Below are 66,886 nucleotides of genomic sequence, written 5' to 3' on the forward strand. Positions count from 1 at the left end.
GTACATGATTTAAACTTGGTTTCCAACCTTTCTATAATTCAAAAGGAGTTTTTGAGATTGCCTTTGTTGGAACTCTGTTTAATATGTACACGAATGTCTTTAAAGCTTCAGTCCACAAGGATTTATAGGAAGGTTAGAGTTGCTACTAAGCATACTCCGCACCATGTCCATTAATGTTCAGTTTCTTCTTTCTGCAACACCATTTTGCTCGGGTGTACCGGGCAACGTGTAATGGGCAATAATCCCATTTTCTTCAAGAAACTTCGCAAATGGACCAAGTGCTTGTCCATCTTCTGTGTATCTACCATAATACTCACCTCCTCTATCTGATCTCACTATCTTAATTTGCTTGTTGCATTGTTTCTCTACTTTAGCTTTAAATATCTTAAAGACATCTAATGCTTCACTTTTATTATGAAGTAAGTAGATATACATGTAGCGTGAGTAATCATCTATGAATGAGATGAAATATTTCTGACCATGTGAGTCCATGTCTGGACTACATATATTAGTATGTATGATTTCTAATATTTCAGAACTCCTATGGACACCAGTTTTGACAGACTTGGAGGTTTGCTTTCCCTTAATGCAATCCACACAAGTATCAAAGTCAGTAAAATCTAAGGTATTGAGTACTCCATCTTTTACCAACCTTTTAATTCTATCAATGGAGATATGTCCCAATCTCCGGTGCCACAATGTACAGGAATCCTCTTTCATAACACATCTTTTAGTGCCAGCGTGAACATGCATAACATTATTAGTGGTATTATTTTGTAAATTAAGGCAATAAAGACCATCAGACAAAATACCATTTCCAACACATTCAGATTTATTATATAAATTGAAATATTTGTCTGAAAATGTAAAGGAAAAATCAAAGGGTATAAGTCTTGAAACTGAAATCAAGTTTCTAGAGAAACTTGGTACATAAAAAGTCTTTTCAAACTTTAAAATAAAACCACTGCTTCAAACTAAATTGCACGTTCCTATGACTTCCACTTGTGAGCCCATCTTGTTTCCAGATAAGATTCTTTGCTCACTTGCCACTGGCTTCCTTAGATTTTGAATAACTTGCAAGGAATTTGTTATGTGAATTGTTGAACCGGAATCAATCCACCATGTGTTAAGATTAACATTAGCCATATTAGATTCATAACATACTAAGGAAATTAGATTACCTTTGTCATCCATTCATTTCTTGAACTAGCTGCACTCCTTTTTCGCATGTCCCTTTTGTTTACAAAAGAAACATTTGATGGAATATTTCTTTATGGCAGCCTTGGGAGCCATGGGCTTTTTCCCTTTGTTCTTCTTGAATGGTTTGCGTTTCTTAGGTTGAGTGGTCAGGTGAATACTTTCTCCTTGCTTCTGTAGGAGCCTGGCTTCCTCTTGAGCACACATGGTCATCAATTCATTGATGCTCCATTTTTCCTTATGTGTGTTGTAGGAAATTTTGAAAGGCCCATACTGTGGAGGAAGATTGTGAAGAATGTAATGAACCAGGAAGGTATCAGGAATGATAATGTCGAGTTTCTTCAAATGAGCAGTGATGTCCCTCATTTTAGAAATATGTTCTCGAACTCCTTTAACACCGGTGAGTTTAGTGGACGAGAAATCTTGGACGAGGTTGATGAACAAAGATTTATCTGAAGTGTCAAACTGCTCATCCATAACTTTGATAAAATCTTTAACCTTCTAAGGTGGCTCCACCGATCCACACATTCCCAAAGGAATTCTGGACATAATGAACATGATGCAAAGACGATTGGATTGCTCCCACTTTTCACGCAGTGCAATCTCAGCAGCAGTGCTAGTATCAGTGATAGCAGCTGGTTCGTCTTTCCTTATTGCATAGTCCATGTCAATGCAAGCTAGGTGGAGAAGAACTCGTTCCTTCCAGATTTTGAAGTTGTCACTCCTAAGCTCATGGATTTCACTAGTGATTTCAGCGTATTTAGAGGTGGATGAAATAGCTGCAAGAATAGGATTACAAATTTAGATGTTAAAAGAAATTGAGGCTTTAATGAATTCATGTTTTACTAATGTAGAAACATGATGAAGATGAACATTTTATCAAATCTAAAATTGCCTGTGGGCTAAATTTTAAATCTAATAAAATTATATGAACTTTATGATAGATTTAATAAAATATTTAAATTTTGGAAAATGGAGGAATAAAATTTATCTTAATTAAAATTTGTGATAACACTATTAAATCAAATCCTCATAACTCCCTGTGGGATAAATTAAGAGCATTTAACTTAATATATTATCCTAATTAATTATAAAAATATAATAAAATCCATGTGGGGTAAAATTATTATATCTAAATAATTAATTACAAGTTTTGTCCATTAAGGTGAATTTCAATTAATGTATAATATTATATAATTAAAGATGCTACGACTACTTTCTAATTATTTAAAATTATATTTTCACTTAGACATTAGGTATTGGGCTCCCTAAAAGTAATTTCGTTATTAACATAAGAGACAATCACTGAGATCAGTGATCCTAGTGTGGTTGTCCGAAGATCTTTAAAAATCGTTCTAGATATGAGCATTTGTCCCAGGTTCATATTTTCTTATGTCAAACTACAAAATTACTTACGTTTTATTCATATTTTATTCATTTTATAAAGTTTTATTAATATTTTATGAATAATTTTATGAAGTTTTTATGAAACTTAATGTGCTAAATACCTATCTTAATGTTTGAATATTTCTAAATATATCTAACACTATAAAAGGAATTTATGTATAGCATTTAAATCATACAAATCTAAATTAATTGCATTAAACACAAATTTGTCAAATAAATACAAATTAATGTATGATAATTAATTAAATGCAAATTCCTTAATATGTAATTAATGTCAGATTTTTCAAAATTAATTTAGACAATAAATTGCATAAATTTGGTAATATATAATTAAATGCACAATTATTACATGCCTAAATAAATCATGTAATAAATTATCAAATTAAACAAATTTTCACTTTCAATTTATACTAAATATATGTATTAAACAAAAATAGAAAATTAACTAAATACAATTTATTAATTAAATTAACATAAAATAGGAAAACAATTAATATTCCAAATAAATAAAAATTTATAAATAAATTCGAAATTTTTTTCCTTTTTTTTTTTGAAAAATTACATTTCCTAAACGACATGTCGTTTTTGCAAAAAGTAAAACGACACGTCATTTTTTCCAAACTAAAAGGCTGATCACAAGATGGAAACACAGGGGAAAAACGACATATCGTTTGAGAAAATGACAGTAGCCACAAAGTCATGAAAAACGACAGCAGCTAAAAAACTTAAAAAACTACATGTCGTTTGTGGAAAACGACACGTCATTTGGGTCGTCTTCTTCAGCCAACCCGAGTCGATTTTTACCCGTTTTTCTACACACGGGTCCGACGGACCCGACCCAAACCCGATCAGAAAACACAATTTCGACCACCAAAAAGGCCCAAATTAATTCTAAATGATTCTAAATGCAAAAATTAAGACATTCATATAGATTTCATGCATCGAAAACATGTAAAACAAAGACTTTAAAATCAACAAAATTTTTCGGGTCTGAAAATATTTTCCAGAAAATTTTGAGATTTCTTTGTTTTTCAAAATGAATTTTCATGCTTAGAATAATCTATATTAATATATGAATGTATTGATACATAATGTATAAACATATATACATATGTATATACCGAAAGAAAAATATTGTACCGTATGTATATATATAAACATGAAATATATATATGTATATTTGTATATAGCATTTATATATAAACAAATATGATATGCTGAATATATGAATATATATATATACATGTAATGAAATAGAAAATATATATATATATAAATATAAAATATATATAGAACCAAATATGAATATATATATATATATGAACGAAACTTAAAAACAATCAAGGCAGAGATAAAATCGCTCTGATACCAACTGTTAGACTATAATATAGTGTATGTAATACAACATATATTTACGATATAAAATGCGAAAAATAAACTGTAACCATATCGATAATATATGCAATGAAAGATCAATATACCTCCAGCCATTGATCTTTGAGCTTCAATCCCTACGATAGCTTCGGTATTGGAGTTCGGGCTTCCTCGTTCTCTCAACTCTCTTTATATGGAATTTGCTGAATAATCAGAATGAGTGAGGAGCTCGGGAACCGAAACCTATATTTATAGGTGATATAGCCACATTAATTGTCAGAATATTTTGACAATTAATTCAGAAAATTAAATCGGGTAATGAATATAGAAATCTGACCATATATAGAATATTACATAATTGATTTTGTCTAGATTCAATTTATTTCCTTAATAGAAAATCATTTCCTTAAATAGAAAATTCATTTCCTTAAATAAAATATTCTTATATAATATACATATATTATAATTTATGTATAAATATTATTAATAATTACAGAAAATTGGTAAAATAATGATTTTTTTTGTATAATTATTAAAATAACATAATTATTTATAATACATAGTTTAATAATATAATTATTTATAAAATATATAATATAAAAATATTGTATTTTATAATTTTTTTTGAGTAGTTCACGTGCGGAACTTTTATTATGTCACTAGTATATTTTATATAAAATGTGGTTATATAACAGAATTCTTGGTTTATAAGAAATTATTTGGTAATTTTTGTTTTTTAAATTAAAAAAATAACAAATTATTAGATGTTGTCACGTAAAGGGTCAACATCCATACATTTAGTTACATCTAAATATAATTAATCTACTTAAAGTGTTGCAATTAATAATAAATTTGTTCATATTGTTTATTTTTTTTAGTAAAAATTATTTTCAAATTTTGATATTTAGAATTAGTTAAATTTTAAATATTATTTTAAATGTTTTGATAGTTTAACCAGATGAGTATTTTCATTCATTGCGAAGAGAAATTTAAGACTAATAATAATTTATTATACTTTCAAATTTCAATGATTATCACCACATTGAATATTATTAATTTTAAAATTATGATATTAAAAAATTAAAAACTAAAATAAAATTAACATACGTGAGTTGACACGTAACATCTATCTAATATATTATAGGTACAGCTTAATATGTTCAAAGTAGCATAAAAATAGGACAATTTGGTAACTAATTTGTAACACTTTATTACAATTTTATGTGGATAATTAAGTGAGATATTACAAATATGGAAATCAAAATTATCATTATATAGCTGGGGATTAGGATTGCTACACTTATTTGAGTTATAAAATGAATAGAAAAACGTTGAGAATTAATTAGGGTGGAAGAGGAGTTAGAAAAATTTAAAATTGTGTATGCTAAAAAAGTATCGGGCGACATATGTGTTGACAACTACTTGGGGTTAGCTCAAGTGGCCATAGGTAGGTGTGTGAGTGTTGGAGGTCCTGGGTTCGAGTCCCAGATAAAACATGATGTAATATATAAACGCTTAAATGAAAAAAAAAAAAAGACATATGTGTTGACTGTATTTTTCAGACTTAATGGGTTTTAATTCCAACTTTTCCACCAATATTTGTAACATCTAAAACACTCCTATGTAATTGTGTAAGCGATAGGGACGAGTCACTAGGTGCCAAGATATGTCTATGTTTTTCAATGTTGACTAATGAGTATTTATTAGTGAAAAATTTATGCTTAATTAATGTTCTCCACCTATTAGGTAATTTTACTAAAAATAAACTTTATTGTTTTACCACTTCTTAATATTAATGCACAAAAGACTAATATCTGGTTTATATAGAATGTTTTATGCTCATTAATTAATTAATCACTATATATGTATACGTTATTCTAGTGTTCTTTAAAACTAAAATGACTTAATTAAATTATAAATGAAAAACTTCATTTCAACTTACTTCTACCCTAAGTTTCTTTATTCAAATAACCCTATATAATTCTTACAAATAAGTCTAACATCTCTTTTTTTTTTTCATAAATACACGTCTACAACAAAGAGCCCAATGGTTGGTGGCTAATAACAACAAGCGCGTGTAATATTTCTTTAATTTAATATATCTATTTTATATAAAGTATGTCTATATAACAGAATTCTTGATTTATATCTATTCTATATAAAACTTTTGTTTCAATATCTTACTATTACTATTATATAATTTTTCTTATCAAGAAAGATAATTTCTATTAATCAAACCGAGTCAATTACATTCACAAGAGGATTCCCATTCAAAATAAAAACTTACAACTACTCTTTTATATTTTTAAGAATATTTTTGTATGAACGTATTTTTGATATAGTGTAAATAGAAATATTTTTGATTTTTTTTTAATTAATTAAGTAGTTAAATTAAGTATAGAAATTTAAATTTATAATTTCATTATTGGTTATTAGATCAAAATTCGATGATTTGATATTTTTAAAATTAATATTTATAATTAAATAGTTAAATTTACTTAATAAACATTTATAGATAATATCCGTTAAATATTACTTTGAATAAGACAACGCAGATGTTTAAAAAGTATACAAAGTGACTGTAATGTACTTAGAGATAGGTTTATATTAATTTTAAATTATTAATTTATTATTTAATTATTGGAGAAAAGAAATAGCAATAATTAATCAATTTAAATGAGAAACATTTGAAATATTAATGTTTAAAAAAATATACAGTGATTTAAATATACTTAGAGAGAGGTTTGTATTAGTTTAAATTATTAATTTATTATTTTCTATTAGAGAGAGAAAATAGCAATAATTAATTAGAGAGAGAATTGATCAAAGTGAGGTTAACTTCAACAGTCATTAATTAAATATAGTAAAATAGAGAGAAAATAGCCACCAATCTGCATGTATGATCTATTTCTTGTTTTATTAGACGCGTCGTTGCGTTTTGGCTAAACATTCTCTGGCAACATGCGATTTCAACTTTTGACTCTTTGGGTCGTTAACTGCTTTCAATTCGTATCAAGCTCGTTCGATAATGATTTGTTATCATTACAAAAGAAATAATAATAATAATAATAATGGTTTCATTTGATATTGTTTAACACGTTATCATTATTATTATATATTATTATATATGGAGAAACAAAGATTTATCCTTTCTCTCTCCCTCCGTCTCGTATCTATTTATGACAAAAGTCAAGATTTCAAACATATGTATGTATCATATGTGGTTTAGAATGGAAATTGCGATGAATCTATTTTGTTTAATGTGAAATTTATGATTTATCATTGGTGGAAAATTGGGAAAAAAGTCGTTACCCTATATCTATTAAAAATTCTGAAATTCATGGGTAACTTTTTATTTATATTTAATAAAATAATAAAATATTATTTATATATAATAAAATAATAAAATAAAAATAAAACAAGTTTCATTAATATTTGAACTGATATTTGAATAAATTATCATTTAGTGCGGCCTATCTAACAAAGATTCTCTCATAACAAAAAATAAGTAGTGCACCATATTAAATTATCAATTCTACATGAATTACTGCAAACGTCTCTATAAAATCAAGAGAACAAATAGTATAATAATTCAATTTAATACTTCAAAAGAGAATTCAACTTATGAAATTTTTGTCAACTTTCATAAAACAAAATTTGAGCATAACAAATTAATAATAAAGATTAACATAACAAAGAGTAATACTGATTCTAAAATTAAAATTTAATATTTAGATATTAATGATTAATAATCACACTCAGTAAAAGATTATTTAATTTTAATCACAACAAAAAAAATTAACATGCAACTAAAAATAAGCCATCACTAATATAATTTTAATCACAACCTATGATCATATAAAAAGCTAAAATTTATGATGACTAAATTGATAAAATACATGTAGTCACTAAAAAATTGTGATTTTTGTTTTCTTAAATGTAATACATATTGCCAATCAACTCAATTTATATATAAATGACCGAGAGATAGATAAGAGATAATAAAGAATAATTATTTTAAATTTTTTTTTTCATATAGTTAAAAAATTAAGTGAGATATTTTATGATATTTATAACTAATCAGATTAGATGACGATTAAGAATACAATCGGTATATAACTCATATTAATTTGTTTTATACCAACTAAGAATTCGATTTAGCTAAGTAGGTAAAAATTAATCCCACTCATAATTCTTCTATTTTTTCTCATTATCTATGTTATTGGTTTTATTAATTTATTGAATTTTCTTTCATCTGTTATTGTAGGATTGGTTTCACTTCTTTTGTTAATTAATTACACTTGTTGGAATCGTTGCTACAATTAATTTGTCACCTCGTATTTTATTTGCTTCAAAGTTTCTATCATCTAAGGTAAGTGTTTTTTTTATTATTCATGTTTGGTTAATTCGTTCGTTGTAGAAAGATTAGAAAAGCATATGTCTATTCTATATAAAGTGTGTCTATATAATTGAAATTCTTGCTTTATGAGAAATTTATGGGTGACTTTTTATTTTTATTTAATAAAATAATAAAATATTATTTATATATAATAAAATAATAATAAAACAAATCTCATTAATATTTGAATTGATATTTGAACTAATATTCTAGAATCACAACCCATTTAAAAAGAAAACAACCGGAGATTTGATACGAAGAGGAAATTTGAGCAAACAATCTTGTGCATGCTCATGGCGTTGGCAGTGTACTCAAGTTAATAATATGCTATTTTGTCAAAATAGTCGAAGGAGTCGAAGGGGTCTATCGAGGAGCAACAAATTGAGCTTTTTCTTAAATCCACAAGACCCCACTGATTAATGCTCATAATTCTATGATTTATCAACTTTATTTATATATATATCAACTTCACATTATGTTTTTTTTCCTTTCACTTTACAAGTTCCTATCACTCGTTAGTAATGATAATAATAAATAAACATACAATAAATATCGTCATAATATCAACATTTGTTGTATTTCGTACAACTCATCAACGTTTAAACCTTGTATCTAGAGTGAAAACTTATCATATTATGTTAATAATTAATATAATCCACGACATTATTATAATATTTTTCTGATATAATAATAATAATTCTATTTATTAAAACATCATGATTTTAAGTTTATTCACCATAATATTAAGGGTAAATATCATTTTAAATCTTGTGTTTTGCAAAAAGTACCGATTTGACCATTTGTTTTGTTAAATGACAAAATGGACCCTGTATTTTTCATAATGGTAAGAATATGATTCTGAGCTAAATTTTCGATAACTTTTTTTTAGTGTAACCAACTTCAAGACAATTCCTAACACGAACATATACAAAAAATGTAAATAGTTTTGTCATAACACTTTAGATCGGATTATTATTAAATTTTATTTTGACAAAAAAATCAGTTCATAGTCATATTTGTACTATTTTAGAAAATACAGGGTCTATTTTGTCATTTAATAAAATAGAGGGTCTAAAATGGTATTTACCCTAATATTAATTATTATTATTATTAAAAGGATTAAAAAATTTCATTATTTATTTATTAATAAGTTAATATTTATAAGATTAAAGTATATGAAATTTTAAATAGCTCTATTAAAAAATTATGAATATAAAAATAAATAAGTAGGTGACATAGAAAAAAATTAGAGTGTTATTAATATTATTATTATTTAAGTAAACACTTTTTCTTTCATAATGCATTATATTTACATCTTGACCATTCAAAGTCATTGTTACTATTGTTTCTTACCTATTGTAATTATTGTATATTGAGAATCATGGTGTTCTATCTCAAAGTCACATATTTGATTAAGCCATTGTTGAGATATTTTTTCTTCAAAATTTTTATGGGTTTTGCTTAGAACTATAAATATATATGCTATTTTGTATTTTATTTTGATAAATAGACTAAAAAATTTTACAGTCCGGCGTTCCTATTCTGCTATTTCCTCTTTCACCTCGTTTGCTTGTATGCTCTCGTTGCCCCTTACAAATCATAATGGTACATGTTATTTTTATGTTTTAATCTCATCTTAGGGATAGAAAATGAATTCCATGATTTTATTTATCTATTTTTTTATTTACTTTTTTTTTTCTACCGAACACTTGTGCGTTTTAGGTTTTTGGCTTTTTCTAATTGATTTTGTGGCCGTTTCAGAGTTTTTAGTGTAAGTTTTCTTTTGTTTCATTTATCCTCTCTGAAATAAGTTTAAAAAGAATTGTAGTAGTATATATGTGTGTATGCTATTTGATGAAGTCACTATGTGATTATATTTGATAATAACTGTACGTTTATTTCTTTTCACGATGAATACCAAACGTCTAATTTCTTGCTTAGGGTTTGGTTAGCGGATCATTTTATTCTACGATAGAAAATTTGATATCGGTTGGGTTGTTTCTCGAGTTTGATTTTGTCAAATTGAATTGAATTCCTTTTTCTGATCGTTTGGGATGTATTGATAACTTAATTTATCTATCGTTTATTACAAATTACCCTGTTTTGAGAAGTTTTGAACCAAGACAATACTTTTATGTTTTCTTCTCCTACAGGTACTATGGGTAAGAGAAGTTTGGAAGAGGGAGAAGAACAACAACAACAAAAAAAACCCTCTAATATGCTTGTCAGTTTCTCTAAGAGACAAGATGGGCTTTTCAAGAAGGTGAGTGAGTTGTGCGTCAAGTGCGGCGCTCAAATCGCCGTTGTCATCTTATCACCAGCGGGAATTCCTCATGCTTTCGAGCACACTTCAGTGGATGAAGTTCTCCAACACTATCTTTAATAATAATGTTGATCATCAATTAATATCTAAGATCAATAATTCAATTTTAAATCATTAATGACTAAATATCTAGAAAAATACATAGAGAATATATAAAGAATCACATAAAGAACCATCAATTAAAATATAATGAAAGGGAAGTGAGAAGTAGATCTGGCTTAATTTTATTGGGCTAGAAGGGTAATTAAGGCTAAAGTTTCACATTAATAAAAGAAACAGAAATTATAGAGATACATAAAAAAAATGATTAACAATTAATTAATTATAAAACAAAATATGTAGTGAATCAATAAATGTGAACTCAGACTAAATAATAATAAAAAAAGTCTAACCTGATTATAGAGTTCACATTTATTTAGTCTAATGAAATATACTACAGATGTGTAGTTTTTAAAAAATTAAATAGTTTTACATGCCTTTCATAAGTTGATTTTTAAATTAAATAAATTATGCACACCATGTCTAATCATCTTACATGAAAATACATCACTGTTTGCAGGAACACCGCCGCTTTGTCGACACTACCATATTCAATTTATCAAAGAAAAAATAGATAATCTAGATATATGCGGACCCGGCTAGAATGAAAAGTGCAAAATACAAAAATTACACTATTGTCTCTATCAAAGAAAATGAAGATTGTAATCCACCAATGACTATCATTAGTTTTCTTATCTACAATTTTTAGACTAATGCTATCTTCAATTATCAACAATTTAGAGATTGATTTTTAATTTTCTTTTTATCTTACCCTCATTTAAGTAATGTTTCTTTAAGTATTGGAACATCAATTTTTAGTTTATTTTTGGATTAACTTAAGAACATATTTAAATCATTAAGCTTTCTTAAACACTAATCGGACCCCATCGGACCCCATGGTCCGACCATCGGACATGGGGTGTGGGATGCCGAGATAGAGAGAGAAAGAGAGATGTTGTGAGAGTTTGAGGGGTATTTTTGGGGTTTTGAGAGAAGTGTCATATTTTTGTTAGTTTAAAATGTATTGGTTTAAGAATAAAATATTTTAGTTTTTTAAGTATAGAAAATCAAATTTCCCAAATAAATTAAAAATTGATGTTCCAATACTTAAAGAAGCATTACTTAAATGGGTGTAAGATAAAAAGAAAATTAAAAATCAATCTCTAAATTGTTGATAATTGAAGATAACATTTGTCTAAAAATTGTAGATAAGAAAACTAATGATATTCATTGGTGGATTTCAATCTTCATTTACTTCGATAGAGACAATAGTGTAATTTTTGTATTTTGCACTTTTCATTCTAGCCGAGTCCGCATATATGTGGATTGTCTATTTTTTCGTTGATAAATTGAATATGGTAGTGTCGACAAAAAGTGAAAACCATATTTAACAAAAAGTGATAGTATTCTATAACAAAATACTATTAAATTATTTGAATTTAAATTATTTTAAAATACTATATTTTATTAAAATAAAACTCTATACGATTAAAATTTTATTAAAAAAAAGAAAAAAAAAATGAAAAGTTTCTATTATTATCTCTACTGTCTTTCTAGATGTGAATAATGGTCTCTTCTTTCTTCCATATTCTTCTTTATTTTTTGTATATTGTGTTTGCAGCTTATATACATGTAAATTATTACGTAACTTTAAAAAATTTTGCTCCTGGAAACTAATGCATATGCTGAGCACTTAGAATCATTTGTAACCCCCTAGCACACGTTTCAGGGGGCACATCCCTTAGCTGTAAACTTTGTTGGGTTTTTTTTGCCATTGATGCTTGGTTTTGTGAACTTTGATAAAAGTCACACTTCTTTTTTTTATTATTATTGTTTATATATTTTTTTATTAAGTTGTGAAGAAGAAAAAAGAAAAGTGCGGATTGGAATATTATGTGTGATCCCATGGGAATGTCCAAATTGTAATAGAAAAAGGAATACAATAAATAATTAAAGAAAACTCAATCGCAGCAAAAACCCAATTATATTTTTTTTGGATTTAATAGGATTTATTTTATTATATATAAATAAAAAGTAACTCATGAATTTCTCATAAACTATTTTATTTTTAATATAAATAAAAAATAGTCGATAAATTTCTCATAAACCAAAAATTCTGTTATATACACACACTTTATATAGAATACATGGATGAGTTATTTCATTAAGAGCACAATGGTTGGTGGCTCTAGTCAAATCCATATTTATATATTTATAAAGGGAAATTTGATAATTTATGCTAAAAAATTAGATAGGGTGTTTAATTATACCCAATTATTACACATAAAAAAACTATACCTATCTTTTAATTATCTTCCAAAAATACCCCTGTCTTTTCAAACTTCTCACATTCCCTCTAACTCTATTCTCTCTCTTCTTCCTTCTCTCTCTTCATTCCCTCTCCCCACCGACGCTGCAAACAACAACCACACCAGACGTAGTCGACCACCAAACAACCAAAATCGCAGTCGACCACCAAACAACCACCAGACGACCAGGAACCCACAAACCCACAAACCCACGAACCCACGACGACGACGACGAACCCACGGGCACGAACCGAACCCTTGAACCCAGACGAACCCTCGAACCCACTCCAATCGACCCCATCGACTGACGCCTGAGCGAACAAGGAGACCCAGTCGAATCCCACGAACATAGCAATCCAGGTTAGTTTTCGTGGAATTTTTCTTTGAATTTTCTTCTTTAAAATGCATACATTTGTGGTTGAATCTGGTATTGAATTGAAAGTTGTTATTTTGTATGTTTTTTGGGGATAATTTGTGCAATAAAACTGTGGGATGAATGTGGGTTTCGAACAATAGATTTTTCTGGGTTTTTAGGTTATTGTGCGATTTTATGCGATTCTATGTGCGCTTTTGTGCGACGTGTCTGGAGTCTGTACATGTGTTTTTGTGTTTTTGCGACTTTTGTGCGATTTATGTGCGATCTTGTGCGATTAAGTTGTAGACTCTCTGTGTTGGGTATGTTAAGCAATATTATGCGATGTTGTGCGATTTTGAGCGATTTATAGAATGTGGTCAACGTCTTGAATTTTGGCGACATTATGCGATTTATTTGCGACTTATTGTGCGATTTTACTGACATCAGAAATTTCCAAGTGTTACCCACACGACCCACACGAGACCCACTCCAAGCACAATCCACGAACCAGGTATGGGCTAAACTTAACTTTTTTTTTGCAATTTATCATATACATTGTGCATCTGTGATATAACTGAAATGTATTTGTTTAAATTTATCAATTTTAGAGTTTGGGGAAGAAACTGAGTTTAGGAGATTAATTTTGGGGTTTTTTTTATGTTGTGCGATTTTTGTGCGATTATGTGCGATTTCAAAGCGACATGTAGGAAGAACTTTTATCAATTCTGGAAAAAATTGAAAAATAGCGACGTTGTAATATCCAGTTTAAAATAGTATTTAATTTTTCGTTTGGATATTTATTGTGCGAGGATAATTAATTCATTTATTTGTGTTGTTAGTGAGTTGATATTATTGCTTAGAGTAGTTGTACCATTTTTTTAAAGAAAGTTAAAGTTGTATTAACTACGAAAGTAAAATATTATGATATTTTCATAAGTAGGTAATCGTTTAATTAAAGCCCGATATGAAAGTCCATTAGGTTTTTATAATATATTTATTAGATTTAATTAATTGTATAAGTGGTATTAAATAATATATTATTTGATTAATGTTAGAAAAATCGTAAGTTTAGAGAAATTCGCAGGTTTAGAAACTGTTTTACAAAAATGACCATATCTGGAGTTTTATAACTCCGATTGAGGTGATTCCAGTGGCGTTGGAAAGATAATTCAAAGATCTATAAATTTTGTAGAAATAACCATATCATAATTCGTAATTTTTTTAGGTAAAAACTAAGCCTTAAAGTTACGAGATTTAGAGGTTACAATTTAAACTTAAAAGTAAGATATTTGTTTATTTAATAATTTATTATATTGTTATTGCTATTATGTTAATATTATTATTATTCATAAAACTAAACCTAATAAGAGTCAAAATAGTATAGGTTTCATTAATCCTAAAATTATATCGTTCTATTCTTCCCACCTATCTGAGCAAGACTAACCCTAAAATTTTCAAATCATCTTTCCATTACATCCTTAACCAAATCTATACCACTCTTCACTCTCATCTTTGATCACCATCATCTTATGTCTATCGATCCAAGCAGCTCGATGTATTTGAGGTAAGAAACTCTACATTTACTTATTTATTGATCACAATAGGAGAATATTCGTAGGTCTCCTTTTCTTATTTTTCAGAATGAAACATGTTTCAGTAAAACTGTCATATCTATTTAAATACTCATCCGATTCTCACAATCTTGGTGCCTATAGAAAGCTTATTCAATTTCCCATAATTCTTATGAAGAAAGGTTTTACTGAATCGAAATTTATCTATGTCAAAAATTAGTATTTCTACGCTGTTTGTTGTAAATCGTTTTTTTATATTTTCTATATAAGTTGTCTGAGTAAAATTCAAATATCTCTCTGAATAATGATCTGATTCTAGTTATCTTGGTACCGTTGAAAAGATAATTCAATTTTCTAAATGTTTTATGAAGAAACCATTCACTAATTATTGAATATTCTAAGTCAAAATTATTGTTTTATTGCTGTAGTTCGAAATCCATTTGTTTCAGGATTTCTAGAAAACTGTTTCGGTATAATATCTATATCTCTTACGTTATAACTCCGATTTTAAAGATTTTAGTGTCATTAGAAAGGGAATTCGATTTTCTAAAACTTTTATGAAGAGAGTATTCTCTCATTTGGAATATTTCAGTATCAAAACTTTGGATTTCCGATGTCTATTGTGATTCGTTACTCCATATTCCTTCTCAGAAATAGTTTCAGTAAAACTATCATAACTCCCTCAGTTTTAATCCATTTTTAGTGATCTTTATATCATTGGAAAGATAATTGAATTTCTTATAATTTTTATGAAGGAAACTTCCACTGAATTCGTGTAGTTATTGGTCAAAAATAGTATTCTTTCTGCTGTACTGTAAGAGTGCGAATTTTAATGTTAGAGCCTTGACCCATGTGTTATTATAGGTAGTAGTGACGAGATAACAAGTTTAAGCAGCGGGATTTGAGGTAAGGAAATTAGATAGTTTTGTATGTGTTTATCTGCATAAACTTAAATTCTTTATGTATTGAAATATGATTTATGATTTGTTATTATGAATATGTATATGGTACTAAGAATGTGTGGTATGGACACAATATGAGTTTGTGAATTGATACATAGATTATGGTTGTATGACTAGTATATATTGTATGTTGTATTTGTATGTTGCATGTTGTATGTTGTATGCTAACGTCTCAGGTAAAGTGGGGGACCATGGTGGGGTATGATACGGGATAAGGTCGTTGAATGTAGAGATACCCTACCCTACATTTTACTGAGTCGTGTATGAGATTGTTATGGTGGGTATGATACAGTGATGTTACTGTTGAATATAGAGATACCCTAACCTATAACAATGGTAGGGCTGCATAGGCCCAGGTTATTATATGGGCAGATTAGGCCCAGGATATTGTAGGGCTGTGCTAGGCCGGTTATGTAAGTAATGGCTATGATATGTCAATGTTATGGTAATTACATTATTATTTATAGTATTGATATGATTATGTTATGAATATGATACTGGAGTTATGATCTCTGTATATATGTATGGTGTGAACAATTAGTATGGACCTATATGATAAAGGTTTTCATGTGTACAGTTATTTGGCTATAGTTATAAAATAAGGTGTATGATATTGCTAACACTTAATAAATAAATTAATGATATGTGTGATATTATATGGTATTGTATGATAAGCATTTCCTTACTGGGCTTTTAGCTCACCCCCTTACTTTCCCCCTACAGGCAATAGACAGGGAACATTGAATGTAAGTTTGATGAGTTGGGTCAGTTCTGGTATGTATACTGCGAGGGGCTATGGACGAGCAAACGGTAGAAGCATAGGTGGAGCCTTGGTTTTGTTTTTTTTTTTTTATAGTAAAGTAATCTCAGCTCAGTGGGGTGTTACAAATTTATTTTTTTTGCACTCAACTACTTATTTTGTTTTTAATATGAATGATCATTCACCTTTTTGCATATTTATTGTAAAACCCACTGTGTATTTCCAAACAGCTTTGAATCTTTTTAATTAATGCATCAAAATTAGTATTTTGTAAAATAAGGAAAAATATTGGGGCGTTACAATTGGTATCAGAGCCGATCGTTCCTTAGCCCGAAGGATACTCACAGTATACATACAGAAGACTGAAAAGATCCCTCTCACTATAACGTAAGTGTTAGTTTTAACATGCTTAGTATTGCTATTAATAGTTTTATATGTGATACATAGATTTTTGTTAAAATATGTTTCCTAGAATTAGAGTCTCATCTGTAGTGGGTGCTTAGAGAAATTAAGAGTGTATTACCTCTTATGATTGATTACACATTTTACGAAGAAGATGAATAGGTTTTATATTTCTTTATTGCCTTGAGTTGAAACTAGGAAGGACAGTGTTCCTTTCTTGAAAATTTAGAATAAATTATATTAGGAATTCATAAGACTTTGTTTGATAAATAGAATATTACTAGTTAAGCTTGACAACATTAAGTTTAGATATGTTCATGGAATCTTCTCTCCCTATAATTGAACTCTTTTGTTTCTATTAAATCAACATTTCTTGTAAGAGCTCACACATGCAACTAGAAGATCAGTTAGAATCAATTTGAAAGGAATGACCAGTAAAGGTGGGGGCTAAGGATGTGTGTTCCGCTAACCCACAAATGGTTGATGTTCCAGATCGAACCCAATAGTAGTTAAGGCTAACGATCTAATAGAGGCATTAGAAGGAATGTGAGCATGACTAAGACGATTTGTTGAAGAGTTTTCACAGGCTCAGCGCAATAGATCACCAACACTAGTAGTGGAACTTGAAGCACATAATGAAATGTACCAATAGCCAACTAAGTATCGATGCATAGAATTGCACCTGTCTACAAATGGTTAAAGATGAAGTCTCTACACCTAGTTATGAAAGGAAGCCCAACCTATAGGGAGTAGGGAATGGTTTAAGATAGTGAATGCTATACTAGACTAGATAGGGTATTTTATGAAACTCTCTTATTAAGAAAGATGAAAGAATAGACCTATAAGGAGCAAGTACCGTCTTGATGGATATTCTATGGATACACACCCCTAAGTTAGATGGTAAGAAGTATGAATATTGTATATGAAGACTTTAGAGAAAAGTCTATTATACAAATTAGTCCAAAGAGGACTATGCCATCACGTAGAAAGGAGTGTAGCGTACTGAACAGAATCTAGAATAAGAAGTTAGAAAGAAACCTGATATAATTTCTTTTTTTTTTAAGTAATGACTTATGAAGGTATCTTGAACACCAAGAGATAAGTAGAGCATCAACAAATATTAGATTACCGAAGGAAAATTGTAAGCTTCAAACTCAAGGTCAGCTACTTTGTGAGGAGACAATAAAGTAAAATGCGCATGGTTTCGATAAAGACAATTTCAAAGGAGGAAGAAAAAGAAGATTTAGACATGGCTAACAATTTGGGTACAACATGAATGAGAGGCAACACAGAGGACAACTATACAGAACAATTCAAATTGGACAACTTGAAGATCATAGATATAGCTTCGTAAAGGATGAAAAAAAAAAATTGGAGATCATGAGTGATACATCTAGAAGAATTTCATGGAACGACAAGGACCATACGAGTTTTTGTGAAGTGTTGGGATTATAAAATGATCAAGCAACATAAAAGGCACAGAGTATGCAAATGATACTACAATCCACTCATGATTTACTTTGTGGACAATAGTATGAGTATGTTTAAGTGAATAGAAGCAAATAAGAAAAAAAAAAACTTACAAAAGTGTTAATTTTGGTCAAGAGAGGTGGCATTTCTATGCTATATAGTGTTAGAGGAAAGAATGACATCAGATCTGCCAAAAGTTAAAATTGTCAAGAGCTAAGAATTCAGACAAATATTTGAAACTTTCTCGACCCAGAGGGCTAGTAATGGAGCAATATCCTAGAGGAACATACTAAGATGGAATAAGACAATAGCCATTGTTTGGAAAATAACTAAAGTTTATCTAATTGGAAGTGAGGAACTTATAAGGAAAGAGAAAAAGATGTATATATTGATAACATAATTGCATTCAGATATGGAATGAAGATGCTTAAGTGAAGTATGGACTTATTTTTTAAAGGTAGTTTAGGAAGTACGAGTCAAAGAGCCCTGGCTAAATAATTATAAAAAGTGAGCCTCTAGTAGCAAATCAGATACAAGTGGGGTGTAGGAGGTATAGTAACGATGAACAGAGTAAGGTCTGTTCGGCATGATTTGCCAATTATGTATATAGTATCCTTACCCCGACAACTTGGTTGATTGATATATTATGAGATTACATGATTAACCTATGGTTAAATAGTAAATGATAAATAAATAATTGGGCTACCTAACCTATGTTAAGGTTGAACTCGTTTTAAAGGGTTACTAATGCACTTACGATATATTAGCATATATGATCTTACTTAACTAAAAGTAGATGGTCTGTACTCGAATGTAAGCTGGTTTTAGATTTTGGAGGTCTTAACAGTGCAATTAAGAAGTTGGGATTTATTTTATGAACTATAGAGGTCTACAATATGTAAGACATAAATATGGTTAGAAAAATATATGGTGGTATAAATATGAAAGTGATGTGATACCCAGAAGGTTAGTATAATAGAAGAAACAATCATTGAACACAATTACACAAATCTATCAGCATTGCAGATTTAGACTTCATCAGTATAACAATGTAACACCACCTGATGAAATGTGGAGGAAAGTAGGACAAATGGCCGATACTAATGGAAGGATTCCTCTTTGGATAATAGGTACTGTAACTGGTATTCTGGTGATCGGTTTACTTGGTATTTTCTTTTATGGTTCATATTCTGGATTAGGTTCATCTCTTAGTTAATATTTAGTTAATAAATGATAAAATGAAATTTAGATGCTTATGGACGATATCTAATGAAACTGTCGCTGGAATTGAGATCTCATTCAAAGAGAAGGATACCAAATATCTGGAGTTTCTTTTTGTATGTTATATGGATGATCTGATCCGCGAGGACCATGATTGGGAATTGTTTGATCGTCTTTCTTCGAGGAAGGGACAAAACATAATCAACTTGAATTCGGCACATCTATTTGAAATCTTAGTGAAAGACTGAATTTGTTATCTCATGTTTGCCTAGAAGATAAAAGTTAGTGTGGAAAACTAGATAATCTCATAATCAAGTCAACTTGGTTGAAAGGAGTAATGGAGGACCAAGCACCATAGGAGAGATTAGCGAAGAAAATACAATAAAGTGATACAAGAAAGTGACTACAAAAGAAACCAACAGCAGTTACCTAGGAAAATGGGAAGGCGTGACAAGTGCAATGAATACATGGATAAAGGATATCAAGAAGTGAATGTTAGACAAAAAGTGATCGAAATGGATCATTAAAATATTTATATATAGAAGACTTTTTTTAAGAGCTTACATGTTTATTTCCAAGTGTCATGGAACAAGTGTCTATCGATGAGTGAGTAACATCTATGAAATTGAGAGAATGACACTGTAGCCTTACAGAAGAAAATCAAGTAGAGAAGTAAGATTTTTATACGTAATAACATTTAACTAAAGAGTGGGAATGATTAAAGAGAAGTTTGCATAAGGTCTTCTACCCTACTCCTTGTGTTTATTATTTTGTATTGTATAATGTGTTCTCAAGTGACATGTAAGGATGTTCATTTAGAGAATAAATAGTTTTACTCTTAATGACATGTAAGGATGCTCATAGAAGAATAAATAGTTTCACTCTTAATGTCATGTAAGGATGGTCATAAGAGAAGAATTTTTTTATAATATTACGAGCATGCTATTGCAAAACTTATGTATTTAAAGCATGTATATGTAATTTATTATGATAGAGTACGCTTTGATATTTAAGTAATGTATAGAGAAATAATAATGCTTAATTAATAAGTTATTTGTATTATATGTGTTATGGATTGATCGACAAGATATAGGTTAAATGCATATTTGTTGGCTCCATATAGTAGATAAGGAGGTAATGCGGTAAGTGGTGAAAGACATGAAGACTCAACACCCCGAGTGTTGGTAAGTTAAATTTCGAGGACGAAATTTCTTTTAAGGAGGGTAGAATGTAATATCCAGTTTAAAATAGTATTTAATTTTTCGTTTGGATATTTATTGTGCGAGGATAATTAATTCATTTATTTGTGTTGTTAGTGAGTTGATATTATTGCTTAGAGTAGTTGTACCATTTTTTTAAAGAAAGTTAAAGTTGTATTAACTACGAAAGTAAAATATTATGATATTTTCATAAGTAGGTAATCGTTTAATTAAAGCCCGATATGAAAGTCCATTAGGTTTTTATAATATATTTATTAGATTTAATTAATTGTATAAGTGGTATTAAATAATATATTATTTGATTAATGTTAGAAAAATCGTAAGTTTAGAGAAATTCGCAGGTTTAGAAACTGTTTTACAAAAATGACCATATCTGGAGTTTTATAACTCCGATTGAGGTGATTCCAGTGGCGTTGGAAAGATAATTCAAAGATCTATAAATTTTGTAGAAATAACCATATCATAATTCGTAATTTTTTTAGGTAAAAACTAAGCCCTAAAGTTACGAGATTTAGAGGTTACAATTTAAATTTAAAAGTAAGATATTTGTTTATTTAATAATTTATTATATTGTTACTGCTATTATGTTAATATTATTATTATTCATAAAACTAAACCTAATAAGAGTCAAAATAGTATAGGTTTCATTAATCCTAAAATTATATCGTTCTATTCTTCCCACCTATCTGAGCAAGACTAACCCTAAAATTTTCAAATCATCTTTCCATTACATCCTTAACCAAATCTATACCACTCTTCACTCTCATCTTTGATCACCATCATCTTATGTCTATCGATCCAAGCAGCTCGATGTATTTGAGGTAAGAAACTCTACATTTACTTATTTATTGATCACAATAGGAGAATATTCGTAGGTCTCCTTTTCTTATTTTTCAGAATGAAACATGTTTCAGTAAAACTGTCATATCTATTTAAATACTCATCCGATTCTCACAATCTTGGTGCCTATAGAAAGCTTATTCAATTTCCCATAATTCTTATGAAGAAAGGTTTTACTGAATCGAAATTTATCTATGTCAAAAATTAGTATTTCTACGCTGTTTGTTGTAAATCGTTTTTTTATATTTTCTATATAAGTTGTCTGAGTAAAATTCAAATATCTCTCTGAATAATGATCTGATTCTAGTTATCTTGGTACCGTTGAAAAGATAATTCAATTTTCTAAATGTTTTATGAAGAAACCATTCACTAATTATTGAATATTCTAAGTCAAAATTATTGTTTTATTGCTGTAGTTCGAAATCCATTTGTTTCAGGATTTCTAGAAAACTGTTTCGGTATAATATCTATATCTCTTACGTTATAACTCCGATTTTAAAGATTTTAGTGTCATTAGAAAGGGAATTCGATTTTCTAAAACTTTTATGAAGAGAGTATTCTCTCATTTGGAATATTTCAGTATCAAAACTTTGGATTTCCGATGTCTATTGTGATTCGTTACTCCATATTCCTTCTCAGAAATAGTTTCAGTAAAACTATCATAACTCCCTCAGTTTTAATCCATTTTTAGTGATCTTTATATCATTGGAAAGATAATTGAATTTCTTATAATTTTTATGAAGGAAACTTCCACTGAATTCGTGTAGTTATTGGTCAAAAATAGTATTCTTTCTGCTGTACTGTAAGAGTGCGAATTTTAATGTTAGAGCCTTGACCCATGTGTTATTATAGGTAGTAGTGACGAGATAACAAGTTTAAGCAGCGGGATTTGAGGTAAGGAAATTAGATAGTTTTGTATGTGTTTATCTGCATAAACTTAAATTCTTTATGTATTGAAATATGATTTATGATTTGTTATTATGAATATGTATATGGTACTAAGAATGTGTGGTATGGACACAATATGAGTTTGTGAATTGATACATAGATTATGGTTGTATGACTAGTATATATTGTATGTTGTATTTGTATGTTGCATGTTGTATGTTGTATGCTAACGTCTCAGGTAAAGTGGGGGACCATGGTGGGGTATGATACGGGATAAGGTCGTTGAATGTAGAGATACCCTACCCTACATTTTACTGAGTCGTGTATGAGATTGTTATGGTGGGTATGATACAGTGATGTTACTGTTGAATATAGAGATACCCTAACCTATAACAATGGTAGGGCTGCATAGGCCCAGGTTATTATATGGGCAGATTAGGCCCAGGATATTGTAGGGCCAGGCTAGGCCGGGTTATGTAAGTAATGGCTATGATATGTCAATGTTATGGTAATTACATTATTATTTATAGTATTGATATGATTATGTTATGAATATGATACTGGAGTTATGATCTCTGTATATATGTATGGTGTGAACAATTAGTATGGACCTATATGATAAAGGTTTTCATGTGTACAGTTATTTGGCTATAGTTATAAAATAAGGTGTATGATATTGCTAACACTTAATAAATAAATTAATGATATGTGTGATATTATATGGTATTGTATGATAAGCATTTCCTTACTGGGCTTTTAGCTCACCCCCTTACTTTCCCCCTACAGGCAATAGACAGGGAACATTGAATGTAAGTTTGATGAGTTGGGTCAGTTCTGGTATGTATACTGCGAGGGGCTATGGACGAGCAAACGGTCTAGAACGCCGGTGGAGCCTTGGTTTTGTTTTTTTTTTTTTATAGTAAAGTAATCTCAGCTCAGTGGGGTGTTACAAATTTATTTTTTTTGCACTCAACTACTTATTTTGTTTTTAATATGAATGATCATTCACCTTTTTGCATATTTATTGTAAAACCCACTGTGTATTTCCAAACAGCTTTGAATCTTTTTAATTAATGCATCAACATTAGTATTTTGTAAAATAAGGAAAAATATTGGGGCGTTACAGACGTTTCACGATTAAGTTAGCGACATATAGCGACATTAATGAAACTTTTATTTATTCAGTGAAAAGTCGATATTTAGCGACGTTTAACGATTACATTTGCGACTCAAAGCGAAGTGTAGCCTTGCAATATTTGCATAGAGATCCAGGCTTCACCTGTTTACCATTTAGATAACCTAACTTGCAGCGACGGCAGCCTTCGGGGAACCCTGGTGGTGGAGCCGGCCATACACCTGTTTTGTTAAATTTTTTTTCAAGTTTTAGAAACCTCCACTCGTTCATAAGCCGTTCATTTTCAAAACGTTTCATGTCGTCAAGCACTTTTTGCATTTGAGGCGTAATTTCCCCACAATCAGGCTCCTGCTTGATCTCTTCAGGAGTAAGAATCGGATATTTGCCCTTGTTCCTTCTAGTAGACATTGCTAAGAGAATTATCTTAAGAGGAAAAAAATTAAGAAAATATGTGTAACTTATGAGATAGACAATTGGCTTTTATAGAGAAAACTAGTGGTTGGGAAGGTGGGATAATAAATGTAAAAATTGAATTACACAATTGTACACATGTTTGTCATGCAAAAAGCAATCTGGGCAATTTTCGCGACATGTAGCGATTTATGTGCGATATGTTAGCGACATAATCAAGTAGTTGGTTAGGCGGGATAATAAATGTCACATTAATTACCATTTAATGTGGAAACGTCTTTTTGTGCGATTATTGTCGATTTCTTGTGCGACTTTGTGCGATTTTATTTATAGCGATTGTGTTTGAAATTTTTATATTTGTGCGATTTTTGTCGATTTCTTCTGCGACTTTGTGCGATTTTATAGCTATTGTGTTTGCAATTTTTATATTTGTGCGTTTTTTGTCGATTTCTTCTGCGACTTTGTGCGATTTTATGGCTATTGTGTTTGCAATTTTTATATTTGTGCGATTTTTAGCGATTCCTTGTGCGATGGTGTGCGATTTATATTCAAATATGTTGCCGACCAGGATTATTCTGGTGTGCGATTAATGTGCGATTTATGTGCGAGTTTGTGCGATGTTGCATGTCATTCACTGGCTGTTATGCGATTTCTATGCGATTTCTATGCGATTAATAATCTTCCTGTTTGTATTTGCAGATGGCTCCAGAACTCATTCTCCCCTTGGCTGAGCATTTTCCTGGGCGTATCACTTACCGAGGAAATGGGTACTTTGCTTCTATTAAAGCAAAGTTTGAAGCCTTTAACCTGACCGAGAGGGTGAAGGAAACTCCTTTTGGAGTTTTTTGGAATGCGAATGAACTGAAATTCTCCGGGGTGATTGTGCATCAACTACTGTTGAGGAAAATGAAAGTGAGTGAGGTAAAGAATGATGAAGTGTGGTTTTACGTGGGTAAAACCGAGGCCAGATTTGGAAGATCTGAGTTTGGATTGATTACGGGACTGAAGATGAGCGGTGGCCCCTCGACTGAAGAATTGAATACACTATGTGAGTCTGATCGGATATTGCGGGACTACCTCAATAATGCCAAACGGGTCACTTTCAAAACCCTTTGGCTAGCTTTTGAGGCGTGCGATGTGGTCGACGACGTGTACAAGCTGGGGCTGTGTGCATTTGTTGAAGGAGTGCTTCTATCTAGGGCTGAGGGTGTTTACATATGGTCGGATATGCTGAAGTTGGTAGAAAACGAGGAGAAGTTCTTCGAATATCCGTGGGGCCTTCTTTCATATCAGAAGTTGTTGTCATCCACAGCCAAAAGTATGACTGACCTGAGGAAGAACTACCTTGATAAATCTACTAAGGATAAGAAGAAAGGGAAGAAGGAGAAAAAAATTACTCAACCAGAGGCGAAGTACAATGTCTACGGATATGCACCGGCGCTACAATACTGGGCCTTTGAGGTGATGCAGGATTTGGGGAAGAAGTACGGGCAGTGCAGAGGGACTAGATTCCCTCGAATGTTGAATTGGAGCACCCCCAACACAGTTACGAAACATGATGTCAAGCAACCTGATGTCGCTACCCTATTCGAGAAGAGGGTATGCCAATCTGACTTTCTTTGTTGTTTTGGTATTTCTTTTGCTAAATTGTGCTTTACAACGATTTTATGCGATTTTAATGCGATTTTTGTGCGATTTAAACATGTTTTTCATTTGCCTCTGTTTCATTTAGCGACTTTATGCGATATCAATGCGATTTTTGTGCGAGTTAGACCTATTTCATTTGCAACTGTTTCATTTTGCGAGTTTATGCGATTTTCGTGCGATTTGTGTGCGATTTCACTATGCTGAATAGGATTCTGCTATTATTCTGCTATTTTATGCGATTTTATGCGACGTGTGTGCGATTTTTGTGCGATAATTAATATATTTTTTTTTCCAGATGGTTGTTCTTCAAATTCTGTATCCTAGGAATTGGGAGGTGGACTATTGGAAGAGCAATTGTGAGGGTGAGGTCCCCACGGTGGAAATGGGGTTGGATGAGGTCGAAGAAACGCAAGTCGGGGCGCAAGATTCGACCGCATTCCAGACCCAAGCCGAACGGGTGGCGGATTATGTGAAAAAGTCCAAAATTATTCCACCATCCCCACCCAAAGAAGCACCAGACGCCTCCACATCTGCCACCGTGCCCCCAACGCCTGCCACTGTGCCCCCAAGCTCTGCTCCAGCCAATGACTCGAACTACCTCTTGTTGGCTAAGAGGTTGGAGAAGGTAGAAGCGCAACAAGTTGCGATTCTCACTGCCCAGACTGAGATGAAGGCTGACTTCAAGAGAAGTCAGAAAGAGATGAAGAATCTTATCATGGATCAAATTGCGACCGTGATAAGTTTGTTACGTGCGACCTTCGGAGCCGACACAACCATCGTGGCCGCACAAGAATCGACCCCAGACCATCAGACACGGCAGAGCCATTACAGACGGTACATCCATCACCGCCGACATATGATGATGATGATGATGTCTACCCGTAAGATTGGCAACCTGACGCATGTGACGTTCCTTCTACTCCTGCAAACGCCATTGTCATTTCGCTGGGTGATACTGAATCTCAGGATGTGGAAGAGTTGCAGGGGCCACCGGCATGGAGTGGAGTTACGTAGGCTTAGGCGAAAGCGCAAGCCGGTTTTCTTGAATGACTACACTGCTGGGAAGAAGAAACAACGACAAGGGCCCGTGGTAGTAGACACCCTGAAACCGGCGGACGCCCGGCTGTTAAAATTTTTCCAGAAGTGGATCACTTATGCTAGGGACAATGGCCGTCCTAGGGATGTTCACACTGGCGAAGCCACTAGATCGTGGTTCGTGAAGTTGATGGTGCTCAACGAATGGCTCGAAGATGCTGTAAGTTATTTCTTAACAGAATTAATTTATTGTGTTTTTATTGTTTGTGCGACTTATATGCGACTTACATGCGATTTATATGCGATTTATACTTACTCTATATGTAATCTGGTTTATGCGACTTTATGCGATTTATGTGCGATGTGCTTGCGATTATAAACTGATTATGTTGGTTCGCGATTACTGTGCGATTTTTGTGCGATTGTTGTGCGATTATTTGAAACAATTTTGGTAATTTGCTATGCGATTTCCTGCGATTCGTTGTGCGACTTTTATGCGACTTCTTTCTAACTGTTTTCATTTGGAACACAGCAAATTGATGCCATGGCGCACTTATTGAGAAGAAGACGGACCCTGTACCCGGAAGTCTACACCCGAAAAGGTGTAGTTTTGGACACATCTGCTCCACAGTTCTTTTCCATGTTTTGGAATATGTGTGAGGGTGACAGGAGCAAGATCAAATGGGATGAGAGCGTCATGAGCTACGTGCAGGGGATACCGCACAGATACTTGCCATGTTGGGAGAAGCAGGAGTACATATACTTTGTGTTGCACCTTCCCAAAGAGCGCCACTGGGTGGCAGTTGAGGTGGATATCGAGAACTGGGAGATCATTGTATATGATTCCGATATCGGTGCCACCGTTGAGGCAGCCATGGAGTCATATTTGAAGCCTTACAGCGAGCTCTTTGCAAATCTAATTCGAGATAGCGGTTATTTCCAATACAACAATTATGTACATCCGGTGGAGTTGGGCGATCTCAGTCAGCTCCTACCCCTCCATTATAGACGAGCTACTTCGGAGGTTGTACCACAAACGAACGGCAGGTGAATCTCTTTTTCTTTTGTATATTTTGAGTAATTTATTTAATTTTGCACTCCATTATGAATTACTTAACTTAATTGTTGCTAATATTTAGTTTTTTTTTTAGTGGCAATTGTGGAGTGTATGCCATGGAGCACATTGAGCACTTGATGCTGGATCGTTCGTTGGAGCATGTGCATGATGATAACATGCTCACCTTTAGACATAGGTGGTGTGTGGACCTATTTTACCAGAACTTAACGTGGTAGTTTTTTGTAGGTTTTTGCAATGTTAATCTTGTACACATAAACTCCCCTTTTGTAACTGTATTATAATCTCACCAAATTTATATATAACAAGTAAATTTAAAGCTATTTAAATTGTTGCTTGTATCAATTTATTTCTTTTTTAAATTTTTCATAAATCCTGTGAGAAGATGACTTCTTGATAAATTATTTCACTAAGAATCGCATTAAAATCGCACATTCATCGCGCATAATATCGCCAAAATACACAAACTAACAAATCTAGATTACTTCACATCGCAGAAAAATCGCAGAGTAATCGCACAATGTCGCCAAAAATACAGAACCAAAGCAAACTCAAAAACAGGATCCTGTCAGTTAACATCGCACAAAAATCGCACAATAATCGCAGGATATCGCCAAAAAATACAAAACAAACTGCAAACTAGCTCCTGTCAGTTACAAATCGCACAGTAATCGCATAATGTCGCCTAAAATCGGTAAACAAACCAAAAAATTATTAATCTAGGAGAAAAAAGCACAATATCCAACAACCAGCAATACAACACATATTCATTTAAAAATTGGAGAAATGGTTCAAACTCGAGCTTTGCATGTAGCTCTGTTGTGCCCTGAACCGTGACATAGCGAACAATGACGAGGTTCCACTACCACCTGACCACTAGACGGTCGACGCTTCGTCGGTCTTCTACCTGCATTGCTCTTCCTAGGCCGACCTACTGGTTTTTTCTCCACTGGTACCCCGATTCTTATGTTCTTGATATGTTCCGGTAGTACCCACTCATCCTCCTCGCCAACAATATTAATTGTGGCATCGTAGGTTTTCTTCCACGTTTCTTTAGTGTAATATGGAGAGCAAAGTGTGTACACGCTCACATTCTGACTAACTGCTGCGGCACATGCATGTGGACAAGGGATTTTCAGCATTTGGAAAAGTCCGCAAGTGCATGTTCTCTCCACTAAGTTCACATCACCACCTCTCTCACCTTGAGGACTCGTACCAACGTTGAACAATTGGGCACCATTACGAAGGACACTCCTGAACATACCATCTTTGTGTTGATCCTTTAAATCATTTTCAAAAGTAGTAGCCAAAGGAGTAGCGCACTTACTAGCCTTTTCGAGACGAGAAGCAAACCAATTTTGAAGTGTGAACCTGATGAAGTCAACCAAAATAGTTACTGGATATTTTCTGAATTCTTCTGTCACCTTGTTGAAGCTTTCGGCAGCGTTGCTTGTCATTATGTTGTACCGATCGCCTGGACAATAAGGACGAGCCCACTTTTCAAACCCTATTTGCTCGACGTATGTAGCAATGGCAGGGTACATCTGTTTCAGCACCTCAAAATGCCTATCACATTCCGTCTTGTTCCATGCGTAAGCTGCAAGCCATATTTGCTTGTTGCATACATCGGATCTTAAACTTGTGATTGACATTCATAGTAATATGCTTGAAGCATGCACAGTGGCATGCTTCTGGGAAAACAACATCAACAGCATGTTCAATGCTTTGATGCCTATCCGATATGAACATAAGATTTTCAACCGGACCAATGGCTTCCTTCAACTTTCGCAAGAAATACTTCCAAGAGTCATGATTCTCACTGTCAACAATTGCAAAGGCTACCGGAAACAATTGGTTGTTTGCATCGTACGCAACAGCAACTAACAGTGTTCCTCCATACTTCGTCTTCAAGAATGTTCCGTCGATACTAATCACAGGACGACAATACTTAAATCCCTTCCTACAAGCATCGAGTGACCGAAACGGTACTTGAACCGGTTATCCTCGGCGACAATGTCGGTAATAGTGCTGGATTATTCGTTCCGGCATGTAGAAGTAACCATATAATTTCGTATAAGATTCTGCTGGAGTACCCCTCTTGTACATAACTGCCTTCTCTCTACATCTCCAAGCTTTCTCGTAACTCATCTTGATGCCATATTCATCAAACATATCCCTCTGTATGTCTTTTGCCTTGTAGTTAGATCCATCGGATGTGTACTTGTTCTTAATAATGTGACCAATGACCCACGGTCGCCTTGCCGGTGATCGAATGTCTAGAATCCAAGTTACATGTGTGTTCGTTGTGAAACACAAGAACCTCAAACATGTCACAAAGTGCCTTCTTCTTCCCCCTTAATCTCCATTTACAATTTTCATCCTTACAAGTAACGTAAAACACATCAGTGCCAGACTTACTTACCATCCACTCAAAATTATTTTTCAAAGGCATACCTACCAACTACATTCTTCAATTCTTCCTTGTTTTTGTACAACTTGCCAAGATATATCTCCCCGAAGGCGTACCACTAAGAGATGTTATATACACATTATTTTCCTCTATGTCTTCCCTTGTCCACACAAGAGGTTTGAATTTAGTAGAAACTTCAAATTCGGATACGGGAGCACTATTAGAAGGACTGGCCGACCGCTACTAGTTCTCGGTGTTTGGCGATTCTCACTACGGGGGTCTTCTTTGTCGCTCTACTTGGTTGCTTGGAGTTAGTTCCATCCTCAGGGGAGGTACATCAGCAGCCACATCATCATCCACACCCAAATCGACCACAGGATCATTGTTGTAAAAGGGAGCATCGAACTCATCTGAATGATGAAATTCGATACCCACTCTCTCATCATCTACATTAGTGCCAACTAGTTCGTCCAAACCAACCCCCGGATCGGTTAGGGACAAAGGTCCCAACAACACTTCTAGGGGTTACATTTCTGGGAGTCTCGCTCCAAATTCACATTCTTCTTCACCTTAGTCACAAATAGTGGCAACAAGTTGTCCACACTCATTTTTGCCTTCATGCTCAAGAACACTCGTAGTTGACTATCTTTCACTAAAACCTCAGGTGGAAACTTAGTGCCTTTCATGTACATGTAAAGAACTTCTAACTTCAATTCAAACACCAAGGGGTCCACCTCCAACTCCTCATGCAAAACTTCATGCAACTTTTTCAAAGGTACGGTCAATGTCCAATATCAATGTCCTACTTTTTGAGGAATCAAATACCCGGTTCAAAACCCTCCAAAGTCCAAACGCCATCATACGGTACGAGCACAAATACAGATGAATCTATCCCAAAGAAAAACAAACAAACTTACATTTAAAAATACCATACTATATCGCACACAGTATCGCACAATATCGTACAATAATCGCTTTACACAAATATGATATAAACCAGTTATGATGTCGCACAAAAATCGCACAACAAAGGAAAGAAATCGCATAAAGTCGCACAATATCACATAGTCAACAAAATCGCATAACAATGCACAACATATCGCACACAAATCGCCAAACATCATTATCGCACATAACATCGTATAATAATCGTACAAAGTCGCCAAAATTAATCATGACATCCCTAACCTCAGATTTCTCATGAAATCGCACAAAACATCGCATGATGTCGCATAAAATCGCAAAAAACAAAAAAACCCAGAAAACCACAGACTGTTAGCCACAAACTCTACCTCCATTTCAAGGACACAAAAGTCACATATTACAACTAACAATGTTCAGATCCATGCAATTCAACAAAAAACTAGACTATTTACTAAGAAAAACACTTACCCATTGCTTTGTTGAGTGAGGTGGAGGTTGAGGGTGAAAATGGTGGAGGTGGCAGTCGGCCGGGAGAGGGTCGATCGGCGGCAGTGACAAAAAGGGAGTGTGTGTGAAGAGAGAGAGAGAGTGCGTGAAGAGTGAGAGAGAGTGAAAGAGAGAGAGAGATCGTGAAGAGGAGAGAGAGAGTGCGTGAATGAAGATGAGAGGGAGAAGAGGCAAATTTTTTGGGTTAGAGGAGAGGGGTATTTTGGGGTCACTATTAAAAGATGAGAATAGTTATAAAATTTTTAAAAGGGTAGTATAATTAAACACCACCTCTAATCTTTAAGCATAATTTATCAAATTTCCCTTTATAAATATATAGAGATTGAGTTGTGGCAATGACCATGATATGTTGGCTATTGAAGTTGGACTGCGGAAAAGGCAATATATATATATATATATCATATATCATTGCTAAGTTGTCTGCATCAATAAATACATTTGCATCAATAAATACATCACAAAAGTTGAAAAATAAGCCAAACAATTTCAATTTATATATATATATATATAGGGCAAGACTATGGTAGGACCTAGCAAAAGTTCCCTACCGGTAGGGAACTTTTTTTGACCATTGATTTTAGATCATGTGGTTATTGTGATGTAAGGTGTATACTCTTACGATAGGACTGCTTGTATACGATTAAAACTTTATACATATTATAATAATATTTAATTATATTTATTTTTTTAAAAAAATAATATTAATAATTAAAAATTTTATTAATTTTTATTTTGAATTATTTTTTTAAAGTTATTTTGCATTATTTTTTTTAAAAGTTATTTTGAATTATTTTTATATTGGTATTTATTTTCAAAAAAGAATTATTTTTTCTAAACTCATTTTTTTGGGTTTTTATTTTTTTGGCTTTTCATAATTTACTGATGTTTTTTTTTTTTTTTTTTTTTTACACCTAGTCTTTTCTTTGTTTTGTTTTTAGGCTGTGTGTGATTCTGGTGTTATTGACTGTTTTTTCAGTGGTTTTTATTTTGTTATTTGACTGCTCTTTTGAGACGCCACGTATAAAAAAAGTTAATTAATTCGGTTTGATATTATTTTTTCTGCCAAAAAAATTAAGTTTAAGAGAAGCAAGTTGGTACGGTTCCAATTAAAGAGCATATAAAATCATTCAAGCGATCCGATATCAGAAGAATTTTTGAAAATAAATATCTATATAAAAATAAATTAAATTAATTTTAGAAAATAATAATAATAATAATTAAAAAAATAAAAATTAATAATTTTTTAATTATTAATATTATTTTATTTTTTAAAATAAATATATTATTAAAATATTATTATAATATGTATAAAGTTTTAATTGTATACAAGTAGTCCTATAGTAAGAGTATATACCTTACTTCATAATAACCACAAGATCTAAAATCAACGGTTAAAAAAAAAGTTCCCTACCGGTAGGGAACTTTTGCTAGGTCCTACCATAGTATTACCCTATATGTATATATGGAACACTTCATAATGGGTAATATCCATTGATGGGAACTAAAAAAATTAATAAGGTAATAATCCAATAACCTTTTTATGGCAAGTTTCTAAATTTTTTTTTTTTTTTAAAAATTATATTTATTTTTTATAAAATTGGAAATAATAATTACAACTAATAATTTGAAAAAAAATTATAAATTATTTTTAAAAATTAATTAAAATTACTACTTTATTATTTTATGAAATTATGAATTTATTAATAATTTATTATTGTAAAACTAAAAATCATTTACATGTATATTAATGTATTTTTTTTTATTAGAAGAATAAGAGCTTGATTGTGGAATCCAATTGTCTTAATATTATTCATATTCTTAAAAATAAAACGCTACAATACTTCTTAGTTCTTACTTAGGCTATCATTGTTAGAAAAATATTATTATCATCCAATGATTTTTTTGATATTACCATGAATCATTCTCCTAGAATAACTAATGAGGTGTTGTTCATTATTTATATTTTTAGGATTAGAAGATGATAATCTTGTCTAGGAGTCAAATATAATTTTTTGTGCTGAAATTCTTGTGTTGGCAATTGCCATTATTCAATAATGTTTATGACACTTTTTTCTTCCTTCATTTTTTTTTTGTTAAAATTTTCTTCATTGGTTTTGTTCTTATAGATTTGGTAAGCTCAAGTATTTAAAAAAAATAAAATAAAAACATATAAATAATCGTTAATTATTATAAAATTAAAGATTTTAGGTTTAAAAAAAATCTTATACATTTTATGTGTATTACAGTTTAAAGCTTAAAATTATTATTTTTTTTTTATTTTCAGTAATGCAATTTAGAATTCTAGTATGAAGAAATTTTATAAAAAGATAAATATATACTTTTTTCTTTTTAATCTTTAAAATGATTTTCATTAAAAAAAATAGTTTGTTAATTTTTTAGTGTGTTTTATTTTTTAAATTACAATTTCATTTATAAATTTTTTATTTCTATAAATAGTTTTATCTATTTTAGGAATATAGAGAATAACAAAATATGAAATATTAATTTTTTAATATTTAATTAATAATTATAAATATCAACCATTAGATATTTGATTAATGGTTAAGAATAAAATACCCATGTAATATCCATTAAGAGTATACCCATATATATATATACTAGGTGATTGTTACGTGCCAAGTCACGTAGTGTTAGTTTTATTTAATATTTTAGTTTTTTATTTGAATTAATAATTAAAATAGTATAATTATTTGAACGATTTGTTTTATAAAAATAAAATATGTGTCAGTATATTTAGTAAGTAAAATATAGTTGTGTTATAATAATGTATGTTATTAATAGTAAAATGTACATTAATCTTCTAATTGAAAAAAGTTCTATTATCTCATTTCATATCTAATAATAGCTACACAACTATATATTTATAGACTTTCACATTCTTTGCAAATTACTAATAAGCACTAATAATATTTTCATATTCTAATATTTTTTAACCTTCTCCTATTGGTGGTAAAATTAAAATTAAAACTAAAAATAAGCACAAACATATAAGGTAAATACTAATTACAGCCCATTTTATCTTTTTTTTTTATTATTTTTTTAAGCCCAAGCCCAAAAATCTCTAAGCCAACACAATCAATCTTCTTTTATATTATCTTTTCTAAATATTTTATCTATATTTTTCTTTTTTAAAAAATAAATAAAAAAATTATTAATATTCTCCCAAGATAGGTTTGTTAGAGAGATATGTGGCTAAGATGATTTTTTTAATTTAAAAAGAGATTATTAATATTTAAAAGATATTGTTTATTTAAAAGATTGTTTAATTTTTTGGGTTTAATTATTGGGTTTATTTTTTAACGGGAGATCAAACCTAATCGTTAAATTTAACAGAATATTCTTTTATTTTTAAGTATATTCTGTTAAACCAAGAATGTTAAACCAAGAAATGTCGTTAGATAGACACTTTTAATATATAAAGATATATATATATATATATATATATGAGAGAGAGAAGAGAAGAGCCATATATATAGCATCGAACAAAAATGACAGATTATAAAGTGAGGTTAGTTAAATACAGTCATTAATTAAAGATTTACGGTTTGAAAATATCATTGGTCAATCACTTTGACCCTTTGGAGTTTAAAGATCCAAGGGTGCATTTAAGTTTTTTAAGATTTAGAGGTCTGAATCTAAATGCATATCTGAATAATAAGATATTAACTTTAAATCTGAATATTAAAATATTTAGATTGTTTGTTTTTTAACATATCTGAATGTATTTTTTTTTAGGTGTTTTTAATTATATAACATTAACTAATTTATTAATAAACTATGTATTTGTAAAAATATTTTAATATAAAAAAAAATCAAATATTAATTTTTTGAAATTATCACTCTCATAATTTTTTAATTCACCAAACACACCATAATATAAACTTAATATTATTATATAAATTTATATGATAAGAAAGATAAAGTATTTGGAGAAACTAATTTATGTTTGAGATTTTTTTTTTTTTAAAGAAACTAATATTATATACCTATTATGTTAGACATTTATATATATAAACTGAAATGTATATGTTTAAGTATTAAGTGCGGAATTAATCAAACATATATACACTATGAATAAGGATCGAAATACCTCCAGCCATTGAATCTTGAGCTTCAAACCCACATAAGCTTTGATCTGCAAAGGAAATTGACTACCATGGGTAATCGGGCTTCCTCGCTCTCTCAACTCTCTTTAGATGGAATTTGCTGTTATGAACAGAATGAGTGAGGAGCTCGGGGACCGAGACCCTATATTTATAGGTGAGATACTCCATCAGTATCTATGCCACATTAATTGTCAGAATATTATGACAATTAATTCAGGAAATCAAATCAGGTAATGAATATAGAAATCTGACCATATATAGAATATTACGTAATTGATTCTGTCCAGATTCAATGAATATAAAATATTCATTTATCAGAATCAATAATATTATTTTATTTCCTTAATTAGAAATATTCTAATATTCTCCCACTTGGTCAGCATTTAAACTAAAACATTCAAACCCAAACGTTCCTCATTATATAATAAACATACGAATCATAGCGACATGTCCTCATTATAAGTCGAGTATTATCTTCCATGTATTACGATATATTTATTATATAACAATGTACTTTATGTGGCAATGTACTTAAGTGAATAAACCCTAACCCTTATGTTTATTCAGGTCCTCTTACGATAATTTTCTCAGATGAAATTAAGGTGCACATAAATATGAGAAAATATCGAAATTAGAGTTTCATTAAATAATTTTTGGTTGTACAAATAAAAAAACTGCATATGGGTTAACTGAATCCCATATTTACTTTATGATCCTTGAATTTGTGTTGCGGCATGCCTTTAGTCAAGGATCTATGCGATCACCCAATTCAGTTTGCGTGATTAATGACCACTTATCACGCCTTTTTATGGCTAAATACTTAATGTCGATATGCTAGCTTCGACCAGTACTCTTAGAGTTATTAGCCATAAATATTGTAGCTAAATTTATCGCAAAATTTTCTTAATGGCCTAATGAAACTGTAATTCTGAACTCTAGGCCTACTATGAAACTCTATAATACATCATACGAGATGTATCCTCAAAACAATAAATGAATCTGACTTCTATAGTGGAAATAACAATCAAGATTCTCCACAATATAACTTACTGGTAATCTTAAGGACGTAATAAAATATTGATTTACGTGAATCAATACAACCAGTGAAGTATGTTAGAATCTAATTGGTTAACTATATTTCCAGATGGTCAATTCATCTTAAAATATGTATGAATATAATTTTTAGTATCTTAAAGATACCTCATCACTTTGTATGAAAAATAAAGTGGTCTTAACTTTAGTTATTCGATACTACTTAACGATCCTGAAACAAATGTAATGCAAAGTCTTATTCAAACTCTTAGGCATACATTAGGCTTCTAAAATAGAAGCAAATGAATGTTCTTAATTTATTCTCACTCCAGATCATTTTTCAGATGCTGGTTCGAGTTGAATTTATCACACTTAAAGATAAAAGTTATATCAGATGAATAATACATAATTTTATTTAATCAGAGATGCTGTGGCTACTCTCTAATTAATTAAAAATATATATATTATTTATATTCCTTATCTCAAAATAATAATTTGAGATATGAATTATTTCAACTTATATAGAAAACTTTTATCATCATTTGCAAGTAACATATTGTCTACGTATAAAACAAATATTACTCCCACTAATCTTCTGGTATATAATTATTTCCATAATTCTCTTTTCAAACCTAAAGGAAAAGATGATATAATACCAATTTGTGAGATGTTTGTTTTAATCTATAGGTAGACATCTTAAGCTTGCATATGTTCACCACTATTAGAGAAAAATCTTTATGGCAGCTGTATACCTTCTTCTCTAGTTCACTGTTTGGAATTGATTAATGAATTGAAACAAGCAACAAATGCCAAGGTCTATAATAGAATCTTTTATAAAAACAAGTGAGAATGTAAATCTCATTTGTTATTGATTCTTAGTTCAAAATGAACTTCTTAGCAATGAATATTCTTTTATATCTTTATGTTTCTCAATGTTGCCTAATGAATATTATTGGTGAAAAAACCTATGCTTAATTAATGTTCTCCACCCCATTAGACAACTTTACTAAAGATAAACTTTATTGCTATTTAAGATATTCATTTCTTCATTCATGGCATATTGTACTACAACTTCAATTCTTTATCATTCTATAATTTAATTTGTGTCTCAAATTAATATTGTAGTTGAACTCTTATTGTACAAAATGTAATCACTAGAAAACATTGATCTTACTGTTCTAATAAGTCATCTTAAGGATGGACCAACAAACTCTTAAAAGAGCAAATGGTTCAATAACATGTTATTTTAGAAATTGTAAGCAATTACTAAATAACATAACTTATTAGAATTTTACCAATGACTTGTATATTATTAATGATTAGTTATGAATTCTCAATAACCATTAATCTGATGTTGTGAATCATAATTAATCTAACACTTGAGGTGGAAGTTTGAGAAAATATGAATGATCTTTCTCGGAAACTAGGTTCCTAGATTGATCACTCCCACTGATCAAGTCAATTCTTAATTCCACAATTCTAGTGTTGTGAGATGGATAATAAAATATGTAACCCTTAAACCATATAGCTTTTCAAATGAAATATGCTCATTTATGGTTTAGGGCCCAGATCTTTTCTTTGACAATTGTACTCTAACTATATATGGGTATTTATAAAATGTGTACATGTCATCAAGTCGGTTTTCAACCTTATCACAACTCAAAATATGTTTGAGAAACAACTTTGGTTAGAACACGATTCGATATGTACACCCCATTGTTGAGTATCAATAGACAAAGATTTAGAAAAGATTGGAGTTTGCTATGTAGGCTCCACCCCATGTCCAAAAAATGCTTAGTTTCTTAAATCATTACACACTATAATTTGGGTGTACCAAGCATATGTATCGGGCAATGAACCCATGCTTTTAAAGAAACTTTACAAATACACTGGGAGTTTATCCATACTCACGAATTTTGATGTAGTATTCTCCATTTTATATTTGATCTCACTATCTTAATATGCAAAATGCACCATTTCTCTACTTAAGATTTAAATGTCTTTGAAACATATAAATCCATACTTTTGTAGAAAAATTATTTATGTGAGTAATCGTTAAAAAAGAGATGCAAAATTTGAGTCCATGTCTTCAAAATTAATTGACTTGTATGATTTCTAATATGATAGAATTCTAGTATGCACCGATTTTGACTTGTTGGAATACATATTCTTAATGAAATTCACACAAGTTCTAAATAAAGTTAGTAAAATCAAGTGTAATGAAGATCCCCACCATTTACTAACATTTATTCTATTTATGGAGATATGTTCCATAATTTTTGGTGCTATAATGTAGAAGAATTCTTATTAATAACACATTTCTTATTGTCAGATTGAACTTGCATATCTTTATGAGTGACATCATTTGTAGTAAAGACCTCTAAATGTGTCTAAATCAAGTTTCAATAGAATCTTGGAACATAAAGATCTTTGCCAATTTTAAAACAAAGCCACTACTATATTGCTTGTTCCTTAAACTTCTAAATGTGAGAAGTTATCTTGTACGTGGATAAGATTTGCTCACGATTCTTGACTTTCTTAGGTTTATTTGTAAACCTTGCAAGAAATTATGAATGTGGAATAACAATCTAAAATAATCCACTATGTGTTAATAATCACATTAACTATATTAGAATGAATTCATACACAATAAATTAAAATTTATTGGTGATAATAAAGTGTGATTTATTTTTCTTAATTATACAGTAAAAACTGTATATGCTAGATGAAATTATCAGAATAAATTTTGAAAATTTCTACTGTTATGGAAGAAATTTTCTACTAGTATGGAAGAAATTTATGAATAGTGATGTAATAAAATTACATATATAGTTTTGAGGTTTAAATGAATCATGTTTTTACCAATGAATAAACATGCTTAAATATGAAATCTTATTAAACAAAAATTGCCTGTGGGCTAAATTTTTAATTTAATAAGATTAGATTTAGATGTAGATTATGATAGATTTACACAATTTATGAAAAACTTAAAGTTTAATATTTCTATCTTAATGAAAGGTATGAAACACTTAATTATTTATAAATGTTTCAAAATTTTATACTTTATGATAAAATTATTAAATTAAATCTACATAATTCCCTGTGGGATAAATTAAGAGAATTTAATTTAACATATTAATCATGTGAATATAATAAAATCCCTGTAGGGTAAGATTATTATGTTCACATAATTCATGTCCATTATGTGATCTTAATCCACTTAATGTATATAATTTTATATAATTAAGGATGCTGTGGCTACTCCCTAATTATTTAAAATTATGTGGTTCACTAGACACCAAAGTATAAACTGAAGATTAAAATTTTACTAAATCCAAAATTGCCTGTGGGCTAAATTTTAAATTTAATAAAATTAGATGAACTTTATGATAGATTTAATTAAACAATTAGTTTTGGAAAATGAAGGTTTATTATCTATCTTTAATTAAATTTGTGATAACACTATTAAATTAAATCCCCATAACTCCCTGTGGGTAAATTAAGAGAATTTAATTTAACATATTATCCTAATTAATTATACAAATATAATAAAATCCCTGTGGGGTAAAATTATTATACCTATATAATTAATTACAAGTTATGTCCATTAAGGTGAATTTTAATTAATATATAATTTTATACAAATAAGGATGCTGTGGCTACTCCCTAATTATATAAAATTATATTTTCACTTTGACATTAGGTATTGGGCTCTACCTAAAAGTAATTTCGTTATTAACATAGTAGACAATCACTGAGATTAATGCTCCTAGTGTGGTCGTCCGAAGATCATTAAAAACCGTTCTAGATATGAGCATTTGTCCCAAATTCATGTTTTCTTATGTCAAACCACAAAATTACTTACATTTTATTCATATTTTATTCATTTTAGGAAGTTTTATGAATATTTTATGAAGTTTTATGAAACTTAATGTGCTATATAAAATATTCAACCTATCTTAATGTTTGAATATTTCTAAATATATCTAGCACTATAAAAGGAATTTATGTATAGCATTTAAATCATACAAATCTAAATTAATTGCATTAAACATAAATTTGCCAAATAAATACAAATTAATACAATTATTGTATGATAATAAATTAAATGCTTAATTCCATAATATATAATTAATTATGCATTTATGACCATATAATATCTTAAATATTTATACTAATAATTAATTTGTATAAATAAGGTAATTATACAAATTAGTACAATTAATTATATGGAATGAATTAAATGCAAAATTAAAGACTATACTTAATGGCAGATTTTTCAAATTTTATTAATTTAAACAATAAATTACATAAATTTGGTAATAAATAATTAAATGCACAATTATACAAATTGCACAATTATTACATGCCTAAATAAATCATGTAATTAATTACCATATTAAAACAAATTTCCATTTTCAGTTTATACTAAATAACATATTAATTCTAAATATATGTATTAAATTAAAAATGGAAATTAATGAATGCAATTTATTGACTAAATTAACAATAGGAGAATAATTTATATTTCCAAATAAATAAAAAATATATAAAAAAAAAATCGAAATTTTTTTCCCTTTTTTTTTTTTTTTTTTTTTTTTGAAAAATACACTGCCATAAACGACATAATAAAATTTCCTTAAACTTCCAAAAATCATGAAATCAATTCCAAATGAATCTAAATGCAAAATTAAGACATTCATATAGATTTTATGCATCGAAAATACATAAAACAAAGACTTTAAAAATCACCAAAATTTTCTGAAAAATAATTTTGAGATTTCTTTGTTTTTTCAAAGTGGATTTTCATGCTTAGAACAATCTATATTAATATATGAATGTATTAATACATATACAATATATATATAAATATATATACATATATATACAGAAAAATAAAAATACTGTATGTATATATATAAACATGAAATGTATATATGTATATATTTGTATATAGCATTTAGATATATAAATAATATATATATATATACAACATATATACGTAATGAAATGAAGAAAAAATATATATATATGTAAACAAGTATATATGTATGAAAATATATATGTATATATATAATTGGGATTGAATGAATATGAATATATAAATATATACACAAACGAAAATAAATATATATATCAACACTGAATTAAATATATATATATAAACACTGTATATACGAGTATATATATATATATATGAAACTCAAACTAAAATCAAGGCAGAGATAAAAACCGCTCTGATACCAACTGTTAGACATTTATATATATAAACTGAAATGTATATGTTTAAGTATTAAGTGCGGAATTAATCAAACATATATACACTATGAATAAGGATCGAAATACCTCCAGCCATTGAATCTTGAGCTTCAAACCCACATAAGCTTTGATCTGCAAAGGAAATTGACTACCATGGGTAATCGGGCTTCCTCGCTCTCTCAACTCTCTTTAGATGGAATTTGCTGTTATGAACAGAATGAGTGAGGAGCTCGGGGACCGAGACCCTATATTTATAGGTGAGATACTCCATCAGTATCTATGCCACATTAATTGTCAGAATATTATGACAATTAATTCAGGAAATCAAATCAGGTAATGAATATAGAAATCTGACCATATATAGAATATTACGTAATTGATTCTGTCCAGATTCAATGAATATAAAATATTCATTTATCAGAATCAATAATATTATTTTATTTCCTTAATTAGAAATATTCTAATATATTATTAATCATTAATTTTTTATGAGTATAATATGTATATATGATTATATTTTATTAGAAATACACTATTAAAAAAAAAATATAAGGTGATTGACTTGTTGTTACACTATTTATAATATTATATCTTTTTTAATGCATAATATTATATATGTTAGAAGAAATGTGAGGCAGTTAAGGTTATGTTGCAAAAAATGTGAGGCAAGAAGAAATAGAATAGATATATGATTAAAAAAAAATATAAGGTGATTGACTTGTTGTTACACTATTTATAATATTATATCTTTTTTAATGCATAATATTATATATGTTAGAAGAAATGTGAGGCAGTTAAGGTTATGTTGCAAAAAATGTGAGGCAAGAAGAAATAGAATAGATATATGATTAAAAAAAAATATAAGGTGATTGACTTGTTGTTACACTATTTATAATATTATATCTTTTTTAATGCATAATATTATATATGTTAGAAGAAATGTGAGGCAGTTAAGGTTATGTTGCAAAAAATGTGAGGCAGTGGAAAGAGAAGAAATAGAATAGATATATGATTAAAAAAAAATATAGAATAAATATATGTGTCTGAAATTTTTTAAGAGTGCTCATTATACATGTATGTGATTCGGTCAGATGTTTTAAGACCCATAAAATGATTTAGAAAAATATAAAACAAATGAATCTAAATCTGACCCAAAGATTTATCCTTTCTCCCTGTCTCTGTCTCGTATCTATTTATTACAAAAGTCAAGATTTCAAACATATGTATGTATTATATACGGTTTAGAATGGAAATTGGGATGAATCTATTTTTGTGTAATAATTTTTTTTTTGTATAAAATTAATTTTCTTTTTTCTTAAGATAAAACGAAATTAGGGTATTCCTTCCTCATAATAATTATGGAAATTGATTAAAGTCTTTCCTCATGGTGGGAACCAAAAATGGACCCTGTTGTGTCTTGTCTCGTGACATGGTTTGAGAGTGTTTTGGAAGTCTGAGTTTGTGTCGTTTCTTGTTTGCGTTCAACTGTTGCTCATTGGCTACTGTTTCATTGGCTACTGGTGCATTGGAGTGGCGATTTCTGGTGTGTTTTTTCTGGTTTTTCTGGCGTAATTTTTCTGGTGTTTTATCGATGGCAGCGGGAAGTTCTTTAGATATGGAGATGGCGGATAGATATGTGAATGATAGGGGCGATAATGATGATGAAGACATGCTCCTGCTTGACGATGATGAAGGGGATTTATCGGGAATAGACGATCAGTGGTGTCTAGTAGGGCGTTTTCTTACGAAACGGAATGTCGATTTTCAGGCAATGCAACATAAAATCGCATCTCTATGGCAACCGGGGAGAGGCATGTATGTGAAGGAGCTGAATCCTAACCATTTCCTATTTCAATTTTACCATGAGATTGACATAGAGAGGGTTATCGATGGCAGCCCGTGGACGTTTGATCGCGCTCCGCTAATCTTCGAAAGGCTGAAACAGGGAGAGAATCCAAGGATGGTGCCGCTGAATCGACTCGATTTCTGGGTTCAGCTACACAATCTGGAGTCGGGTTTCATGACGGAGGCTACTGTGAGAAATGTGGCGAATCATGTAGGTACGTTCGTTAAATCCGATCCTAATAACTTTGTTGGTGTTTGGAGGGATTTTTTGCGGGTTCGGGTGAAGTTGAATATTGATAAACCTCTGAAAAAGAAAATGAAACTTGAGAAGAAGAGTGGTCAATCTTGTTCACTGATTTTTAAATATGAGGACCTCCCAACCTTTTGCTTCATTTGTGGTGTTCTTGGCCACTCCGAACGCTTCTGCGAGAAGCTCTTTGATACGCCTCCGGAATTGATAGTCAAGGAATACGATTTATCATTGAAGGCAGCCCCACGCCGTCGACAACACACCATGGGCGCACAATGGTTACGATCGGGGGTGGCTATGAAACACACGGGTCTTGGAACTCCGGCCAGCTCTCAGGCGAATTTGAATGGTGCAATTAATGGCGTTAATGAGCAGAGGAATCAAATCTCCACTGATTTAGGGAGACAAGTATCGGCCCAGATTAATGAACCGAGATTGGAGAGAGAGCCTATGATTTCGGCTGGGATTGGGGATAAGGCTTATGGGAAGTCAATGGTACACGTGGAGGAGGATTTTATTGGAGAGAATAGTGGGATTGACTCTTTGTTGATCTTGGATTCTAAAAGGAGGACTTTTGATGGGCTGGGCAATTATGTTGATATTGGGCCGGACCTTAATAAATTGGATGAACCTAGTTTAGACAATTTACATAAACAACATAATGGTACAAATCAAAAGAGTGATGGTGATGTGGCTATGGACGGTCAAGGGGAGGATAGCTCAAAAAACTTGTTTGGGGCGGGCTCTGGTTTCCAGGCCCGCCAAGCATTATGAATGTCTTGAGCTGGAATTGCCGGGGGCTTGGGAACCAACGGACTTTTCAATTCCTTAAGGAGCTTGTTACTCAAAAGAAACCTAATTTTATTTTTTTATGTGAAACCAAGTGTAATAAAAAAAGAACTGAATGGGTGGGTCAACAATTGGGCTTTGAAGGCTCTTTTTGTGTTGAGGCCCAAGGTGTGGGAGGAGGTTTAGTGTTGTATTGGAAAGAAAAAGAAGAGGGTGTCTTATTGGGCTTTTCTAATAATCACATTGATATTAGAATTGACAAAGTGGGCTACCCAAGCTGGAGACTCACTGGTTTCTATGGTGAGCCTAATAGAAATCGAAGAGAAAGGACATGGAATCTTCTTCGCACTATAGCCGGTTCTTCAACTCTTCCTTGGTGCGTGATTGGGGATGTCAACAATATTCTCAACCAAGAGGACAAGAAAGGTGGACAACCTTACCCTGGATGGCTTCTAGAAGGCTTTCAAAAAGCTCTCACCGATTGTCATTTACTTGATCTTGATCTCACGGGGTACCCTTTCACCTGGGAAAAGAGCAGAGGCACTACCCTTTGGGTTGAAATTCGTCTGGACAGAGCAATGGTCACTGAAGCATGGACTCTCCTATTTCAAGGTGCTAAACTTTTTAACCTTGAAACTTCTACTTCTGATCACTCTCCTTTATTTCTTGAGCCTATTTTTGTTGAGCAAACTCCCACGAACTATCGCTTTCGTTTTGAAAATGCTTGGTTGAAAGAGCCCATGTGTTTTCAAATCGTGGAGGATTGTTGGCAACGGGTCGGTGTGGGGGGAATTTTGAATAAGTTGAATGTGTGTGCTGATGCGTTATCTCAATGGGGTAAAGAGATAACAGGGAATTTCAAACGGAGAATAAGAGAGTGTAATGCCGAAATGAAGATTTTAAAGAAGAAAAGAGATGACATCTCTGTGGCTCGATATAGTGAGGTTCGAAAACAACTGTTTGCTATAATTGATCAACGGGAAATTTTCTGGAAGCAACGTGCTAAACAATTCTGGTTAAAGGAGGGTGACCAAAATAGCAAATATTTCCACAAGGCTGCAAGTAATAGGCGACGGAGTAATCTTATTTCGAAGCTTAAGAATGACCAGGGGGTTTTTGTGGATTGGGAGAATGGGTTATCTGATGTTGTGGTACAGTATTTTATGTCTTTATTCTCAGCTTCTAATACTGATTATAGGGAAGTAATAGACTGTATTGATCATGTTGTTCCTGAGATGGCTAATCTGGAGCTTTCAAGACCTGTCTTGGAGGAAGAAGTGAAGACGGCGGTGTTTCAAATGCATCCTGACAAGAGTCCAGGACCAGACGGTATGACCCCGGCGTTCTATCAACGATGTTGGCATATAGTGAAACAAGATGTTGTGGGGGTTGTTCAGAGGTTTTTTGCTACGGGGGCCTTTGATGAAGCTTGTAGTGACGCAAATGTAGTCCTAATCCCCAAGAAGAAGGGCCCGGAGACAATGAAAGATTTGAGACCTATAGCTCTTTGTAATGTCCTTTACAAGATTGTGACGAAGGTAATGACCAACCGTATGAAGCCTTTCATGGACTCTATAGTCGCGGATTCTCAGAGTGCTTTTATTCCAGGACGACTCATTTCTGACAACATTATGGTGTCTTTTGAAGTTCTTCACTATCTTAAACGTAAGCGCCAAGGGAAGACTGGGTGTATGGCTTTGAAATTGGATATGAGTAAGGCGCATGACCGTATTGAGTGGAATTTCCTAGAAAAGGTACTTTCGAAATTGGGTTTTGTGGATACTTGGGTACATCTCATCATGCAATGTGTGTCATCGGCCAACTACAAGGTTATCCATGGGTCCCATGAGATGGGTCCTATTGTTCCAACTAGGGGCCTTCGTCAAGGGGATCCTTTGTCTCCTTACTTATTCATTCTTTGTGCTGAAGGTCTCTCTGCTTTATTGAGAAAGTACGAAAGACAAGGTTGGATCCATGGGTGCAAGGTGGCTAATGGGGCACCTCGAGTTTCTCACATGCTTTTTGCGGATGATAGCTACCTGTATTGTCAAGCATCAGAAATTGAAGCTCATCGGGTTCGAGAACTGCTGACCAAATTTGAAAGGGCATCAGGTCAAGAGGTGAATTTATCAAAGTCATCCATCTTCTTCAGCACTAATACTCCTACCATGGTCAGAAATGTTATTAGCCAGAGACTACAAATGAATATTGCAACTGAGGATAGTTTCTATTTGGGGCTCCCAAGCACCATGTCCCGCAAAAAAACCGTTGTCCTTGGCTACCTCAAAGATAAAGTCAGGAAAAGGTTACAACAATGGGAAGGCAAGTTCCTCTCAAGGGCTGGGAAGGAAGTTTTGGTGAAAACTGTGGCCCAGGCACTACCAAGTTATGCGATGAGTGTTTTTCTCCTCCCCAAAGAAATCAGTCGAAGTATTGAAAGTATGATGGCGAGTTATTGGTGGCAGACTAACAAGGATAGTGGAAAAGGAATTCATTGGTTGTCATGGGATAAACTTTGCAAGCATAAGAAAGGGGGAGGAATGGGATTTCGAAATCTGCGGGATTTTAACTTGGCTATGTTGGGAAAACAAGGGTGGAGGCTACTTACAAGACCAGATTCTTTGGTAACTCGTGTTTTTAAAGCCAGATATTTTCCACAGGGGGACTTTCTATCAGCCTCGTTAGGCTCAAACCCGAGTTTTGTTTGGAGGAGTATATGGGAATCCCAAGATTTAGTAAGAAAAGGAGTTCGTTGGTGTATTGGATCAGGTAATAATATCCCAATTCTCCAATCTCCTTGGTTGCCAGATGATGTCAATCCCTTTGTCATTTCAGATCACCCTGCTCTTTCAACTGCTACGGTAAGCAACATCCTGACCCCAGATGGCTCCCGGTGGGATGTGGAGATTCTTGATGATCTCTTTGTTGATAGGGATAAACATTTGATCATGTCCATTCCTTTGAGTGACAACAACTTGGAAGATCATTTTGTTTGGTCTAAAGAGACCTCGGGCTTTTATTCGGTTAAAAGTGCTTATAATTTACTTCAAAGGCTTAAAGGTGGATGGCACGAGTCGAATGATAACAACTTTTGGAGTAAACTTTGGAGTCTAAAGCTACCACCCAAGATCAAAAATCTGATGTGGCGTGCGGCGGTGGGTTGCCTTCCGACAATGATACAACTTCGAACTAAACATGTGGAGGTAAGCTCTCTCTGTCCTCTCTGCCGGGTGGAAACTGAAACCATTACTCATTGTTTGGTCACTTGCAATGTGATCAAATTATGCTGGAATAGGGTGGGCATCGGCACTACTAGCGACACACGTATTTCCTTTCTTGACTGGTGCACCTTGGTTTTCAGCAAGCTGAATGCTGAAAAAAAGGCTCTCGTGGCTGCTGTGTGTTGGGCCATTTGGAATGCGCGCAATGAGTTGGTTTGGAAGGGAAAGACGACTCGTGTTGATGATATAGTTGGGTTTGCTAAACACTACCTTAATCAATGGAATAATGCTCAGAACTCTGTCCTTGGCACATCATACTCTGATGATCAGATTCATGATGGTGCAGAGCATTGGTCCCCTCCTTTTGCTAATAGTATTAAGGTTAATGTAGACGCAGCTTTATTTGATGATGGGCGGTCTTTTGGGTCGGGTATGGTAGCGCGTGATGACCGAGGTTGGTTAATTGAGGGCCGAACCATCTTGGCAATGAACATGGTGGAACCAATCCTTGCAGAAGCTATCTCTGTCAAGGAAGCTCTCACTTGGATCAAATTGAAGCAATGGCATCATGTGACTGTGGAGAGTGATTGTCTTGGGGTTGTGCAAGCATTACGGAGTTCTATTTGTATGATTTCTTTGTTTGGTCAAGTCATTCAAAGTTGTAAAAATTTGCTTGCGGATTTGAGTACCGTTGAGGTTATTTTTGTTAAACGATCTGCTAATTCAGTGGCTCATAGCTTTGCTAGAGCCTCTAAGTTGTATCCTGTTCGTACCTTCAGTATGGAGTCTGTTCCTACTGATTTGTTACCTTGTTTGGTGACGGAGTTTGTTGGTTAATGAAGTTTTACATTTTCCATTCAAAAAAAAAAAAAAACGAAATTAGGGTAAGTAATTTTATTTTGTTTTGATATTATTTTTATAATATTTTTTAAGATTATAAAAAAAAATTTTAAAAAAATATCAGTGTACATTTTTGTAAAGGATAATTTTATGATTTTTTTTGACTCATGTGGACCCAACGCGCATGGATAATTCAATTTTTTTTTTTTTAGTTATTTCATATTAGAGAGAGTGAAAAAAAGCTATATATTATTTCAAAAAAAAAGCTATATATTATATATATTAACTATCCTTTCGAAGATAGAAAAGAAAAAGAAGGACTGTATATGAATATACTGCATAGTAAAACACATTAAGCTAATTAAACGTATTCTTCATAAGATCAAATTTTTAACATAATCCAAATATAGAATATAACATGTTTTTTTATGTGAAGGTTAAACATAACAAATGGCATAGTTTAGTCTCCGTATAACATAACAACGATGTGAGCTTACTAATTTTGATAGAAACAATGCAGATTTGAAAAGATTCAATAAGGAGACAAAAATCTCAAAATGTTAGAAAATGAAAAATTAATCTTAAAAATTGGGGGATGATTTACGAATAAAAAGAAGACCCTATTGGATCAGAACCTGAGATCGGGGGACGATTTTTTTGAATTTCTCACAGCGAATTTGCGTCAGATCCTCCATTTTTCGCAGATTCACTCATCCATCTAGACGGCAATAAGAATTTGCTTGCTCTGTTCATTGAATAGTGGGAGTGGACTGCGATTGAAAAAAAATATATAAATGAAGATAAATAGCTAGAGGAAACCTAAACGATTTGGTAAAAAAAATTCCATATATAATTCGTTCTTTTCCTAATCTCTCTCAACAAACTAATTGTATATGCGGTTTAAGGTTCAATTTATTTTATATATATATTTTATTTTTATTCCCAAAAGAGAAGAATTTAACCTTAAAATGAACAACTGTTATTAATTGAATAGGCTCACTACTAAATGAGCCTAAATAAAATCTATCAAGTTATGACATTTTATTTAGCAACAACAACCTATATGTATCTATAACAGAAGTTAAACATATAGGCTCACATAAGCACACAGATTTGGATGGATCCTATCATGTTACTAGGTCATACACAGATGAAAGAAGAATGTAAAAATTACCTGTTACAAATTATTTACTTGACCTATCATCAATTGAACCATGGGTTAAAATCAGATCATTGGATCTGTCAACAAATTAACCATGGCAATTTAGATCAAGCAATAATAGGTTTTAGAAAACTTACAAACAATCTAAAACACATACTCCTGCAACAAGTTAGATTTGGATAGTTGGATGTAGGATTTATTTAATTTTTGAATATATATTTCGAAAAAAAAAAATTCAGTTTTTCAAAAAATTATTTAAAAATTAAACCTACAATTTTGAAAAATTAGGTTTTAAGTAACCTAAATATCATTTCAAAATAAATTGCTAACTTTCCTTTTAAATTTCATGTTATTTAATAAATTAAATATTCAATGAAATAGAAAATGGTAAATACATACCCTTTTCTTATTTTACAATTTAATTTAAGTAAGAATAACAAAATTTAAAAGTTAACAAAAATATCTTATTTCCTCTTTTAAAATATCATGATTATTGTGATCTTATTCTAAATAAGGTCAAGTTACCAAAAAAAATTTAATATCTGACCTTAAAAAAAATAAAATAATCAAATTTTAAAGGAAATAATAAAAGAGGTAAGCAAAAATTGATTTTAACCTATTTTCAAATTCAAATTACACTAATATCTAAAATTAATTTTGAAAAATCAAATTAATTTATTTCTGATAATTAGATTTGAAATTTGAAAAACAAAAATCAACATACAAAACTACACAAAAAATCGGAAGTTAATTCCATGAAATAGCATGAAAAATCGAAAAAAATAAAAAAATTGATGAACAGTACGGATGGTATGCATAGCATACCCATCCGCGCGTGCCCCTGGGATGTTGGCCGAGCTATCACGGCGCAGGGAGGCTGCATGCAGCCATTCCGGGTGCGTAGGAAGGTGCTCATCATCCCGATTTTTCCAATTTTCAAAAATTCATAACTAATTCAAATTAAATCGAAATCGAGTTCTGTAAAAAAGTAAATTGCTTAGAATTTTCCAAACTATGCAATAAAAATAATTACAGAGACAGAAAAGTAACTATTTTTTCCAGAATTCACAAACAACAATCAAACATCAATATGACACACAAAGCAACATGATACCATCCAAAACACAAACAAATCGTTTTAAGTCCAAATTTCTTGCAAGCAAATCAATTACCATGGCTCTGATACCAGTTATTGGAAATTATTTTACCAGGATCTTAGATCTACTCACAAGTATGTTGATTTAACAACCTAAATATGAACTTCTAAAACGATGGAAAATTAAACACATAAAAGCAAGAGAAATCTTACATTGGGTGCAGCGGAATATATGTCTCCTCGCACTCAGATCTCTAACCCTTGATTCCTTTCTGTCGGAGAGTATAATCAAGATCTGAGCCCGAATGTCCTTCTTTGTTGAATCTGAATTCTACACAGCCATCCTCATTATGATTGAGGTATTACTTGATGTGTGTGGGCACTACTCAATCACTTAGAGAATTTCGAAAAACAGAGAAGGTAGAGAGAGAGAGAGAGAGAGAGAGAGAGAGAGAGAGAGAGAGAGAGAGAGAGAGAGAGAGAGAGAGAGAGAGAGAGAGAGAGAGAGAGAGAGAGTGGCGGCTTGAAGAGAGTTTTTGTGTGAGAGAAAATTCTGTCAAAGTGTTACAAAAACTGAAGCCTTTACATTCTATTTATAGAAGACCACATAGGGCTATGGTGGAATTACTTGGCATTAAAAAATTGAAAAATCAATGGGAAAAGGGAAGCAAAGTGGCCGGCCTAGGCATTGTGGAAACAAGGCTTGCCACTTTTCCAACTTTCCTTTTCCTACATTGCTAGTTTCCTATTTTGTCAAAACTGCCAATTCCTTTATTCAACCACATAAATGTCAAATCTAATTATTTAATAATTAAAATTAATTATCAAATAATATTTTGTCATTTATTTATTAATAATAAAACTAATTAAAGTTTCCCAATTAATAAATATGCCCTTCAAATTCTCTATTTACTGTTTTGCCCTTAATAAGTGATAAATTCTCAAATAAACACAGTCTAACTTGAGAATTATAATTGATTAATTAAAATCAATTAAATGAGTCTTACAAGTAACATTGTCTCAACTAGTGAGGGGACCATGGGTCTATATATCCGAGCTTCCAATAAGCAGATCAAGAATTTACTTCTTAAATTCACTAACTTATTAATTCTTCGTTGAATCCACGCATAGAACTTAGAATTGCACTCTCAGTTATATAGAATGCTCTATATGTTCCACCATATAGACACATCATTAGTTATCCATTGTTATAATCCTAATTTGATCAATGATCCTCTATATGGATGATTTACATTGTAAAGGGACTTAATTTCAGTAACACCCTACAATGTATTTTATCCTTAAAACACTTAACCCTGTATAAATGATATTTCAGCTAAATGAAATGAGTACTCCACCATTTATCTTCGTTTGGTTAACAAACGGTGGAGAAATGGGTTGGCTGAGGTGGTGGTTGGCGGGGGTTTTTTCTTCTGGTGGTGGCTGTGTTCTCTCTGGTTTTGGTTAGTGATATAATGAAGAAGACGAGCATAGGGTTTAGGGTTTATTTATATAACCCTATGTCGTTGGTTCTTATAGAATAACCGACGACATAGGGTACACGTGTCAAATTTTACGTGTACCCTATGTCGTCGGTTATTATATAAGAACCGACGACATAGGGTTATATAAATAAACCTTGTGTCGTTTGATTCCCAACATACTCTAAATTGTATAATTCAATTTTATACCTATGGTTTTTATAAAAAACTGCCTCTAAAGGTAAATTTTCAATAGACGGTATTTTTAGACCCTTTGGCTTCCCTTTTTATAAAATGGGTTGAAAAAAGAAAAGCTAAAGACCCATTTTGTAGTAGTGGTTACGTACTATTAGGGCAACATAGAGAATACTATATATTTGATGATGATGACAAAAGCTTTGAATATAAAAGAGATACAGTGATGTCAGAGGCTTTGAATATAATACTGACTACAAGTGAAATACGGTGATGATAAAAGCTTTGAATATAATAGTGACTACAAGTGAAATATGGTCATGACAACAGTGACTTTGAATAGTGGAGACTATAAGTGAGATACGGTATTAATGACAACAATGACGTTGAATATAATGATGACTATAAGTGATGAGCTATGATGATGACAACGATTTTGAATGTAGGTAGCGACTGCAAGACGATGATTATAATAACTTTAAAATAGGAAATTTTATTTACACCCCAAAATTTTTTAAAGGCACCCCATTTTAATATTTTTTTTAATTTTATATAAAATTTACATCTTTAATTGACTAAATTTTTTTTAACTCTTTTGTTCCAATTCATATTCTTAAAAAATATACCTATCAAATAAAAATAAATTATATTTTAAATATTATGACAAAAAAATTAAAATAAAAAATTATATGAAATTTTCTTTTAAAAAATAAAAAAAAAAATATATATATATATATAGATACATAAGTTAGAAAAAATTATGAAATTGAAATCAAAATAAGTATTGAAATTAATATAAAATAATGTGAGGAAAAATTATTTAAGTTTATATATATTTTTTTTAATAATGAGGTGTATTTATTATTTTATAGGGTGCAAATAGAACTCTTCTTTTAAAATATATGATCATTTTCTATAAATTTATCAATCGTCTTTTTCTTAGATATCTATTTTGTCTAAGGATTTTTCAATTTTTATTCTCTTTTTCACTATAACAATTGAAGATATCTCTTTATTTGCTTTCTTTATTAGATAAGAAATTGTATGCTTGATTTTTTTACAATATATTTATTTTTTCGAGTTAAAAAATAAAATTTAGTAGAATAATTATTTAAATAAAATACAACTGCAGAAGCGTGGTTTGTTTCTTAGTTTTTTTTTTTTTTTTTTTAATATAGCCCGTTTCTAATTTTTATATAACGTCATACCCTTGCATTTTTATATAATTCATTTGTTAGAACTAAATAAATTGAGTGTGTCACACACTTCTATTAGAGGTGAGGGTATAAATAAAAGAGGAGGGTAGAAGTTTGTAAAAATAAACACTGATGCTGCAATCTCGAGGACCCAATCAAAAGTTGGTTTTGGAGGAGTCATTCGTAATAGTGAAGGTCAAGTTGTTGCAGTCGCCTCCCCCCACATTGGCGCTGGGGATGTTGCCACTCTTGAAGCAAAATCGCTCATTTTTTCGCTCCTCTAGTGTATAGAAGAGAGTTTCCCAGTTTACCATGTTGAAACTGATTGCAAAGCTATCACTGACGCTTTGGAGAATCCCAAGGAGGGCCTCTCGTTATTTAGAGACCTTGTTAGGCAAATTAAATTTGCTTTGTCTCATTTCCTTGACGCCCGTATTACTCATATTGGTTGGACTGTAAATTCTTTCGCTCATAAGTTGGCAAATTGGGCTTTGGGTTAGATGAAGTAGCGGTTTGGATTGGTCATGATGACCCCTGTAATCTTAGTTCTCTTCTTTTTCCATCAGATCTGAATATAGAAGATCGAATGGATGAAAATAGAAGAGAAGTGGAAAAGATGGTTCATTAATGCTATTGATGTGCATTGGAACCATAAAACTGCCAAAATCAGAGGCATGCATATTTTCAAAATTAATTATGACAAATATACCATCGACAATCATTTAAAAAGCACATTTTATTAAAAATAGACTTTTTAAGGGGCAATTGTTATATTCGAAATTTGGCTGGTACTTGAGAGGATGACACGCGTCAACCTTGGGGAATACGAATCAACAAATTTAATGGTAATTATATTAAAAAATATTAGATGGAATAACTCATTAAATGCAGAAGTCAGTAGGGTATATTTATAACTCGCAAACTGTATAGTCTTTAGTGAGGCAAGGGTGTACAAACCTTTGATTTACGCATTAACAAGAAACCATCTTGCACCAGAAGACATAATTACAAGGATGACATCGATAATACATAACGAGGCATCTACCTCGTAATATGTAGAGAGGTAACAACAAGGCGAGTCGGCTATCAGAATACTTAGCGTATAATATACATTATACTAACTAAATGTAATAGCTGGAAGGATCTAGATGACGGATAGCAAGATGTTCATCTCACAATAGGAAGGCATACTCCTGGTAAACTCCAGGTCGCTGTTATTGTTGCTATTGAGAACCTCTAGGACATGATTGTCTAGTCTGCAAGGCCTTATGGTCAAAGAGCAGTTCTTAAGTTTGGTCAGTACACTAGTGCTCATGCTATTGCTGGAAACTTATGAACGGGCCAAGTTGTTCAAGTACCAAGCGAGATGCCCCAACGAGATACACTTTGCAGCCTGTCTTAATCTACGTCAGCGTTGACTCTTTAAAAGCGGTTTAAATCACAAGTGTGTGATTTTCAAATAATAACTGTATTTATTTACGTGGATTATAATTTACGCCCACAATTTTGGGGAATATGGTTATGGGATTTGATTTTTAAATGTAATTAATTGTCTACATATGTGAATATAAATAGGGACAAATTATACAGAAAAATGGACGAAAAATTCTTAAGAAAAATATACTGAGATGATTTAATATAAATTTTAAAAATTATTAAAACCGGAAAGAAAAAATTTATTCCCTAATATTTAAATAAAGAACATATTTATTAGGCAACACTACAGTGCTGTGGTATCACATCTCATGAAAGGCAATTGTCTATTAAGTAAAAGACTGAATTGAACTCAGCATTGAAGTAAATATTTATGTAATCAAAAACTAGAAAAAGGTAGTTGCTGAGTTTCAATCTTAGAGAATAATATCATAAAATCTTAATAATTACATATAAAAATACTACACTTAAATTAGTTAGTGAAATTAGAAAAAGCCAAATCTTCTTAATTAGTATCTGTAAACTATTGGCATTCCAAGCTTCTCCAATCGACCAGATCCTTGATAAGCCTTGTTCATAAAATTTAGTGTGATTTTTATAGTGGAGTGGAGAGTGAATTGAACACACCTCTTGTTATTTTTTTTATAGTTTCAATAACGTCATACCCTTGCATTTAGTGAGATGATTCTATCCCTAGGATAAAATTTAAAATAATGTAATTCATTTGTTAGAACTAAAACTGAATTGATGTGTGTATTAGCGGTGATCGACCCCTGCAATCGACCCCTGCAATCCCTTTCTTCAAATAAAAAAGAAGAAGTTTGTAAAAATAAATTTATGTCTGAATTGGTAAGAGGAGTTAGGTGGTATTAAGAGTGAGATGTATATCTGACTGAATCAAATTCAGGCTTAATGCACCCTGCACGAATTTAATCACAAACTATATTAATATAAAACTTAATACATATCATGAATAACAACTTATTTATGGTGGGTAATGAAATATATAAAGAGATTATATGGCCTAAGCCCTTCACGAACTTGAAATAAACCTCCTCTAATAGGAATGGATACCTTTTCCCCTCTTGGTTTTTTTTATCTTTTCTGTCTTTTAGCCACCTTTGGTGTTGCTGGTTTTATGTCGATGAAAGAAACAGGGGAAGAAATCGCCAACCTCATCAAAATCAGCATCATCGCTTTGTTTTTCTTTATTGTCTACTTTGTTTATAACCAAATGGTCTGCTATATCATAAACAGAAACCCATCATGGATTTGTAATGGTGCTAACTTGAGAAAGAGCATTTTAGAGATTATTGTGTATTGTACAATGTTCATTCCATTAATACCATTACCAGCTCCAACACAGAAGGTTTCTGACTTGATAATAGCACATTTACTTTCGCTCTTTTTCGTACTTTTATTGCGCGAAAAAAACGAAGCCGATTATGACCTTCTCCAATTTGTTGTCTCCATTATCCCAACTTATGCTCTATTATTTTTGTCCAAAAGAATGATGGTACTCGTGGCAGCCACTTCCATTGTCTGTGCGGTCCTTATTTTATATAAAAATAATATTTGTATCCATACAGTGCTCATACAGCTTTCTTGGAGAAGAATTCACCCCCAGAACGAAATTTCTCTTCCCGCCAGCGCCAATGCCACCGGAACGGTCGACTACACCATCTCTGAAAACAGTCCATTCTCTACCGCCGCAGAAGACAGAGGTGGCCGTGTAGAGTGCTCCGAAAACAGTCCAGTCTCTCCAGCCGCTGAAGACAGAGGTGGCCGTGTCGAGTTTTCCAAAAACAGTCCAGTCTCTCCAGCCGCTGAAGACAGAGGTGGCCGTGTCGAGTTTTCCGAAAACAATCCAGTCTCTCCAGCCGCTGAAGACAGAGGTGGCGTCGAGTGCTCCGAAAACAGTCCAGTCTCTCCAGCCTCTGAAGACAGAGGTGGCCGTGTCGAGTTTTCCGAAAACAATCCAGTCTCTCCAGCCGCTGAAGACAGAGGTGGTGTCGAGTGCTCCGAAAACAGTCCAGTCTCTCCAGCCTCTGAAGACAGAGGTGGCCGTGTCGAGTTCTCCAAAAACAGTCCAGTCTCTCCAGCCGCTGAAGACAGAGGTGGCCGTGTCGAGTTCTCCAAAAACAGTCCAGTCTCTCCAGCCGCTGAAGACAGAGGTGGTGTCGAGTGCTCTGAAAACAGTACACTCTCTCCAGCCGCTGAAGGCAGAGGTGGTGTTGAGTACTGCTATGAGAACAGTTGTGTCATAGACATTTTAAGTGAAGACGATGGCCATTTCATCAATCCCAATAAGGATGGTGACGGAGCAGCCACAACTTCCGAGAACTTTTCGAAGTAGTGCGCCGCCGACAAGACAACTACGAGTTCCCTGAACATCGTTTTCTCCGAAGGCAGATTGTTCAAAGTCAAAGGGACCCATCTGTTATGGTTTGTTATTTAGATAATATTTTTATTTATCGTGTAAAACCAATTCTCAAAATCACGGAAAAAAATCTTCTGTCCCCAATTACCTGTCACATTCCTGTCTCTTCAATAAATAGCTGCCATGTGTCTTTCTCTTTTTCTACTCAACTCATTCAATTTTCAAGATTAACTCTGTTAGTTTCCATCTCTTCTTCTCTTTCCTCATAATTAATTATTTCCTAATTAATTAATAAGTATATTCAAAAAATATCTATATTCTATAACATTTAATATATTCATCGAAAAAAGCATGATATATTCATATAAAAAAAAGTTTCTATGGTATATGCAATGCAATTTTAATAAAATTTATTTAAAATATTTCATAGCCTAAAAATTAAATAAATGGCTACTGTATTAATAGAAAACTAAATATTATTATTTGAGTATAAAAACTAATTGTATTATTGTGTACAATCCATTTAATTTATTTTCGAAAAAAATTTCTCTAAGACCTATTAATTTTTTTGCAATTAAAAAATTATAATTTATATATATGCAATATATATATATAATCAGACCTAAATTTTTATTTTGTAAAGACTTAATTATTGAAAAAAAAATATTATATTTATATTAACTATAAATAAATATTACAATAAAGTACAATTTCAAAAATATATATAATTAAGGTAAATTTATATAATTTTTCAAGCCTTAATTGTTATAAACATATATTTGTGGGAACTTTTTATTTATTATTTTGATGATTGTTATAAATAGTATTAATTATGTGGATGTCCAAATCTTTTATTTATTACCATTAATGTAATCAACATTCCATTTTTCTTAGTTTCCCTTTCTCTTAGTTTCTTAATATTTGACTCTTGTATGTGTATAAATAGGAGATCACCTATTGGAATAAAACACTCAGAAAATTCTCATCTCTTCTCTATTTTCTTTCTCTAAATTATAATATTACATAATACTAATATTTCATAACACGTTATCAGCACGAGCCTCTAACCAAGGTATAACAATATTTTTGTTATGTGATCTCGAATTGCTTCAAAGTCATGATACACTAAATATATATATGTATATATATATACTCATCTGACTGAAACACATTCGAGTTAGCTATTTTTTTTAATGAATTAATATTTATACAATATATGTCTATGCTTATATATATCTATATAGATGCTTATATATTATATATGTGTGTTGATTTGTTTATCATATTATATTGTTTAATCTTATTATCTTATTCTATATTGTACTATATTTTGTTGTATTTTTTCAAAGTTTATGTATATGTCTAATAATTTACACTTTATATTGATATAGTTTTATCCATGGCAAACCTTGCAAAACTTGATTTTGTGGCACTTGATATTTCTGGAAAAAACTATTTGTCATGGATTCTTGATGCTGAAATCCATTTAGATGCTATGGGTCTTGGAGACACCATCAAAGATCAAAATACTGAAACAAAACAAAATAAGGCCAAGGCTATGATTTTCCTTCGCCATCATCTCCATGAGGGGTTAAAATCTGAATATTTAACCGTAAAAGATCCTCTTGTGCTTTGGCAAAATTTGAAAGAAAGATATGACCATCAAAAAACTGTCATATTGCCAAAGGCTAAGAATGATTGGTTGCACCTGAGGTTGCAAGATTTTAAATCAGTAAGTGATTATAACTCTGCAATGTTTAATATCACTTCTAAATTAATGTTGTGTGGAGAAAAAGTTACTGACTATGAAATGTTAGAAAAAACATATACTACTTTTCATGCCTCTAATGTGCTCCTGCAAAGAAGAATATAGAGAGCGAAATTTTAAAAAATATTCAGAATTGATTTCATGCCTTCTAGTAGCTTAGCAGAATAATGAACTTTTGATGAAAAATCATGAATCTCGCCCAATCAATCTGCTCCATTCCCTGAAGTGAATGCTACAATTGTTGACAATCATAATCATAGTCGTAGTCTTGATCATAATCGAAGTAATAGACGTAGTCGTGACCATAATCAAAGTCGCGGTCGAGGTCGCGATCGCGGTCGAAGCAATGTTTGGCATCGTAATGGTCAAAATAAAAATTCATATACTCCAATGAAAAGCACAACTACTGAGAACAAGCGAAAAGGTCCTCAAAATAATAATCATAGAAATTCTGAAAATTTATGTTCCAGATGTGGAATAAAAGGACACTGGGCACGTGCTTGTCGTACGGCAAAACACCTTGCTGATCTTTATCAAGCATCTGTGAAAGGAAAGGAGAAAATAGAAGCAAATTTTGCCTATCAAGATGATGGTTTTCTCAAAGAGCCTTTGGATATTACGCACTTAGATGTTGCAGATTTTTTTAATGAAGATCTCATTAATAACAACATGAATATCGATAATGGAGATGGGAATGTCCACAATTAGTCACTTTTCTTTGTTATGTTTTTTTTTTATTATTATTATCATTTATTTACTTTAAGGTGTTTATTTTATTTGGCATATTTATGTAATGAACTTTTATTATTTAAGCATTTATATTTTGAACTTATTATGTTTTTTTTGTTAATGAAGTAATGGACATTTGTCATTCTATACATGATTCTACAAATAATGGTGATGATATGTGTTTGGTGGATAGCGCAACCACTCATACAATACTCAGAAGTGATAAATATTTTTCAAATTTATCAAGAATGAAGGCAAATGTTAATACAATATCAGGCACTGCAAATTTAATTGAAGGCTCTGGAAGAGCCATTATATTGATGCCTAGAGGAACAAAAATTATTATAGATGATGCCTTATTATCCACCAAATCAAAAAGGAATCTGTTGAGTTTCAAAGATATACGTCTTAATGGATATCATATTGAGACAATAGATGAAAATAATTTTGAATATCTTTGCATTACATCTATTGTTTCAAGAAAAAAATGCATAATAGAAAAATTACCTGGTTTGTCTTCAGGTTTGTACGTTACACGTATAAGTACAATAGAAACTCATGTTATTGTGAACGAGAAGTTCGCAAACCAGAAAAATTTATTTGTTATTTGGCATGACCGGTTAGGCCATCCCGGTTCAATTATGATGCGTAGAATAATAGAGAACTCACATGGTCATCCATTGAAAAACCAAAAGATTCTTTTATCCAGTGAGTTCTCATGTGCTGCTTGTTCTCAAGGAAAGTTAATCATTAAGCCCTCACCGGTAAAGGTTGGAATTGAATCCCCTGGATTTCTTGAACGAATTCAGGGCGACATATGTGGGCCTATTTGCCCACCATGTGGACCATTAGGATATTTTATGGTATTGATAGATGCATCAACTAGATGGTCACATGTTTGCTTATTATCTACTCGTAATGTAGCATTTGCAAGATTGCTTGCTCAAATAATCCGATTACGAGCACAATTCCCAGACTATGCAATCAAGACAATCCGCCTTGATAATGCTGGTGAATTTACATCACAGGCTTTTAATGATTATTGTATGTCAATAGGGATAAATGTTGAACATCCTGTTGCTCATGTACATACACAAAATGGTCTAGCAGAATCATTTATTAAGCGCCTCCAATTAATCGCAAGACCATTACTTATGAGAACAAAACTCCCAATTATAGCTTGGGGACATGCTATTTTACATCTTTGCGGCACTTGTACGCATTAGGCCAACATCATATCACAAATTCTCCCCAAGTACAATTGGCTTTTGGTCGGGAGCCAAATATTTCCCATCTAAGAATCTTTGGTTGTACAAGATATGTTCCGATTGCTCCACCACAACGAACAAAGATGGGTCCTCAAAGGAGGCCGGGAATATATGTTGGGTATGAATCTCCATCTATCATTAAATATCTCGAACCCACAACTGGAGATGTATTTACAGCACGTTTTGCTGATTGTCATTTTGATGAGACAAGTTTCCCAGCTTTAGGGGGAGGGAAAAAGAAACAGCTGGAAAAAGAAATTATATGGAATGCACAATCATTATCTCAATTTGATCCTCGTACAAATCAATGTGAACTTGAAGTTCAAAGAATAATTTATTTGCAAAATATTGCAAATCAATTACCAAATGCATTCACTGACCCAAAGAAAATTACAAAATCACATATTCCAGCTGAAAATGCTCCAATTCGAATTGAAGTCCCAGAAGGACAATTAATTAATGATTCTAAAGCACGTTTGAAACGTGGTAGACCAGTCGGTTCCAAAGATAAAAATCCTCGAAAAAGAAAGGGAGCAAATAATCAAGATGGCCCTAATGAAGAGGCCGAAAATTTCGAGGAAGATGTTGACATAAACAAATCTCTTGAAGAGATTCGATTCTGAAAATATTAGCAATAATGAGATCTCAATAAATTATGTCAATACAAGAAAAGAATGGAACCGACTCGAAGTAATTGTCGACAATATTTTTGCTTATAATGTAGCGCTAGAAATTATGAATGAAAACGAGGATCTTGAACCTAAATCTATCAAAGAATGTCAAAATAGAAAAGATTGGCCAAAATGGAAAGAAGCAATTCAAGCGAAATTGAATTCACTTGCTAAACGCAAAGTATTTGGACCTATAGTCCAAATACCACGAAGGTGTGAAACCCGTTGGATACAAATGGATATGTTTACGTAAAAGAAATGAGAAAAATGAAGTTGTGAGAGACAAAGCAAGACTTGTAGCTCAAGGTTTTTCTCAAAGGCCAGTATTGATTATGAGGAGACATATTCTCCCGTGGTGGATGCAATAACATTAAGATATTTGGTTAGCTTGGCTGAGTGAAAAACTCGATATGCGATTAATGGATGTAGTCACAGCTTATTTATATGGATCACTAGATAGTGATATTTACATGAAGATCCCTGAAGGATTTAAGATGCCTGATGCATATAATTCAAGCAATCGAGAAATGTGCTCAATTAAATTACAAAGATCATTGTATGGATTAAAACAATCAGGACGCATGTGGTACAATCGACTTAGTGAATATTTATTAAAAGAAGGATATAAAAATGATCCTATTTGCCCATGTGTTTTTATAAAAAGTTCAAGTCCTGAGTTTGTTATCATTGCTGTATATGTTGATGATTTGAATATTATTGGAACTCTGAAAAACTTTCGGAAAATTTGTGGAATATCTAAAGAAAGAGTTCGAAATGAAAGATTTAGGAAAAACAAAATTTTGTCTTGGTCTACAAATTGAGCATTTAAAATGTGGAATTTTCATTCATCAGTCAACTTATACTGAAAAGATTTTGAGACGATTTTATATGGATAAATCACACCCATTGAGTAGCCCAATGGTAGTTAGGTCACTTGATGTAGAAAAAGATCCTTTTCGACCTAGAGAAGAACATGAAGAGCTCCTTGGTCCAGAAGTACCATATCTTAGTGCAATAGGAGCATTGATGTATCTTGCTAATTGTACAAGATCTGATATAGCTTTCTCTGTCAATTTATTAGCAAGATTTAGTTCTGCTCCAACATATAGACATTGGAAAGGGATTAAGCACATACTCCGTTATCTCCAGGGTACTATTGATAAAGGATTATTCTATTCTAATAATTGTGGGTCACAACTTATTGGCTACGCAGATGCAGGATATTTATCTGATCCACATAAAGCCAGATCTCAAACTGGCTATTTGTTCACTTGCGGTGACACTGCTATATCCTGGCGATCAACAAAGCAAACTCTGGTGGCTACTTCCTCAAATCATGCTGAGATACTTGCAATTCACGAGGCAAGTCGAGAATGTGTTTGGTTAAGATCAATGACACAACATATTCGAGGAACATGTGGATTAACATCTAATAAAGAAGTACCAACAATTCTCTATGAAGATAATGCTGCTTGCATCGCTCAACTTAAAGGAGGGTACATTAAAGGAGACAGAACTAAACATATTTCACCAAAATTCTTCTTTACACACAATCTTCAAGAAAATGGTGATATCGATGTTCAACAAATTCGATCAAGCGATAATCTTGCAGACTTATTCACGAAGTCATTACCAACATCAACTTTTGAGAAGATGGTTCACAAGATTGGAATGCGTCGATTAAAGGATCTCCACGAATGCCAAAATGAGGGGGAGTAATTTCATACTGCACTCTTTTTTCCTTGACCGAGTTTTGTCCCACTGGGTTTTCTCGGCGAGGTTTTTAATGAGGCAGTTATTATGGACATCCAAGGGGGAGTGTTATAAATAGTATTAATTATGTGGATGTCCAAATCTTTTATTTATTACCATTAATGTAATCAACATTCCCTTTTTCTTAGTTTCCCTTTCTCTTAGTTTCTTAATATTTGACTCTTGTATGTGTATAAATAGGAGATCACCTATTGGAATAAAACACTCAGAAAATTCTCATCTCTTCTCTATTTTCTTTCTCTAAATTATAATATTACATAATACTAATATTTCATAACAATAATATTATTATCAAATTACAAATGATTTTATTCTTTTTAAAAAATAAATGTACATTTTTTTTCAATAAGACTAACAGTGAGTATTTAGAGATTGCATGGATTTTTTTTTTCTTTTACTGGAACGAAAATATTTTTTTATGAATATTGTAAGGTTTTGATATCGTACTATTTTATTTTATTTGTACAAAAAAAAATTGAACTATGATTTATAAGATATATTTTAAATGTATGTTTTATTAAAATTTTATTTAAATATTATTTAAACTGTATATTAATATATTATCCCCTTTTTTAATTTTAAAGAAAAAGGATTACAATATATACGAAATAATATACATACTTTATTAAAATTTTATTTTTATTAATGTATGGAAGTTTTTTTCTTTGATGAATATCATATTTTTTTTTCATAGGATTTTTTATTTTTTTTTAATGTACTCTTTATTGAAAAAAGGAATTACTTATGAGGACCTTAAAAAATGGTTATAAGGAGAGAGGAGGGACGAGACAATAAACTAATGGATCATTTCAAAATAAATAAATAAATGAACTAACAGAACTAATTTAAAAAATTAAATAAATAGAAAGACAAATATTAAATATCTATTAATTAGTTATGAGGAGAGAGAAGAATAGATGGAACTAACAGAGTTAATTTTGAAAATTGAATCGGTTAAGTAGGAAAAGAGATAGACACATGGCAGCTATTTATTGAAGGGACATGAATGAGACAGGTAATTGGGGACAGAAGATTTTTTTCCCAAAATCACATGATTCAATCGGAAACTCCTTTTGTTTTCTTTTGTATATTAAAATAATTATTAATTGTCAGAATTTTAATTTTAATGTTAATTTTTTCTCTAAAACCAAACGTTATAATAATTTTTTATAGTTTATTTTTTTTTATTAAACAGAATATTTATTTGATTAGAAACATACAATTTTTCTTAAGAAAAAAAAAAACACATACAATTTTTTTAAAAAATTATACCATGCAGTAAGATTTAAAAATAAATAAATAAAACACATACAAATTTTTTATAGTTCATTTTTTTTAAAAAAAAAAAATTACTAATTCAAAACATCAATTAGATTCAAATAGCTAGTACTTTTGGTATATATGTATATCTTTTTCCAATAGCTATTTGATCTATTTTTTTTTACTTACAAAATTATTTGAATGACCTATTGATATTTTGAATAACAAAAAGTGTTATTTTTTTTTTAAAAAAAAAGTTTGCTTTGTTTTATCATTATTTAATTCATTTTCTAAAATATTTATTAATTCTTTACAGTATATATATTATATATGTTAAATTCAATTGAGACCGTTAAATTTAAATATACAAGTTTATTGAACACAATATTTAGTAATTTCTAATTAGTAATTTTGATTAAATACTATTTTTTTTTTGGTTAGCATCATCATTTTTGCCACTGTAGGGTTGTGTGGGATTTAATTATAGTTTACAAAATATAGCTAATTAGCTACTGAGGTTATCTATACATTATAAATATAAAGATTTGCTAAAAAATGATAAACAATAAATAATATAATAAATTAAAGGGTATATATATGTTTTAATTTGTTTTTTTTTTCAATTAAATATTTATTTTCTTAGAATAAAAATATAATATTTATTTAATCAAAATGACTAATTACAAATTATCAAATATTATGTTAATTAAACTTGTATATATATATTTAAATTTAACATTCTCAATTGAATTTAACATAATATATATACTGTAGAGAATTAATAAATACTTTAGAGAAAAGGAATAAAATAATGATAAAACAAAAAAAAAATTAACACTTTTTGTTATTCAAAATATCAATAAATTCAAATAACTTTGTTAAAAAAGAAAAGACCCAATAGCTATTGAAAAAAAGATATACATATTTACCAAAAATATTAGCTATTGAATCTAATTGATGTTTTGACTTAGTAATTTTTTTAAAAAAAAAATGAATACACAGTAAAAGTTTTGACATTACTAAATACACAGTAAAAAATGAATTCACAGTAATTGTTTTGAATTAGTAATTATTATAAGGTTCGGTTTTAGAGAAAGAATTAACATTAATTAAGAAAGAGAATTGAAGTTTTGACAATTAATGATTATTTTAATATACAAAAGAAAACAAACAGACTTAATAGCATTTTGGTTTGTTTAATGTCTATTTGGCATTTTAAATGATGTGGC

The 66,886-nt window shown here is 31.3% G+C and overlaps 3 protein-coding genes across 3 annotated transcripts; 2 read left to right on the plus strand and 1 right to left on the minus strand.

The window, feature by feature from the left end:
• Positions 1-12,954: 12,954 nt before the first annotated feature.
• LOC133038970 (uncharacterized) lies at positions 12,955-28,440 on the plus strand. Its single transcript, XM_061117698.1, has 5 exons — positions 12,955-13,914; positions 24,983-25,882; positions 26,226-27,185; positions 27,498-28,012; positions 28,117-28,440. Exons 1-5 carry the CDS (start codon positions 13,807-13,809, stop codon positions 28,256-28,258), a joined length of 2,625 nt encoding a protein of 874 aa, XP_060973681.1. The 5' UTR covers positions 12,955-13,806; the 3' UTR covers positions 28,259-28,440.
• A 391-nt stretch (positions 28,441-28,831) lies between these two features.
• On the minus strand, positions 28,832-31,846 carry LOC133038971 (uncharacterized). The gene is made up of 8 exons (XM_061117699.1): positions 31,843-31,846; positions 31,276-31,338; positions 30,980-31,204; positions 30,748-30,860; positions 30,499-30,568; positions 30,070-30,316; positions 29,720-29,967; positions 28,832-29,637 (listed from the first exon to the last, which is right to left on the minus strand). The coding sequence occupies exons 1-8, from the start codon at positions 31,844-31,846 to the stop codon at positions 28,832-28,834; spliced, it is 1,776 nt and encodes a 591-aa protein (XP_060973682.1).
• Positions 31,847-45,164: 13,318 nt separating this feature from the next.
• Positions 45,165-49,241, plus strand: LOC115699987 (uncharacterized). The gene has a single exon (XM_061117700.1). The coding sequence runs from the start codon at positions 45,165-45,167 to the stop codon at positions 49,239-49,241; it is 4,077 nt and encodes a 1,358-aa protein (XP_060973683.1).
• Positions 49,242-66,886: the final 17,645 nt, after the last annotated feature.

The sequence above is a fragment of the Cannabis sativa genome, chromosome 6, assembly GCF_029168945.1.
Source record: "Cannabis sativa cultivar Pink pepper isolate KNU-18-1 chromosome 6, ASM2916894v1, whole genome shotgun sequence".
NCBI classification, from domain to species: Eukaryota; Viridiplantae; Streptophyta; class Magnoliopsida; order Rosales; family Cannabaceae; genus Cannabis; species Cannabis sativa.

Coding starts and splice junctions, on each gene's coding strand:
- LOC133038971 (XM_061117699.1), bottom strand. Junction 29,968..30,069: donor ATGCCGGAACGAATAATCCA/GCACTATTACCG, acceptor TCCTGTGATTAG/TATCGACGGAACATTCTTGA. Junction 29,638..29,719: donor TTTCCCAGAAGCATGCCACT/GTGCATGCTTCA, acceptor TATGGCTTGCAG/CTTACGCATGGAACAAGACG.
- LOC115699987 (XM_061117700.1), top strand. CDS start 45,165: ATGAATGTCTTGAGCTGGAATTGCCGGGGGCTTGGGAACCAACGGACT.
- LOC133038970 (XM_061117698.1), top strand. CDS start 13,807: ATGCGATTTATTTGCGACTTATTGTGCGATTTTACTGACATCAGAAAT. Junction 13,915..24,982: donor AAGCACAATCCACGAACCAG/GTATGGGCTAAA, acceptor TTGTATTTGCAG/ATGGCTCCAGAACTCATTCT. Junction 28,013..28,116: donor GTACCACAAACGAACGGCAG/GTGAATCTCTTT, acceptor TTTTTTTTTTAG/TGGCAATTGTGGAGTGTATG.